Below are 64,556 nucleotides of genomic sequence, written 5' to 3'. Positions count from 1 at the left end.
TAAAGATCAGGTACTTAAGAAAAGTTGTGTGGTTCTATTTTAAGAGAGGTTGGTCTAGGGGGCGCCTGGGTGGCTCAGTGGGTTAAGCCGCTGCCTTCGGCTCAGGTCATGATCTCAGGTCCTGGGATCGAGTCCCGCATCGGGCTCTCTGCTTGGCAGGGAGCCTGCTTCCCTCTCTCTCTCTCTCTGCCTGCCTCTCTATCTACCTGTGATCTCTCTCTGTCAAATAAATAAATAAAATCTTTAAAAAAAAAAAAAAAAAGAGAGGTTGGTCTAGTTACAGGTTAGTCACTTGGATTCATGAGAACAATTTATGTCCGCGCTTTTGGATGATGAATTGGCACTACAAGTCCAGTTTATTTCTGATGAAAAAGAAATGAGCAGGTGATCGTGCTGCCTTTAATGAAGTTTGGAGTGATAGGTATGTCACATGACTATTTTTTGCTTACCTATTTTCATCACCTGTTAGTGGATGATGTTAATGATGACTTTAAAAAATGAATTCTGTGCTACTATTTTCAGAGGAATCGATAGGCAATTTCTTTTTTTGAGCTGCCTCTTTCAGTTGACATGAAAATAACAATGGTTCTTGTCGATGTCAATGTGTGACAGTGTGATTCATCTTGATGTGAAGGATACACATCCTTCACATGTGGGGGGTACCAGCAGAAGTTAAAGTCATGCTTCTAGACTCTCCTAGGAATGACATGTGTGTTGTAAGGTTTGAGTCAGGGGAGAGGTGACATGGGTGGGAATTTGGAGTGGTGACAGAGAGGAGCCATTTTGGCCCAATACCCTTTTTGAGGAGCTCAGCTTTCTAAATCTGTGCTTCTGGTATTTGAGTGTGTGTGTGTGTGTGTGTGTGTGTGTGTGTGTAGGGGGGTTGAGAGCTTATGACTTCCTAATGTGTTTCTACAAATGGTATTTGGGGTATAGTGAGCCTTTATGTTATAGAAGTTTAAGAGAAGAGAAGGAAGACTGAATGATCTTAAATAATGGATTTTGCCATTGAAAGAGCTGACACCATTCATTCTATAGCATATCAACTGAAGGGACCTCTAACAGGGACTGGTAAGCTGAATATAGACGATAATTCAGATGATATCAGGTACAATCAAGGGTATAATGTAATGCAACATGAAGACTCCAGGTTTGGTTTTGTTTTAAATATTATCCTGTAAGGGAGAAAATGTTCTTATTAAAAATCAGTGCTTTCCTAAAGATACAGACATAGTGAAAAGAAGGGCCATATGTACCCCAATATTCATAGCCCCAATGTCCACAATTGCCAAACTGTGGGAAGAGCCTAGATGCCCTTCAACAGATGAATGGATAAAGAAGATGTGGTCCATATATACAATGGAATATTACTCAGCCAACAGAAAGGCGAATACCCAACTTTTGCATCAACATGGTTTTGACTTGAGGAGATTATACTGAGTGAAATAAGTCAACAGAGAAAGTCAATTATCACATGGTTTCACTTACTTGTGGAGCATAAGGAATAACATGGAGGACATTAGGAGAAGGAAAGGAAAAGTGAATTGGGAGAAATCAGAGGAGGAGATGAACCATGAGAGACTGTGGACTCCTAGAAACACAAACTGAGGGTTTTAGAGGGGAGGGGGTTGGGGGGGTGGGTAAGGTTGGTGGTGAGTATTAAGGAGGGCACACATTGCATGGATCACTGGTTGTTATAGGCAAGCAATGAATCTTGGAACACTATATCAAAAACTAATGATGTGTGATGATTAACATAACACAATAAAAAAAGTAAAGATAAAAAATGTAATAATGACACAAAGTATAGGAATAACTTCATGCACAAAAAAAAAAAATCAGTTTTTATTTTAAGGTTCCTTCTAGACCTGAGTCTTTGCCCCAGAATGAGATAGAGAAGAAAAAGCATGAAAGCAAATCTTTAGGATCTTAAAATTTGAACTTTTTCTGCTTATGACTTCTCAAGAAAACAACTGGCACCACCTTTATTGTAAATTCCTGAAGGACCTGAAGTTTATTGCCCTTCAATCCAACTCTCTCTGGAACACAGGACCATAAACTCTCATAGCAGGAAAAAGGTATCACCCTGATGGCATAATTTTAATTCTTAACAAGCCCTTTGTTTCCATATAACCCATTGATTTGAAGGCGAGTCTCAGAGTAAACATGGAACATGCCTGGGAAAAAGCTCCTATTCCTATACACTTTTTCTGTCCTATCAGGATTTTTTTTATTATGTTCAATTAGCCAACATAGAGTTCATAAGTTTTTGATGTAGTGTTCAAGGATTCATTAACTGTGTATAACATCCAGTTCTCATCACCACAGGTGCCCTCCTTAATACCCATCACCTGGTTACCTTCTCCCCTCACACCCCTCCCCTCTGAAACCCTCAATTTGTTTCTTGGAGTCCATAGTCTCTCATGGTTTGTCTCCCTCTCTGATTTCTTCTCATTGTTTTCCCTCCATTCCCTATGGTCCTCCATGCCATTGCTTATGTTCCACATATGAGTGAAACCACATGATAATTGTCTTTCTCTGTTTGACTTAGCACAGTCCCCTCCAATTCCATCCATGTTGATGCAAATGGTGAGTATTCAGCATTTCTGATGGCTGAATAATTCCATTGTGTATATGGACCACATCTTTATCTATTCATCTGTTGAAGGACCTCTTTGGCTGTTGGGGGCATTGCTGGTATGAACATTGGGGGTACATGTGCCCTTGTTTTCACTGTCCTATTAGGATCTTTTCAGTGACTGTAGGCTTGCTACTTAAAAGTGAAGTGTGTAAATCTGGCGATTCACAGACCTGTACCCCTGGGGATAAAAATACATTATATGTTTATTAAAAAAAAAAAATTTGGAAGGGGAGGCGAACCATAAGAGACTATGGACTCTGAAAAACAACCTGAGGGTTTTGAAGGGTCAGGGGTGGGAGGTTGGGGGAACAGGTGGTGGGTAATGGGGAGGGCACGTTTTGCATGGAGCACTGGGTGTTGTGCAAAAAGAATGAATACTGTTACGCTGAAAGAATAAATAAAATGGAAAAAAAAAAGTGAATTAGAATTCTCTTCCAAGACTTGCCATGTTTGTGCTCCTCTCAGAAGGAATAGTGTCCTTTTTGAAAGAATTATCTTTCAAATCAGTTTTCCAAACTCTGTGACCCTTTCAATACCTTCTAGTGCTTGATTCTTTACCTGGGCACCATGAAATGATTTGGCAGTTTATGCTTCGATATGATTATGCTGCCTTCGAAGGAGAAGTGTTTTTAGAATGAGAGACAAAAGTCAATAAGGAGAGTATATCTCAGTCTGTAAGTCATTTCTAGAGTTTACTGGACCCCAAAGCCAGACCTTTAGCCTATTCCTAAAATTTCTGATTCTACCTGTTCTTATTAAAAATGGAAATTAATCAGCCGGTATTCTACATTCATTGTTAGCTCACCTGGAACTCAAGGTCTGCTTATTGTAATGCTTTGGCCTTCTCTTCAAAAACTAATCTTATACTTTGTATGTATATGTAGGAGTTCTTCTAAGTTCTTTTTTAGTGCTGTTTTTGACCAGAGGTGAATTCATTCTCTAAAAGGTGACATCTGTAGAGTTTGGCCCAACTTTTTTTTTTTTTTTAAGATTTTATTTATTTATTGGACAGACAGAGATCACAAAGTAGGCAGAGAGGCAGGCAGAGAGAGAAGAGGAAGCAGGTTCCCCACTGAGCAGAGAGCCTGATGCGGGGCGCAATCCCAGGATCCTGCGATCATGACCCGAGCCAAAGGCAGAGGCTTTAACCCACTGAGCCACCCAGGCACCCCTGGCCCAACTTTGTAAGTATGGCTCTTCCCTCAGTAGTACTGACTACTACTACGACTACTACTATGCCTACTACTACGCCTACTACTACGACTACTTCTTCGTCGTCATCATCATTGTCGTTTTCTTCTTCCTTTTAATTGTGTTATGTTAGTCACCATAAAATACGTCATTAGTTTTTTTGTTTGTTTGTTTGTTTTGCTTTTAAAGATTTTCATTCATCTACTTGACAGACAGAGATCACAAGTAGTCAGACAGGCAGGCAGAGAGAGAGAGGAAGGGAAGCAGGCTCCCTGCCGAGCAGAGAGCCCGATGCGGGGCTCGATCCCAGGACCCTGGGATCATGACCTGAGCCAAAGGCAGAGGCTTTAACTCACTGAGCCACCCAGGCGCCCCCATCATTAGTTTTTGGTGCAGTGTTCCAAGATTCACTGTTTGCGTATAACACCCAGTGCTCCTTGCAATACGTGCCTTCCTTAATACCCAGCACTAGGCTCCGCTATCCCCTCTACCCCCTTCCATATAAAATCCTCAGTTTGGGGGCACCTGGGTGGCTCAATGGGTTAAGCCTCTGCCTTCGGCTCAGGTCATGATCTCAGGGTCTTGGGATGGGGCCCCGCATCGGACTCTCTGCTCAGCAGGGAGCCTGCTTCCTCTTCTCTCTCTGCCTGTTTCTCTGCCTACTTGTGCTTGCTCTCTATCAAAAAAAAAAAAAAAAAAAAAAAAAATCCTCCGTTTGTTTCCTGGAGTCCACAGTCTCTCATGATTCGTCTTCCCTTCCAATTCCTCCCCACCCCTTCAGTTTTCCTTTCCTTCTCCTAATGTCCTCCATGTTATACCTTGTGTTCCACAAGTAAGTGAAACCATGTGATAATTGACTTTCTCTGCTTGACTTATTTCACTCAGCATAATCTCCAGTCCCATCCATGTTGATATAAAATTTGGGTATTCATCCTTTCTGTTGGCTGAGTAATATTCCATTGTATATATGGACCACATCTTTTTTATCCATTCATCTGTTGAAGGGCATCTCGGCTCTTTCCACAGTTTGGCTATTGTGGCCATTGCTTCTATGAATATTGGGGTACATATGGCCCTTACTTTCACTACATCTGTATCTTTGGGCAGTAATGCAATTACAGGGTTATAGGGTAGCTTTATTTTTAATTTTTTAGAAACATCCATAGTTTTCTAAAGTGGCTGCACTAACTTGCATTCCCACCAATAGTGTAAGAGGGTTCCCCTGTCTCCACATCCTCTCCGTTTGTTGTTTCTTGCCTTATTAATTTTTGCTATTTTGACTGGTATAAGGTGGTATCTCAATGTGGTTTTGATTTGAATCTCCCTGATGGCTAATGATGATGAACACTTTTTCATGTGTCTGAAAGCAATTTGTATGTCTTCATTGGAGAAGTGTCTATTCATGTCTTCTGACCATTTTTTGACATGATTGTTCTTTGGGTTTCGGGTTTGGGAAGTTCTTTATAGATCTTGGATGTCAGCCTTAGTAGCACTTACTAATGCTTCTAGTAGCTCATCCAATGCTTCTCTACAACATGCAGTTGTGTAGCCCACCTAATGCTGTCATTCATGGGCCCGAAAATGGAGCTGTGAGAATTGTGTGCCCTTCGCTTGTTTTTCCCATTTTCATGGTTCTTCATAAAGACAGGACTGTACTTTGAGAAGGATTTAAAAGAAGACATTTCATTACCTTAGTAAAATATGAAATCATGTCCTGTAGGGGGCCCCATCTTGAGTCCTTGCTTTCCAAGATTTTTTTTTAAGTAGGTGCCACACCCAGTGTGGAGCCCAACATGGGGCTTGAACCCAGGACCCTGAGATCAAGACCAGAGTCAAGATCAAGTCAGGTGCTTCACCTGCTGAGCCACTCAGGTGTCCCATCTTTCCTTTGTTTGCTATGGTAAGCTCACGTTTTGTTCTTATTCTACAAATCCAGCAAATGTGTTTCCTGAGCAAATCTGTCTTCAATTATACAGGAACTGGGAATGTTATTAATATTTACTGTAATGTGTTCTTATGTATGCTATATATTGCTTTAGGAATGGAATTTACCCCCACCTCCTAACAAAGTCAGCAGAGAACAAATAAACATGGACACAGTAAGTATAAATATAAATTTCTGTATGATTTATTGTTGTTCCTTGTACATAAGAAACAGTAATATACAACTTACACTGCTGTAGAATGTAAAATGGATAAAAATGTGTACAAAAAAAGCACATTCCTAGAAAAAGGTATTGGCAAATAGTCAAAACTGGGAGGCGGGGTAACAAGCGAAAAACAAATCAAAAACAAAACAAAACCCCAACAGTTCTTCAATTCAGTGTGCAAACGTTTTATAAAAATAGAAATACTAACTCTACAGGCAGTATTTCCTGATAAATTATTTAAATAGCATATCTACACAATCTGAGATCTATTCCAAGGGCAATGAGAAAATAATTTATAAAAATAAAGCAATGGTATATAAGATAGAAAAAAAACCCATAACTTTCAGAAAATGTATTTAACATTTCCATGCTATTTCCTTGTTGGGAATACTTTTCTGCAAAGAATTTTTATACTATGTACAACATTGACTTTTTTTTTTTTTAAAGGTACTACAGTAGCTTTAAGTTTGTAAGACACTTAAACTCTTTCTGCTTGATCCAAAAATTCTTTACTCAGTCACACAACAAATGAGGTAATATTTGTATAGAAGTTTCACCTTTGTTATTTTTTTTTCTCTTTTGGAAAAAAACGAAAAAGTGTAGATGCTTTTCTTCTCCCTGGAAATAGGCACAAGGGATGGGGTACAGACAGTTTGAAAGGCCTCCTGGCTTTCCTTTGAAATTTAAAGACACTAGCAAATGGACAACTAATTCCACTTGAAAAGACAAAAAAAAAAGATCCCAAATCATTCACTCTGAGCACAAAGTGAAGAGCCGCAGGCTCTGATGTTCCTTGTGCCGTTCTTGAGAGATTTGCTGATAAGTCTCCACTACCTGCTGTCAGACACTTTCCGTATGAAACCTAGATTCCAGGTAGAACAGAGTTAATAAATAATCTGTATTTACAATCTTACAGTCATGAAGACTCCTAACAAAGCTGATATGGATAGTCCTTACGCTTCTTCCTGTTCCATGTATAGTCTTTCAGACAGATCCTCCAGAGCAAGTAAAAAATAAATATTTTACATTGTAAAGTGTTTGTAAAAACAAAAACAAGAACCAAAAAACAACAAAAACTACAGTCTAAAAGAGTTGGAAAACTCCATGAGATTTAGGAAAAAGAAAGACAAGGAATGTTTTAGTTGATAATTTTGTGCCTTTCTAACCATAAAAATATGAGCACGGCTGCCCATCCCTTTGGAGGCAGCCTGGTGCTCACTGAGATGGTAGGTTTTCTGATTTTCCTGCTGCATCTGCACAAGCTACATGTGGAATAAAACCAACAATTTCATGGTAAGCAGGCAGGGGCAGCCGGCAGAGCCTTCCACCGGCTTAATTCTCACTCCCTATTGTGGTGACTATGGGTGAGAGGTGAGGGGTGGGGATCCCAGGGGCAGGAGGGAAGTCCAGAAGCCAGTCTTTGCCTCCCTTCCCTGCTTCTCCTAAGTGCCTGTGTACGTGGGTTAATCAGCTAACACTGGTCAGCATCATGAAATCCAGCAAGAGTCTTCCAATCCCCTGAAAATGACTTAGTACCGAACATGTAACAGCTCCTCCGTCTTGTCTTCATACAATCATCTCTTGGGGAATGTGCCCTCCCCTTAGGGCTTTGGCCCCTGATTCCCCTAGTTCCAAGAGAGTCTGTCAAACCTGATGGTTGGCCAATTCTAGTGAGTCCTCCCTCCTCTCACATGCCTAGAAGTGCTTTGGAGTCCACTGGTCCGAGCTGGCTTCCCGATAGTACTCTACTCTGACAGAAAATGAGGGGAGCAGACACCTGCCAGCTGAAGCATGTGGATGTGTTTGCTTTTTGAAAAGCAGGCCAATAAGTATTTATGTTCTTGGACGATTCTCTTCTCATTCAGAGGCTGCATGCTGAGTCTGATTCGGAAAATGGCATTTTCTCGAGGCAGGTCCCATATTCTAGGAGTCCACAATGATATGCAAGCAGAGAATAGGCAGGGAGGAGGGATCCTGGGGGTTTTCCTAAGCCCATGATTCCAGAAGGTGCAACACCAGCATTAGTTAGGATGAGTCTTTTGGTCAACAGTTTGATGATTAAGAATCTGTTAAGTAAACAAACAAATATGTAACCCAATTAATTCATGAAGGTACTAGCTTTGTCAGTTAATAAATTAGCCTTAGTAGAGCTCTACTTTTATAGTAACCAAAGCATAATTTAGGATTGGCTACAGTTAAGGCCTTGGTCTTATCATGGTCTTCCACAGCAAAGTATCAACAACTCTTCTCTAAAACCGTCTTCTAAAATGGGTGCTTCTGTAATTGGCACTCTTGATCTTAGTCTGAATTAACTGTGTCAGTTGCATCTCTAATGCAATGACATTATTATTATGATTAATGAATGAATTACGTTCACAGTAATGTTGCTCCTACCTCTGCATTCGTATTTCAGGTCAGAGAAGAACACCATTTCTTGAGAGAAGACAAACAACCCTAGCCTACCACCAGCATAGGTTTTGTCATAGATGGGTCCTGAGTCAGCCATGATTTTCTTCCCTTCATACATCACCACTCTGAAAGAAAAAGAAAAGGTCTTGTGTGACACTCCCACTTTTTGGTCTCCTCCTCCTTCCCCATCGGAGTGAGTGGGTGGAATATCGTCAGTGCCATCTTTACCTAATGAAACCCGTCTTGGGCCGGTGGCTGAGACGCCATCTGTAGGCAGTGAAGTCTTTCCAGCCTATGTGACGAGGGTCATGCCACAGAGTACGCACCTGAAGGAAAAGAAAAAGGTTGAAACACAGCTCCACCGAGATACAGATTTTGTTCTAGAAGAAGTATGTGAAAGGTACCAAGTGGACCTAAATTAGAGGGCTGCAATGTTGATCTTTCCAAGGCCTTTCATTTGATATGTGCCCTGGAATGTCTGTGTAAAGCAGAAAGAGAGGGAAAGTTTTGTTTGAAGAGGCTGAAAAGGTGTTTGGATTTGAAGACAACTCCTAGTTAGAGTGAGCTCCCTTCTCAGATGCTACTAGGTTTTTACAAAGCAGAACTGAATGCTGTAGTTGGTGGTGCTGGGAACTTGCTATCCAAGGACCCCCCCCACCCCCCTACATTGAGAGTGTTGGCCCAAGCACAGCATCCCGAGTGCTAGTCAAGCGCCCATCCACTCTCCCTTCTTCAGGGTCTTGTTCTTACCTGGCCCGGGGTGTTTCCCGTGTGCCACAGGGCGTTCCGCAGGTGCTCGCCCGGCCCGGTGGTAGAGTTCACAACTTTCACAGAAAGGCCTGAGTATCCCTGAGCCCTAGTGGGGTTGGTGTCCCAGTAGGACTGGGTGACTTGCTTCCACATCACGACATAAAAGCGACTGCTAGACTGATAGCCGAACACAAACCCAGCGTAGTCATCATCCCTTTCCGTGTTGATGAAGAAGGTGCCACTGAAGTCCACAGCATTAAACTCATCATAACCTAGGAAAAGGAGGCCAGACCCAGGTGAAAAGCTGCAGCCTTCAGAAGCTTCTCTTATATTCCCAGATATCCTCAGGGATTCATATAAGCACCAGGTTTTAGATTTGCTTCTTTCCCATGTGCATGCCAGCTCTTTGTATGGAGAACTCACTACTCACCTACAGCAAGTCCAGGATCACAGTTGACGGTCTGGACCAGTTCTTTACCCTGATGGCGTACAACCCAGTTCGGGTCATTCTGGGATGTCCCTTTGGGATCTAGAGGAATCATCTGGAATCGGCGGAAATCAGTCTCACTGATGTCAATGTTTTCAGGACAGATGTCATCGATGTCTGGCACATTGTCATGGTCAAAATCGTCTTTGCAGGCATCACCTCGACCATCACCTAAGGTCAAAAAAGCAAGAGTTCAGTGAAATTCTGAAATAGGACTAGTCTCAGAGATTCAGTATCTTGTCTAAGTTGGCATCTCATCTGTTCATCCTGTCAAACGCACTTAATTTTGCTTTTATAGTCTCAATCCTGAGAGCCATGGTGTTAGTCTCTTAAAAAGGGGCTCTGTTATCTCACCATCTGAATCCTTCTGGTCAGGATTGGGCACGAGTCTGCAGTTGTCCCTGTCATCAGGAATGCCATCATTGTCATCGTCATGGTCACAGGCATCTCCCTTGCCATCTTTGTCATGGTCAGCCTGGTTGGCATTGGGCACATAGGGACAGTTGTCCAGGTTGTTCTGGTGGCCATCTTCATCAATATCCTGATTGTTGTCACAGGTATCTCCAATGCGGTCTGAGTCAGAGTCGAGCTGAAAGAGACAGAAAGGAAAGGTAAGTTGAAGTGTTTGTCATTAACGTTAAAGAGCACTTAATGGAAGATTCTCCCATGTTTGATATGGCCAGTGGGTTTTCAGGTCTATAAGCTATTGCCAAAACAGAGTAGTAGTAAAATTTTCTTGATCCTTGGGGTGCCTGGGTGGCTTAGTGGGTTAGGCATCTGTTCATGATCTCTGGGTCCTGGGACTGAGCCCATGTTGGGCTCCAAACTCAGTGTGGAATCTATGTGGGATTCTTTCCCTTTATCTCTCCTTCTTCCTTCTACCCCTCTGCCACCTCACTCAAAATCGTAAAATCTTAAAAATTTTCTTGATCCTTGTTTTCATATAAATTTTAAGAGCTATTCAGAGTTTTTAAATATAAAGCTTTCTAAGTAAAATTACTAAGGTACCTCCTTTAATGGACCAAAACATGAAGATTTCAGTCTGTTAACTGCTTATTTCTCAACATTAGATGAAATTCTTTGGGTCATTTCTTTGGGTCACTCTTACTTTCCATTGAAGATTTCAATTATAAAATTGTTGACATGTCCACTTCTACTCTAGGTCATTAAATCATGGAAACAGGGCACTGTGTTTTGTGTGTACTGGGTAATGTACATGGTAGGGATCAAGACTTTTTATTTAAATTTCTTTTTTGTATTTGGTTTTATACATCTATAAAGATTATTTGTTGATTCAGGTAAAGACAAACTTCTAAGTTTCTTAGAAACTATATTAGTACTTTCATATTCTTCAGGATGTACAGGATACTAAGGGACACAGAGACTGGAATTTTTCTTGCAAGTAAGATTTCCATAATGCCTGAATGGTTATAAATATTACAATCTGAGGAACAAAAAATTCTTCCATGGAGATTAAATGATATTAAAGGAGTTTATGGTAAGACTTAAACTCAAAACAGAGGACCCTGGATGCCGTTTGCTCAGCTGCTTTCCAAATTTCTATAGCAAAGCATAAAAAACAAAACAAAACAAAACAAAACCGGCCTTGACTTACATTGCTAGAATATGACAGCCAGTTACACGTGAAAAGAAATACTTGCAGACGTGGAACCTGTTCTGGCTAAGGTCTACCTGTAGCACTCCCTCACACAGGTAGAGAATAATCTGTTTGCAATGCCAATTTAGAAGAATGACAAACAGGAATTTCTCTAGCTTCTGGAAGTGTTTTTTGCTTGAGGTTTTCTTACAGTCAGATTATATCATTATAGTGTTAGAAATGATTAATATAAGTAGAGTTACCAGATTTCTGCCTTTTATAATTTGTTAGACACGCAGAGTAGGTAAGGCCTGATAGAGGAGAGTGAAATTACCAGATGGTCACACTAAGGATCTACATGGTGCGGTCATGCAAATATGCCAGTTGGCTTTGAGACCTCTGAGAGCCACGGTCATGGAAAAGTTTGAACTCTTTAACTCTTTTAAGTAAGAGCCTAGCGAAAGCTATTCCAGTACTCTACTGGAAGGTCCCCATGGAGCCCACTTACCTGATCTGGATTGTGTTCCAGAGGGCAGTTGTCACACTGATCTCCGACCCCATCCATATCCGTGTCCCTCTGGTCCACGTTGTAGACATACTGGCAGTTGTCTCGTTCATTGAGGATACCTGCAGAGCACAGGGGACCAGTCAGGGCTGGAGTGTCCAGCCACAGGGGTTTTCAACCAACTGCACATCCAGAGCCAAGTTTGGAGAGAACTCAGGTGAGAGCTGAACGTGTTCCCCGCTGCCTACAGACCTGCTGCCATCAGGGAGTGCCTTACCATCCCCATCGATGTCTGCAGCGCAGGCGTCTCCCTCCCCGTTGTTGTCTGTGTCGGCCTGGTCTGGGTTGTGGTTGTAGGGGCAGTTGTCACAGCGGTCTCCCACGTCATCTCGGTCATAGTCATACTGGGCTGGGTTGTAATGGAATGGGCAGTTGTCCTGCAAAAGAATGGAGCATTTTATGACACTGTCCATGCAACAAGCCCAATCCCGCAGTGGTCTGTGTTACATCAAACTGCAACCGCGTGGGACAGCTTCTATTTACTCCTCCCTGAGGAGGTTAAAAGGCAGGTCCTGATGAATGAAAAATGGATCGCTGAGGGTTACAAGTCAGTAAGATATAAATATAAGGACACCACCCCGGTTCCCAGTACGCCAGATAGAAATCTTAATGCCATTTAGGTAAGAATGTGAAACAGATCTGAGCAACTGACTGTCTTTTATAGTCTCAGTCCAGAGAGCCATGGTCTTAGTATCTTTCTTGCTCAAACTGGAGGTGGGGCGGGGGGAAGGTGATAATGAAAAACCAAACCACTCATTTTAAATCTTCTCTTGGCAACATCTAGGTGTTCAGAGTGCTCCCGAGTGACTCTGCATGGGAGTCCCGGAGGCTGCTACTATGTGGAGAAGGGGGATGGAGGAGGCCAGGGCCACATCCTTACCCTGTCATCTGGGATTTTATCATTATCATCATCGTCATCACAGGCGTCACCGATTCCGTCCTTGTCATAGTCCTCCTGCCCGGAGTTGGGCAGGTTGGGGCAGTTGTCCTGGAAAGAGAGGACTCACATGAGGGCTTGGTCCGTGTGCCCTACGCTCAGCCTGAGCCCGGGGCAAGGCTCAGCCTTTCATCTAAGCATTTTCTTGGAGGATATGTCGTTTGTCTAAGTGCTCTGTGCTTAATTCATGCTGGGAGCACCAGCCCTGCCCTGCTGGTGTTTGGGAGTGTCGTGAACATTTTTCCGGAGAAAAGAATCCGCTCTGGACTGCACCAGCCAAAAGGGCTCACCCTCTTCATGTTCATGGCACCAGGGGATTTAATGTGAACACTTTATGCCATTCTGCCTTTGTGTGATTTCATCTTTCACTTTCACGTTCAAACTTTAAGCATTAAAGATTGTTCAGCCTCCTCCCTGGGGTCAGGGTGACATGCCTTCCTTTGTGAGCACGCGGGGAAGAGGGCGCTACCTTTTTGCAGTGGTAGGTGGCATTGGCCACGCACACCAGGTCCTCGTTGGGCCATCCGTCCAGGTCCGTGTCCTCCCCGCAGATGATGCCGTTGCCCGCGTAGCCGGGCTTGCACTCGCAGCGGTACATGGGGTCGCTGTAGTGGCCCAGGTAGCTGCACTTGGCGTTCTTGTTGCAGTCATGCGTCCCGTCCGTGCAGGGGTTGCGTGGCTTGCACACCTGTGGGCAGTGTCCCCAAGTGAATGCAGAGCCTTCGTGAGTCCCTGCGTCCCTCTGGTCTCCCCAGAGGTGGAGGCTCCATGAAGAGGAGGAGTGTGGGGTACCTCTGTCCCTCCTGCTGGCCCCCTCCCTGGAGATGTACATGCCCACTGGCTCACCACGGAGTCCAGAGCAGCATTTCCTATTGCAAGAGGCTGTTTTTCTCCTGCTGGGTTTTCAGTGGACTGTCCTGCCCCCAGGCTGTATGCTCAACCCTCTCCCAGTTCTTGGGGAAGGCTGTGAAAGGACAGCCTCCCTTTGCAGGCTCCTCCTGCCTGCCCACTCCAGTTGGGGAGTCCAGTCCCATCTACCTGTTTGTTGGCGGTGGCGTGCTCCACACCCCGGCCGAAGGGCTGCGGGCCTGTGAAGCGTGGTGGGCAGGGCAGGCAGTTGTAGCCAGGGTCCGTGTTCTCACACCGGTGCTCGCCGTTGTGGTGGAAGCAGGCGTCAGGCACTTCTTTGCACTGCGGGAGAAACAACAGTGTGCCTCCTGGGTCGGGAGCGCTGCCCTGGGAAGGGGCTGGGACAAGTTGAACCGCTACCCGGGGACCCAGTAACGCCACCAGCACGGTCCTTACCTCATCAACATCTTGGCACTGGACGCCATTTCCACCGTAGCCCGGGGGGCAGGCACCACATTTCCAGCTGCCATCAGGGTAACTCGTACACTTGACCCCAGCAAAGCAGGGATTGGACAGGCATCCGTCTGAGATCAGGGAGACAGGCCAGCAGTCAGTCTGAGCAGCTGTCATTGGCCCGCTCCTCACAAAATCAGAAGGGCATAAACATCATGGGGTATACGTAACCATTCACATGTTGAGATACTTGGAAATGTCTGATGGACAATACGGCCCGAACACTCAGGACCATTCAAAGCCAAACCACCCGCCAACCCAAATGCTGATCATGGATTTCAGTGAAACAACAAAGAAACCCAAACTCCCAAGGGTGCTCTCATCCTGGGCTGCATGACTCACCAATTGGACAGTCTTGCTTGTTGCAGATCTGCTTTTCCGTTGCATCCCCGACACAGTCCTTGCCTCCAAACTGGGGTGTGGGGCTGTTGCAGAGCCGGCTACGTTTCTGTACCCCTCCTCCACAGGTGACAGAACAGATGTCCCACAGCGACCAGGGACCCCACCCTCCATTGACTGCAAGGAAGGGAACCACAGGCCCAAGTTAAGGTCAATTTCCAAACACCTCACCTATCATTTGTACAAGTGAACTTCTGCTCCTCTGACACATGGACAGAATGTTCGGGAAGAGAGTTTGAAATGGTTTTCTGTTTCTTATTAAAAGAAGCTGCTGAGCATGCAGGACTTCGCTTCTACTTGTTCCCTAGGGAGTAACCTTTACCCCCCCACACTCTGTGACCCACAGAACTGGAGGCCACAGATGCCAGGCATCCCGCCGAGCCGAGCCGAGCCAGTGCTCATCCCTCAGCTGCATAGCACGCTCCCACTTACTGGGGCAGGCATCTTTCTTGCAGGCTTTGGTCTCCCGGGCTTCGCCTTCACATGGTTTCCCGTTCATCTGGGGGCTCGGAGAATTACAGAGTCGAATTCTTGTGATCACACCATCACCACAGGTCACAGAACAAGACGACCAGGGGGACCAGTGGCTCCAGCCACCATCCTGTTTAACTAAAGTACACAGCTGATGGTTATAGGGTGCCCGCCAGGTGTAAAGCTCCATGCTAACTGCTTTGAATTCATTCCCTAAATGAAATCCTCGCAATAACCCCACAATAACCCATCAAGAGCTATGACTCTCTCCAATTTGCATTTGGGGAAAGAGCCTCAGAGAGAGAAGTTGTGCTCAAGGGTACACAGGTGAGCAGAATTGGGGTTGGGGATGCAGACAGTTGAGGAACTGTACCCTTAACCTCTATGCTGTCTGGATCAGGACAAGGCCAAGCCTGTGCTCTTCATTGTTAAGTGGCCAAGATGCTCACATCTCTTATCGCACTCCTGAATGTGGCAGGTCCGCGTCTGGACGGAGGAACCCTCGCACCGATTGTTGAGACTGTCACAAGAGCGACCACGCTGCTGGATTCCATTGCCACAGGTCGCCGAGCAGGAGGTCCACTCAGACCACGGGGACCAGCCGTCATCCGCAGAGTCGCTGGCTGTGGAGGAAGCAGGGTCATTTGGTATGTGATCACCGAGGACATGCTAGTCTGTAGCTCACGCTCTTTGGGACCTTCTTCCTTTGCCAGAGGGCAAAAAGCCAGTATTTCTTAGGCCAGCAGCCAGAGGGTCTATCCCCTGTCATTACATGTACAGCACTGGGGTAAGGGAAGGGTCAGCACAGCCCCACTTTCTCCCAGCACATGTTAGTCTATCCAGGGGGCCTCCTTTCTCAGCATTCTTAAGTGCATTTCCCTTTCCTGATGTGGATATCTTGATTTGCATTTCCAAGAGTACTAGATGTGTAGGCTCACAGGAGTCAATTTGGACTGTCAGGGGAGCCACAGACCATGTGTTTGGCAGATGAACTTGAAGGCAGCTTTGCCGCTGTCAGCTCTGCCTGCAACTCAGTCATGAAGTTAAATCACTGTGCGGCTCCTCTTACCCAGCACGTGGGGCCTTCTCTGGACATATTTTCACCAGAGAATGGGCTTGTAGACCATCCGCCCAGGCCCCAGGATACAATCACATGTCGCTGTATCAGACACAAGGCAGAGAACTTGTTGCTGTTGCCAGCAGCTGGAAGTTTCCCTAGCAATCCCGGATTCCAGGTCAGGACTCCACTGCTCTCCAGCTATCTTTGCTCCCCCTGGCCTACACCTAAAGAGGATAGCTGAACAGAAGCAGCTGTGCCCGTGATCATCACAGCACCAGTCGCACGAACACGGCTGCTGGATGAGACTGCCTATTCTGAGCTGTGACCAGCTGTGGGCAGGGGTGGGGCTGTGTGGAGGTGTACGGGGTGTGCTATGTTCCTGCTTCATGTCTTGTCTTTATTGTGCTGAATCACTTTATGACTTGTCCGTACCACACTCAGTATTGTCTCAGCAGAATGATTAATTTACATTAGCCACACCAACCAGGGGATAGGGTGCCACGGAACAATCTAGGGCCTTATTTCTGCCAGCAGCTGGAAACTAAAACTGCTGTTATTCTTAGGCCTCCTACTCCAGCAGATAAAATGGATAAAACTTCAGGCCCAATTAAGTTCAGTGCTTGCACCACAGACCACCCGTTTATCTGGTGAGCACATTTTTCTTCACTCTAGGCCATAGCGTCAGATTCTAGAAGCAGTCTGTTTAGAGCTAGTGCCACTGCGCATTCGTCTCCCCTTTCCTCCACACATCAGGTCGAAATTAGTAAGCTGGGCCAAGATCATTACTGCCTAGAGAGCAGCCAGGCCACCAGTTAACCAGACGTGGCAGCAGGAAACAGGAGTTGAAACACAATGGAAATGGGGACGGGGCTCCAGGGCCCCGCGGGTAAGGAGAATAGACCTTGTCACTCAAGAACAGTTATGCGGTTTTACGGACTTACGCCAGCACCGTGGGCAGCATTCTCCATCAGGGACTGTGGCATTGGAGCAAGGCATGATGGGGCAGGACACTTTCTTGCAGATGGTAACGGAGTTCTGCAGGGCGAGAGGGAGACATGGGTTATGGGGCATATTGCAAGCACAAGTTTATAGACTGTAACATTACAATTATAAGATGAAACATGGTCAGGGCTGTAAATGCTCCAGTGGAAGGAGTTTAATAGATCTGTCTTATTTGCAGTCACTGTATTGTGGAGATAGTTTTAGTGCCTCAGAGAGTTCTTTCCTAATTACTACTGAGTGGGGGAAGTGACAGCATGTAGAACTTTCCCAAACGGAACCACCAAATAGCTTGACTCTAACCTTTTAATGGGTGTCTGACAGTGAACTCCAAGCCCAGCCAGGACTTTTAAACCTGAAAGTTTTCTCTTTATAGAGTCAATCAAGATCAGTGAGCATTTTCCCCCTTCATGTGTAGATCTGATTTTATATTATATTGTAGAAGAACGGAAATCAAGGGGGCTCCCAAATCTAGCAACCCAGGATTTTTTTTTTTTTTTTTTTTTTTTTTTTTAATTGAAGCAGACTTTGCTCAGCGCATCAGGCAAATTGTCCCACATTGCCCGGCACCAGTTTTGGGGAGAGCCACTGATATGCACACTGCCCACGGTGCCATTTGAGCTAAGTAGACAGTTACGCCCTCACAGTGTCGGGCTGAGTGATTTGAACAATCAGTCCTGCATGAAGGGAATCTCAGTGTCATTGCTGAATACAAAGTCAGGGTAGGGAAAATAAGAGGAATGTTCCGACTGGGTTTTATCTAGCGGACATTCAACACTTAGCCTTTGAACAAAAGCAGAGAAAATTACTCAAATGTCTTAGCAGGTTTGTTCTTTTAGATACTTAGCCTGGGGTATAAAGAAGACTTTGAAGCAGTTTCTGGGAGTTTCAAGATTTTATGGAGGTCACAACTGCATCTTGGGGGGGATAAAAACAAACCCACTTCGGACACTGGAGTGTAGAAAGAGCTTGTGTGGCCATCTGGGTATTTCCCTAGAGACTGGCTTCAAATGCCATCCCTTATTTCATCCTGGAATGATCCCTCACCTGACAGCGACATTCCGTACAGCTATCCACGGTCCATTCCTCGTTATTCCTGTACTGAACTCCGTTGTGGTAGCAGAGGGGAGGCCTCCTCAGCTCAATGGCCAACTCTTTGTTCTCTTCAGTCTAGAAGGGGGAAAAAGGTCATTAGTGTCATCTTCATTTTAAGCAGGGTGGGGGGTCATCCGTGCTACACCTTCAGGAGCCCGTGCTGAGGGGCTGAGAGCAGAGGCCACTGACCACTTTGCGGATGCTGTCCTGGAGCGTGGTGACGATGGTGCGCAGTCCCCTCAACTCCAGGACCATGCTGGACAGCTCATCACAGGAGATGCCGCAGATGGCTTGCAGATCCTTCGTCTTGTGGCCAATGTAATTAGTGCGGATGGCAGGGCTGGAGCCGTTGACCACGTTGTTGTCGAGGGTCAGAAGGACATTGGTGGCTGCCAAGAAAGAAAGGAATGCCATGAGAAAAGTAATGGAAGATCTTCACATAGCTGCTCTCACCGGCCAGCCACTGGAGTTCCTAGTTGGAAAGACATTAAATCTGGGGCAAAGGACACAGGGCGGGGGCCGGGGATCCACATATGTGGATCCCCCTTTGAAGTCACTTTTATACACCTCTTAACTAAGTTACCCGGGGCAATTTATGCACGACCACCGTTCCCTAAGTTTCTCAGCTTGTTTTGGGTGGAACCCACTGAATGTCCTCAAATGCCCCCCAGAATATAGAAGGGTACTCACAGCTGGAACAGCCTTTGTTCCTGAGGATGGCTTCCGGTGTGGTTCCGAAGACAAACCTCACGTTCTGCAGCACCCCCTGGGGGCAGAGGACACACATTACTTGTAGAGTGGTGGTGGTGGGGGGGGTGGGTGCTGGAGGGAAATGGGTGGGGGAGATGGTTTATGCCAGGAAAAGCACACAATAGAGGTTCTAGAAGTTTGAAAGAGCTCCCTTTAAAGATCACCATGTCAAAATAACACACCAATGTAAACTGCCAAACAACTTCACAATCTTAATTGGGTCTCCTGCCAAGTCTTCAGTACTTTACAAAGAAATCCGTTATCAGCCTACTTGGGTATACAGGAAATGGAATCGGATACTAAGAACAGAGGATATAATGACACTCTCCAGTGTCCAAGAGTTAGATGTGGGAGTTTCAAAGCCACAGTTGCAAAAACCTAGATGTTTAAGCAAGGAAGAGGCTGCAGCAGCAAACCCCCCCCACCCCGCCCCGCCATTTTCACTTACAGAGACCTGCTCCATCCCCAAGGGGAATCAGATAGCCAAATGGTATTTATTCTGCTCACAGGATCCATTTCAAGCTATATTACAATTGGTAGAACGCTTGGAAACGAGTTACTTTCTTAAGGAGAGTCTCTAAAGCATGAACAGGTGGTTATGGGAAAACCATTTCTTGTCTCCTTTATCGGTTTTCAAAGTTCCATCCCCAGAACACCAGCACCAGCAGGAGCTTAGCTGGAATTTGTTAGAAATGCAAATCATCAGGCCCCAACCCAGACACCCTGACTCTGAAACTCTGTGTGTTTTCTCAAGCCCTGCAGGGGAGTCTGATGCTCCCTGAAGTTGGAGAACCACTCCTTTAGGCCACAGGCAGGATCTCTTGTACCGGAAACCCTGCCTCTCCTGCTCTAGCCCTCCTGACGAGTCAGCTGCTACACAGCCGAGCCCATGGACCAGGAACTGGAGAAGAAGCCTCACCTGGAAGTTGTCATTGACCCCTCCTTTTGCAATGCGGAGTCTAGCCACGCTGGCCAGGTCCCTGGTGAAGACGCTCTGGATGGGGACATCTAGCTCCGCATTCTCCATCTTTTCACAGTCAATGTACAGCTGGGCCCTGTCCTCCTGCACAAACAGGGTGATGCTCTTCCACTGGCCGGTCGCCAGGAGCGCCTCCTCCACCGACACCACATGCTGCATGCCCTGCACGGTCAGGCTCAGGTCCAGGGTGCCCGCTTTGCCATTGGAGACCACACTGAAGACATGGCCGGAGCGATCTTTCCGTTCTATGGCCAGCAGTGTGCCTCGGGTCTTCTTCATCTGCCTCAGGGAGGCCAAGAGAAGGAAGCCTTTCTCTGCCCGCACGGCATCCACAAGGTCTTGGAACTTGTCATCGGGCACGGCGGGGATCAGATTGGCATCCTCGATGCGGAAAGCTGGGCTGGAAGGGTCGGGACCCTTCACCAGTCGGCGCCCAGAGCCCTTACGGGCAGCTCCGGTGAGTTCAAAGATGTCGAAGACGCTGTTGTCTCCCCCAGACTCTGTTCAACAGGAGCAGGACACACAGTCAGCTTTCTAGGCTGAGGCCAGGGATGGGGACTACAGGACAGGGTGAAAACTCTAAGCAACCCCGGAAAGAACTGAATAAACCCCAAGGTTAGAGGGAACCTGCCTGCTGATGTTCCACCAGGGCTCAGGGGAGACACAGCTGGCAGAGGAGAGCATGGGAGGGAGACACAGTAGGGGTAAGCGACTCCCCCTCATCTTCCCTCTGCTCTCAAAAGGTAGTACACAGACTCACCTGGAATGCGGCTGGAGCCACATAAATGCAACAGGAATAAGATGCTGAGTCCCCAGGCTAGCCCCATGGTGGAGCTGTTGGTGCCCAGCAGGGAGCCTGTAACAGGAAACACAGAGCCCAGGGTCAGAGGCAGCCAAGCAGGGAGGGTGGGCACAACGACCTGGGGCATCCCCCTCTGGCCCCACCTTTGCTGGACTGGAGGACGACAGTATTTACTTTGGACAGGGCATCAGGAAGAAAAAGAGCGGGGTTGGGGGTGGGGAGAGGAGACTGTGGTTTTAAAGTTGCAGGGGTGGCCTTGGGGCAAAGACCAACCACCAGGGACTTTTCCTTGGGAAGCTGAAGGTAAACAGCAGGAGATACAGTTTGGGGACGCAGGGAGGCACGGGGAAGTAGAGACTCTCCTCTAGACCCCCCGAGAGAAAGGTGTGGGGAGCCCTGGGAGAATAAAAAAATCTTGGGGCGTTCTGGCGAGTTGGCCTTGTGAACCCCAAGGCGGGAGAGAATAGCTCTGGAGCCCTTCGACGAGAGAGACAGCGGAGGAAAGCGAAGAGTAGGAGGTCCGAAGTCCCCGCGGGACTGAAGCCTCGGAGTTCAAGGGGGCTGACCAGGGCAGCACCGGTCCTCGGCGGCCGCCCGGAGAGCCCTTACCTGGGTGCAGCTGCCCGGAGAGGTGGCGAGGGCGCAGCGCCGGGCCCGAGTCCGGGAGAGGCGCGGGGCGGGCAAGGCGCCCGTGCAGGCGGCGGCCGGAGTCGGGGGCTGCGCTGGGAGGGCTCGCGTGAGCCGGGACTAGCCGGCCGGCTCGGAGGCAGTGGCTGGCAAGGCCGCGGCGCGGCGCGCTTTTAAAGGTACCCTCACATTCCTGGGGATTCCTCTGGCCAATGGGACGCGGCCTGGCCGGCGCCGGGGGGTGGTCTGGGTCCCTCTCTCCGCCCCCCGCTGCCTGGCGCATAACTTTCCGGCTAGAGAGCGGAGGGGTGGGGGTCGTGGCGAGGAGTGGGGGAATTCTCTGAGAAATAGGTGCCCGCCCACGCAGCCTTGGCGGGCTCGCGCTCCGCACCTTGGCTCCAGGAGTCCCGTGTGAGCAACCCTAGCGGCGACAGGGCTTTAGCCACCCTGTCCCCCCCCCACCCGCCCCTTGTTGGGGTGGGGTTTCAGGCAAACCCATCTCCTTGAATACCTGGGCGAGGGCCAACATTTGGGGACCGAGCCCGTTTGTAAAACCAAAGAAGCCCGACGGGGTAAATGGGGCCGAGGGAGAACCAATCGTTAAAGAATTTCCCGCTGGGGTGTTTGGGGACCTGCTTCCATCCATCCAGTGGGGTGTGGGACCACGCGCCCGCCCTCCGCCCGAGCCCTAAGGGAGCTGAATGCGGGGCAGCGTCGGCCATCCGGGCGGTGAACGGAGCCCCCGTTCCCGCTGCCCGTCGGGGCACACTGTCTGCAGCTGCCTGGCGCCCAAGTCCCCGCGAAAGTCGCTGTTGGGCCGGCTACCGCGGTTCCACGGCTGGCCGCTTGGGGGCGGTATGTGTATTGCGATGAAAGAGACACGCGAAGACCGCTTCTTCTTAGCCGGGAATGTTAAGGAAACGTACTCCCTATCTACTTCCCTTGAGACCAAACCGAACTGTGTCTTGAAAAACAGTTTTTTTTATGCCCACTCGTGCTTCTTAACGTGACTCCTGGTTGGAGGATTTGCGGAGCCATCTGGCTGTAGGGTCTTAAGCTATTTACAGAACAGACCCATAAAGTGATAAATTATCTTCCACCTATCATTTTATTTCCTTTTTTCCTCCCTCAACGTTCTTTTCACTTTTTAGCTCCTGAAACCGAGGTGTGGGTTACATGTCTGTGGGTGCACCAATTACCATGAGCGCGGGTGCTCAATGCTTCTGTCATTGGAAGTCTGATCTCCAAACCAGTGTCTCAAGCCAGCGTGACTCCAGCTGCCTGGAATTCCATTCATCTCTTAGGGCTGGATGTCAGCCCCCACACTTCCCCTGCTGTGGTCCTGCGCTATCAGGCTGGCCTTGAGACTCAGAAGGCTAGGTAGTAGCTTTACCAAATAAGGATCTCAGCCACAGGCTGGGGAAAGCCCTCTGGTTCACCTTCCTTCTTAGGACTCACACCTGGCAGGACTCCTAACCGCTGGAAACACTCACCAGTTTGCGTTCATCAAAGGGCAGTTTCACTTTTCCTGTGTGGGAGTGTTGTGTGACAAGGTGCACGTGTGTGTGGATTACAGCATGAATGTTTGCTAGTTACTCATTATACATCGAGTACTTCTGGAAGATGACAAGTATGTTTCTAAGACACATGTCCGTTTGTTGCTTAAGTAGTAACCTGACGGCCAGATAGGTTTCACATGTTGAGAGACAGAAATAAAAGTTTCTTTCGGTTGATTGGTCAAAGCAGATTCCTATTGTAGAAGTCCTTGGTAATGACTCATCCAAACAGATCTGAAGATTCCAGAGTCAGCAGCCATGCATGTCCCTCTCCTTCCTTTTTCCCTAGCACCCTGTGTGCTCCTTGAAAGGCAATTTTTTCTTTTCACTTGCTGTTAATTCTTCATCATATCAAATACTTAGGCACAGTGTTTGGAGCCTTGGCCAGCTGATGGCCCCCTGCTTACTCACCCACTTGCTAATTTTATACAGATCAGTGGGGGGGGGGCATAAGGGCCACAAGAGGCCCACAAAAAGGATACATCTTTCCTTTTGTAAAACGCTCATCTACCCTGGGGAGATAGGCAAGGATAGAAGCTCACTGGAATGTCCCTTCAGGCTAGCTGCTTCCGTGACTAAGGGACTGTGGGAATCCCTCTGGATTTTCTTGGAACTTGGCTTCTTTTAACAAAACAAGGAGAAGAACTTTATCCTTGGACATGCTCTACAGATGGGAAGGTGACCTGTCTGGTACCAGGGAAGAGCTCTCTTGTCAAAGAAAGCTGACAGAGATAAGGAGTTACTTAGCTCAAACACAAATACCCTTCTCCAAATCACAGCACTCTAGTTTTTCTGGTGGAAAGGACAGATCCCAGTGGAGGGGGTGTTTGGGCATGTTAGAAACTCACCCACGTTCCTGCTGGTCAGTGTGTGATGAAAATATTCCCCAGAAACCTAAATACCTCGGGGAAGCTTTGAGAGAAGCAGCAATGGAAAAGAAGGGGAAAGAAAACCTATACCTTTAATTGGAAGGATGTCGTCCCTCTTGGGTATGTATTTACAAATGCTGGGATTTCAGGCCAATAAACTGACATGGACCCAAGTGATGGGTCTTCCAGAAAAGGGTTCAGTTCTCTCTTTGCCAAGTTGCTACCCTTGAGGATTATGTATTTAAAATTAAATTGGAAGGCATATGGCATTTTTGCTGTAGGATTTCCTTTTTTCAAGTTCCCTTAATTGGACGTGGAATTGACCTAAAAACACTGCCAGCAAATAGGAGGAAAGGACTGTCAGTAACAGCTAGTTTAAAAATTACATGTGATTAAGGAGAGCAGGATAATTGAGAAAAAAATTTTGTTTATCTAGCAAAGAACAGCAAGGTGGGCTGTGTTTTTGTGTAGGGATTAAAAAAAAAACCCAACATATTGGAAATATTCCACAGTGAAAAATTTCTTCAAAGTGAGCAGCACCCAAAAATCATTGAATTCTAGAATAGACTGAAATCATAGCATCTCTACAGTGAAAACATCACAAAGTCATTCCCTCTGAATATTTTTCGGTAGCTCATAGCTCAGAGTTATTTCAGGTTAACTACCTGGATGAGCTAAGCCAGAGGGAAGTCCCTAGGCGATTTGTCTTATCCAAAATGGAACACCAATCTGCCTCCTTCATGGGATATTCTCCAATGGCTTTATGTTGCACTGTTTCTTCTTTCTGTGAAACTTTGAAACATGGCTGATCTCTGCCACATAACGCATCACCTTACATTCTTTATTATTTAGTTTTTCAAAGTAAATTTTATTTTCTTCTGTATAAGGACTATATTGTAAGGACCGAAAGGCTGGGTTTGGAAAGGGCTGTAATAGTTGAATTTCCAAGGCCCTTTGTGCCCAAGTGAATTTATGGTGCCAAGGGATTGGACTACTCACCATTTCCCCAACCAACTATATACCATTTCATGTTGCTATGCCTTAGCCCTTGGGCTGCGAGAGGTGCCTGACTCCCAGACATTGCACCCCTCCCCACAGGATTGAAGCAGTGCCCTCTGGGAACTGATTTCAGTAAGAAGGGGTAGAACGATTGGCTTCAGGGTAACTCCCTTCTCCACTACCATCGTCCCCTTCCCAGACAGTGATTGATTTGGGCATTGCCATGTGACCCAATTCTGGCCAATGAGAATTTTGCTGAAGGCTTCTGGGAAAAGATTTTTCTTACTTTAAGAAAAAGCCCAGTGAAATCAGGCTCTCTCTGGCTCCATTTGGACGTGAACAAGAATGTTGAGAAGAGCTGTTGGCCACTAGGGGAGCCAAACTTAGCAAGAGACCAACTTTGAGGAAGGAAAAGCAGAGATCTGGAGGGAACCCGAAAGTTAGACTACATTTTTGGAGTTGCTAAATCTACCCAACCTGAAGGCTGTCTTGCCTCCAGATTTCTCTGGATATGTGTTGATTTTTTAAGCCAATTTGTTGCTGTTTCCTATTATTCAGGGCCACAAACATCACAACTCCTACAGCTCTTTCTCATCTGCCCTGGATTGCCTTTTCAATAAGAGATTAGAGAAAGAAGATGAGGTCATAGGATAAAATATACTAAAGACTCTTCACATATATTATTCAAGCACTTTCTGGAGAAGTTGTGCCATTCTTTCTCTTCCTTTGCCTTTGTCAGCAGTAAACACTACCCACTGCTGAGATGTAGTCCAGGGCACTCACAAAGGAAAGGCTAGACAGGAATAGTGGACTGTGAGTGAAGGAGTTGGGAAATGGACCCACTCGGAAATTGAGGACATGGGGCAAGAAGAAGGAAAAAGGAGGTGATGAGATCTCAGCTTGGGTCCAGAGATGGAAGCAGAAAGATATAGCAAGAAGGGAAAGTGAGGGAATTCCTCTTACCAGAGATTAATGACAGACCCCTCCCCGCCATGCTGTCTTTGAGAAAAGACCAGCTGGTCTTCTGGATGGGGGTGCAGGACTCCTTGAATCGATGGTGAAAAGTTGGAGCAGCCTCTTCAACTTCACTTTCATGCTCTTCTCTATGACTTTTTTTTTCAGCTTTATTGAGGTAAATTGACAAAATGATCAGATACAGAAAATATATGTGCAATGTGCTGATTTGATATATACATCCATTGGGAAAGGGTTCCCTCCATCAAGTTAATCAACACATTCATCAGTTCACATAATTATTTTCTTGTGTATGTGAGAATTTTACATTCTACTCTCTTAAAAGATGCCTATTAGATAATGTGGTATTACCTTCTGTAGTCCCCATGTTATGCTGGATCCTCTGACTTATTCTCTATTCAACTTTTATGCTCTATCATCTCGGTGTCCTTCTGGAGCATTCATAGGTACGGCTGGTTTGGGTTTCAGTGTGTCATATTTTTCTTTTCTATGTTTGCCACCTCAGAAGAAGGGCACACATCTGAAGGCAGCCTTACGGATAGGGGAGGAAGCTGGGAGTCACTGACTGGTCTTAGTGTAATGGGTCCAAAGAACGCCTCCTGCCTTCCATTTTCTTCTTTCTCTCCCAGTGCTTGAAATTCCTCCAAAATTAAAATCCTGGAACTTTTTAAGCCAGAAATAACCATCTAGTCCAACCACTCAGTTAATAGATGAAGTTGGTTCAAGGAAGGGAAGTGACTTGAATGAGGTCCAAGAGCCTATAAGTGGTGGAAGTCTGGAAAACAGCCCAGGTGCCGTGACCTCTAGTTCAGTCTTTCCCTTGATGGCATTCTGCTGTTTGAGATTCATTGCATATGGTTGCAAAGATGTCTCAATATTAAAATCGGCAGAAGAACTTTCCAATTTATCTGTTAAGAACAAGGTATGAGGGGTGCCTGGGTGGCTCAGTCCATTGGCCATCTGCCTTCAGCTCAGGTCATGATCCTGGGGTCCTGGGATTAAGCCCTGTGTCCATCGGGCTCTCTGCTCAGTGGGGAGCCTGCTTCTCCCTTTCCCTTTGCCCCTCCACCAGCTTGTGTTCTCTCTCTTGGTCTCTCTTTAATAAATAAATAAATAAATAAAATCTTAAAAAAAAAAAACCCGAAAACAAAAACAAAACAACAAAGTGTGAGAGGTGGGAGACCCAGGAGGTGAAGGGAAGAGGGAGGAAGGGAAGACAGAGAAGACACTGAACACAGCTTGTTGACCAAACCTGTTTCTTTTCTTTCTTTTTTTTTTTTTTACCAAACCTGTTTCTATTTTTCTCTCTGCTCCTCTCAGAGTCCTGATTCTGGTGGTTTCCTGACTCTCTTTTCTGTAATACTTTGCTGCTCCTGGGAGACGTGCTACATCTTGGGTTGAGGTTGGGATTGCCAAGTGCTTTAGAAATGCACCATTACTTCAGATTTTCCCAGCCAAGTATGTGATGGAGAATCCCTTTGATTCTTGAGCAGGGTATGGAACTAGAGGAAATCTGACCTCAGGCTTTCGGGAAGTATGAAAGAATCCTTCAGCCCACCACTAACCAAATCTTTTGTAGAGTAAGATGTTTAGCTGTTCTGCCTACAACTGAAGGGCTCAGGGAGCACCTGGGTAGGGTATGCGAGCCTCACATGTGGCTCAAGGGCTGGAAAAAGTACAGACAAGTTAGCTTGCAAAGGAATGGAATGTGCTTTAATTCTGTACCTTGCTTTTTTTATTGAGATTGTAAAGGTGTCGATCTATTTATTTTCACAAAGTATGTGGAGTAATGCCGCGATTTTTGGGAATAATGATTTCCTCAAAGTGGAGATTGTGATACATTGGAATGTTACAGAGATGGGTTGAGAAATGTCTCCTGGATGTCTTCACCAATGGCATGGATGGTAGTACATCTGGAATTTAGTGACCTTCAGGGGTCCCTGTCACAAAGGAAGTCTATGACACTGCAAAGCTATGAAACAATGGAGTTTCCAGGATTTCTTTGAGGGACTTTGTCTCTAATGTTGATTAAACACATTCCTCCTACAGAATTTAACTTTTCTGAGGTTCAACATGCTACTTCAAGCCACCCGTTTATAAATAATAATTTTTCAAATTTTCTCAACAGTCTTCACATGTGCAGTCCAGATTAAGTGATCTTTCCAAGTCTTCTGTTGTTACCCTTTTTTTCCCCCCTGGAAGAAAATTACAGGAGTCAGTTAAAAGAGTAAGGCAAGCAAACATAAAGAAAACGCCAACTATTGCGTGAAGAATTTTGAAGATTGACGATGACATGGAAATTAGCATCCAATTTAGGTCTGGATGAAAATCTCACATGCCATTGGGGAACATGGACAGTGACCAAATGGCCCGGCCACTGGGCATTTGTTTTCAGTGATATTAATCTCTTGGGAGGTGGTTTTTCCCCTCCCTTTTCCCTTTTGTAATAGTGAGATCACGACAACTGGCATTTTGCAGAACGGAGCCAAGAGAACTGTCACTCTTTCTAATTTAAGAGGATGAGTGTATAGTCTGAAGAAAGCTTGTAAATGTTATTACGATACAAAGATAAACAAGACTGCTTCCCAGGGAAGAGGTGTACACAGAGGAAACTTCTTGTTTTTCTCTTCTCTTCCTCCTGTACTTCATTTCCTTCCCGTTCCTCTCTCCTCTCTCATTTTCTTTCCCCATCCTCTTCCCTCTCCCTTCTCTTCTTTATGAGCCAAAAATGACCTCGAGTCCACTTGTTTGAGTTTGAAGTCCTGACTTTCATCAGAATTCTAATCCCTGCCCTCATCACACTTTCTCCCAAGACTTGAAGTCAGAGGGCATCTGTATGGCTTCTCCTTCCTGTTTTCCTGGTCGGTGTGTCCATCCTTCCCTAAGGCACAGTGCTTGGCACCTTGAGCCTCATGGGTCTTCTTGAATCTGGTAGGTGGGGACTGGACTCCTTGGGAGGAGTGAGAGGAGGGTAGAGGGCGATTTACCAACAAGCTGGGGGAACTTCAGTTTCGTGGGCTCCTCTGTGCTGGGCTCCTTCCAAGGCCCTAGAGAGGCACTAGCGAGGTGGTCACATGATCAAATGTTCGGTAACATGTACAAAAGTAAGATATTTTAACCACAACTCCACGGATTTTTTCATTATAACTTGCGTCTGTCACACTTCTCATGTTGGAGAGTTAAAGTCACCACAGGCAATTTTTGGCTAAAGGGACACAGTAGAAAGACACATATGTTTGCAGTCACTTGTACCTGTTGTGAAGTAATTGCTAGCCATCATAGCATGGGAATGGCTTCCATTAGTACTCCTGTCACCTGCTGGTGTCCTAACAGGAAAGTGTAGGGCTAGAGGCAGCATTGTCGTACGTGTCCTACCGTGTCTGACCCTGCACACGTGTGTAGTGGAGCAGAAACAGTTTTTTTTTTTAAGATTTTATTTATTTATTTGACAGACAGAGATTACAAGTAGGCAGAGAGGCAGGCAGAGAGAGGGGGGAAGCAGGGTCCCCGCTGAGCAGAGAGCCTGACATGGGGCTTGATCCCAGGACCCTGAGATCATGACCTGAGCCGAAGGCAGAGGCTTAATCCACTGAGCCACCCAGGCGCCCCAGAAACAGAGTTTTTCTTTAGTATATGTGCTGCTGAAGCAAGCACCAGAAACAGAGTCTTATATGTGTGGAGCCAGAAGGGAATCTGTGGAAAAATGTTACAGAAGTGTTATGATGCAAATAGTTTGTTAATTTTTCTGGATTTTTTTGATGTCCCTGGTGTTTGTTACTTGAAGTAGTTTTTAGTTTGCTGTGACAGCTCTCATTTCTAATAAACATCCATTTTTACCTCATTTTGAACTCATAATTTTGTAATTTTTCTTAAACAAGACTCATTAAACTACATAATTTTAGGCCTGCCTAACTTGACTCTTCCATCTCCTGGAGGAGATGCTTAGGAGGGAGACTGAAGAGGGAGAGAGCGTGGGGAGCACCCCCCAGGATGACCACAGAGTGACCACGTGAAAGACCACCAGAGCAAGGGGCATATGGTTTTTGTCTTGTGGTACCTGGGCTTACATAAGTTTACATAAGCCCAGGTGTGGTAGGCATTGTTAAGGGCATGGATTCAGGAACACAATAGACATGGACACATCTACAGATGTTGGAGAAGAAAAAATGAAGCCAGAAGGGAGAATGGAAAGTGAGACTTAGCTGTGCTAATTATTATAATAATCTACACGAATTGCTTACCATGGATACCTCATTACAGCGTAGCAGAGCAAGAGCTATGTATACCAAGTCATGTCCCAGATAAACTAGCCTACATTTTGATTATAGTCTCACATATTTTTCCTTTCATGAAGATAGAGACATTTTATGTTTGCTTATTTATTTATTTAAATTCAATTAGCCAACATTTGGTGCATTATTAATTTCAGATGTAGAGTTCTAGAATTCAAAAGTTGTGTATAACACCCAGTGCTCTCCATGTGACAGTGTTGCAAAGTTTGAAGGGTGAGCTCCAACAATTAAAGCTTTAATTGATCCAAGATTTCAGTATCTCAAATCATGGTGCCTTCAGTATTCATGTGGGCATGTGTGTCAACATCTTGTTCCAAAATGTTTCCCACCAGTGGAACGCCTGGATGGCTCAGTCGGCTAAGTGTCTGCCTTCAGCCAAGGTTGTGATCCCGGGTCCTGGGCTCAAGTCCTGCATCAGGCTCCCTGCTCAGTGGGATTCTGCTTCTCCCCCTCTCTGCCTGGTGCTCCCCCTGCTTGTGCTCTCTCATGCGCTGACAAATAAATCTTAAAAAAATAAAATGCTCCCCACTATTAAAAATAAGCAGACTCCACTTTTAGTGGTTAGAGCTGAGAGTTAAGCTGTGGTGGGTTCCACGTACCCTGTGAGACAGGTCATTGTTTTTTGTTTGCCAGATTTTTTGTTTATAGATGTAAACCACCTTTAATGTAGTATTTATTACTTAAATGAGCATGAGTATTTTTTAATGTTTTCCTCAGACACATGCTCTGAAAATTTCATAACCTATGTATTATAATACATCTTTTGAGTGCCTAGTACATGCTAAAAACCCATCATATATCTACCAGACCTGTGAGGGAGAGGGACCCAGAAACAATGCTGATGGTGAGGGACGAGCTGTGAACACAAGAAGGGTGTGTGGGAGTGCTGAGTAGGGGCCTAGGCCAGCTTGGTTTTGTGTGGGGGCTTGAGGGTGGATATTAGCTGAGTCTTGAAGGAGTCTTCAGAAAGTCTTGGAACTTTCCATACAGAAGAAAGACTGATTAATGTGTTAACACTCACAGCTAACATTATTGCTTTGGCTAAGTCATTTTAGGGCCTGGGTAGGAGAATCTGATCAGTCACAAGGGTCCCAGAGAGCAACATCTGTGTTTTTGATTCTCCCCAGTGTATTGTAGAAGGATTGTTCTTTCAACTCCTTCTTGCCTTCTCTTGCCTTCTGTGTTAAGGTAATACCACAGAGCCAGGGGAACAATTAACCAAAGCCATAATTAACTTTCTCCTTGGATGGGTATAAAGAATTGAAGTTTCTTGGCTGATGAAATTTGCTGCGGATTGTTCTGTCTGATAACTCCTTTGCTGGCACTTTTGCCAACACCACAGTTACCACTTTTCCTGAGCTTTAATTAGTCAAAAATCTAAGAAGCTCAAATCATAGAACCTTCCACTTGTATGTCTATCAATATCCTACTCTTAAATGTTCCAGGCTTCTTCCTGTACATTTCTCTCAGCACAGTGTCTTGAACTTGATAGGTACACAGTCAACTTTTGTGAATAAAAGAGTGAACGAATGAATGAATATCCAATATAAGCTTTACTATCAATAAAAGCAAGTCTCTAAGTATGGGTGGTATGGGAAATAGTTAAATTATTTTCTTTCTTTTCTTGATTTGCTTAATTATGCTACTCCCTCTGCACCCTCCCAAAGGAAAACCAATACCCACTCACAAAAACACTTTACATTCCAAAGAGAGGGGAAATAGTTGGTTCTTGGTCTATTTTTAAGCTCACAGGGATTTAAAGACTAATTCTCTGTGAAAATGCATCTAATTCAGAAAACATGCTACATAGAGGTCCAGGAACAACACATATTTTCTTTGAACAGTTTAGGTTTAAAACACACAAAACTCAAAGAAAAAAAAAATCCTCCAACCACAGTTATGGCTAAATGGCAAAGACAGAGGAATGAATTACCCCAGATGACATTCGTAAAAAAACAACAGCAATCCTCCCAGCTAGCCCAGCCTGGTGGGAGAAGACACGTGGGCCAGGTTCAGGCATGACGATCTTGCTCCCCTCCTGGACCCCCAACCAGGGAAGTTTCCACCGTCACCTGTTAGGACACTGATCTAAAGACTAGCTGAGTTATTGTCTGAAACCGAGATGGACATGGTAAGACATGTCCAGATGACCCTGTAATGAATCACCGCTCAGGCTGGGGGATCCCTGCCAAAGTGGAAGGTTGCACAGGTACACCTGGCTCTGGTGGGTCTCTAGTAAAGAACTAGCTGTGTTTTCTTCTCTTTCTTTCTTTCTCTTATTTTTTATTATTTTTTATTATTTTTAAAGATTTTGTTTATTTGAGAGAGAGATTGCATGTCTGAGAGAGTGAGTGGGGGGATTGGCAGAGGAGGAGGGAGAGAATCTCAAGCAGACTCCATGCCGAGGACAGAGCCTGATGCAGGGCTCGATCTCACAACCCTGAGATCATGACCTGAGCTGAAACAAGAGTTGGATGCTTAACTGAGGGAGCCACCCAGGTGCCCACCAGCTGTGTTTTCTTGATACCACTCTCTGCCACCTTGGATTATGAGTCTAGAGTGAAGTAGAAAATTGTTCTCTTTTCAGTTACAGCCCCAACATCTAGGAACACATATTGTATTCATCTTCCAGGCTGACACAGATGGGCCTGGAAATCAAAATAGAGTAAATCTAAATAACAATAATTCTTAGACTGAAAATTATGGAATGAATTCAGGAGTTACCTTAAAACATCTTGTTGGTGGTAAGGATGAAAACGGGTATGATTTTGAGCAATCTTTTCTGTCTAGAATGCTGTGTCTTCATCCAGATTATGATATTATTTTTAAAGATTTTATTTATTTGACACAAAGAGACACAGCAAGAGAGGGAACACAAGCAGAGGGAATGGAAGAGGGAGAAGCAGGCTTCCCACTGAGCAGGGAGCCCGATGCAGGGCTCGATCCCAGGACCCTGCGATCATGACTTGAGCCGAAGGCGGACGCTTAACGACTGAGTCATCCAGGTGCTCCCTTCATCCATATTAAATGACTGCTACAGTAAATTCCAGTTTTCATATAGCATGATTCTCTAGTTCCCTTCCTCCTTGCTTCAGGGCTAAGGTGGCTAAATGTAGGCTGGCCAGCTGGTCAACCTGTGATTTATTGTTGTGTGAGAGAGGCGAGAACCATGTTATATATACTTTCTGGAAATCCAAGGATTGGTAAATAACTTGACTGCAAAGAAACTAATTCTGGCTACTTTAAGCCGAAAAGGGACTTATTACAAGAATTACTTGTGAGGTAATGCACAGAATCTCTGGGAGGGGGAGAATGACTCAACATAAAAAGATACAGCCAAGTCCCACTCAAGGTTGCTCCGGTCAGGACATTCCTCAGTTTACGAATAACTGGAGCATTTGTTGTTGCCTCCTGAATGTTGCTGTATAACCAGTCCTCGAGCATGGATTCTCTCCTGAGGTAACTGGCTGCCCCTAGAGTTGAAGCTGGCATACCTGTAGTGTCATACTGTGTATGCCGAAATATGGAAAGGACTACAGATATGGCAGAAGGGAGACCAGGTATCTGAGTCCCCACCTCCCAATGTAAAAGCCAGAAACTTACTTTATCAGCCTCCCTTGCTACTAGCTTCTGTCCGATGGTGCCCTTTTTCCTGATTGTGAAGCCAGTGATACAAAGGAGCAGTGAAACTCTTGTTTGGCATAGTAAAAATCAGAAATGGGGTTTCCTTGTGAAAATTAGTCACTTATGAATTAACAAGATGAACATTAGAGATGAAGCACCATTTGGATGAAATCAATACTTAGGATATCATTATGGACTGAACTATGTTTCCTCCAAATTTATAGGTTGAATCTCTAACCTTTAGTATCTTGGAATGCAGCTGTGTTTAGAGATAGGACACTTCAAGAAATGATTAAGTTAAACTGAGGCCATTAGAGTGGGTCTTCATCCAATATGACTGGTGTCCTCCTAAGAAGAAGAAATTTGGATACACCGTGGGATGCTAGGGATGTTCATGGACAGAGGGTAGATCGTGTGAGGACACAACAAGCAGACGACTATTTACATGCTAAGGAGAAAGGCCTCAGGAGAAACCAAACCTGCAGACACCTTGATTTGGGACTCCTAGCCTCTAGAACTGGGAGAAAATATATTTCTCCTAATTAACTGCCAGTCTATTTTTTCTTTTATCACAGTCCTAGAAAACTATTATAATTATATAGATTAGCTAAAATATTAGAGCCATTCCATGACCTTCAATAAAGACAATGTAAGAATCCCACAAAGCCTGTCACCTGTCCCTTAGGGATAGTGCCTGAGACTCAATTCCTAAATTGTCCTATATCGAGCCACTTAGTTAAAGGATTTCTAGTTGTCTGATATGGACTCTGAGGCTTCTAGAATCCTTCCTCTGGAATGTTGTCAGGTCAAGGTGATAGTGAAAGCATTTATAAAGACAGAGGAGGTGCCCGGGTGGCTCAGTTGGTTGAATCTCCGATTCTTGATTTTTGCTCAAGGTCGTGAAATTGAACCCTGAGTCTGGCTCTGTGCTTAGTGGGGAGTCTGCTGGAGGTTCTCTTCTTCTTCTGCTCCTCCCCAACCCCACTCACTCCCTGCAAATAAATAAATCTTAAAAAAAAATAAAAAGACAGAAAACTGGGACTTCTCTGGGATTAGCAAACATGATGTAAGAGCTATTAATAAGGGCCTGTGTGTGAAATAGAATTTGGTCTAAGACTTGGTTTCGTTGGTGGTAAGACAATGTATAAGAATCAATTTACTACAGGTGTTTACAGGTGCTGGGAATCCCTTACAAGGACAAATCTTTATATTAGTGATCAAATAGGGAAATGGGCTCCATATCAGGTATGAGGTGGCCTTCCTTTCATCTGGTAATTTTATTTATTTTTTAAGATTTTATTTATTTATTTGACAGAGAGAGATCACAAGCAGGCAGAGAGGCAGGCAGAGAGAGAGGAGGAAGCAGAGAGCCCCATGGACCCTGAGATCATGACCTGAGCCAAAGGCAGAGGCTTAACCCACTGAGCCACCCAGGTGCCCTTATTTATTTTATTTTTATGTTTTAAAGGTTTTATTTATTTGACAGAGAGAGAGAGAACAAGTACAAACAAGGGGAGCAGCAGAGGAAGAGGGAGAAGTAGGCTCCCCACTGAGCAACGAGTCTGATGTGGGGCTCGATCCCAGGACTCTGGGATCATGACCTGAGCTGAAGGCAGCTTCGTAACCAACTGAGCCACCCAGGCGCCCCATCATCTGCTAATTTCAAATGAGGTTGTCTTTTCAACTAAACACTTATTTACGTTTTTCTTTCTTTTAGAGTAGGGATTCCTAAAATATGTGCCACCAAGCATTTCTCAACAGTTGGTTTCTGTAATTAAATAAATTCAGGAAACAGCTAAATGCATATTTAAGACTGCATTGGAGATTCAGAATGCCCATTAACATCATGTTAAAGATACAGAGACGTCTACATGAAGAACATTGTTTAAATTTATTTAATCCCACTGGACCACATATCTTTTTTCCCTTCTGCAACGCTTGTTAATATCCCAAGGATCTGCTGTCCCAGGGAACCCACTATATTAAGTGCGGTTCTAGAAAGGTATTTATGCCTGTGATTAGATTTGCTCCTTTTTTTTTTCACACAACAGAAAGAGTTCTGTCTTTTGCTATTCACACACACAGGCACATTAAGGAAGGATACTGTTTTACATCTAAGGTGAGACAAATAATTACATATAATTCTATATTATTTAATTATATATCCTCAGATTGAGTGGTTTATTTTGAGGAACCAAGAACTTGCTTGGGAGTAGCAAAATGTTTGATGTATTGGAACCCAGGCAAACATCCCTGCAGAGCACAGTGGAAAGGCTTTTCTGGGCCCTTTGGTCATGACTCTCAAATGGTCATCCCATGCTCTGTTCATTTCCACCCTTTCCTTGTTTGACTTTAAATGCTTATTCTTTTAAATACCCATTATTTCCTAAAATTTAAATGAAATGAAACAAAAGGTGTAAAATTAAATGGTATCAACCAGACCATTTCTGGACCCAGGTCAAAAACATCAATGAAGGAACACAATGAAGGGGGAAAAAAAACAATAAAAGACACGTTATGACATTAGGAGCATACACTCAGAATTGTCATCCAAAATGGGCCACTTGAATCGCTTCTCGGCCTTTTGGCTAAGATCAAGTGCAAAATGGGCCACTTGTTCAGGATTAGTCAAATTCTGGGCTGGGGCCGGGGGGTAGGGTTGCGAGTGAGAAATGTGCTCCAAGGGAGACCAGGCAAAGAATAGCCATATTTAAACAATACTAACTTACCTAATTGCTAAGGCTAATATAAACCAGAGGAGGGGGCAGGGCCATTTGAGGGTGGTTTGGTGCTAGATTTTCCCTCAGCAGTGTGTGACTTACTTTAACGGAGCAGAACATTAACCACACCCCAAACAAACCAACTTCAAAATCCTGACTGAGGGTCTCCTGTAATAGGACAATAGGAAGAAGAGCAAGTGAAAGAACATGGTCTTCCAGGGTCATGTTTAAAAAATGTATATATGCATATGTGACTGTACTATATGTGTTATTATATATATCAGGTATACATATGTGAATGTACTATATGTTATTATATATATCATGATTACAAAGCTCTTTGGGGGGGATGGGGGAACACATATTTCTGTCCCAACCTTCCTCTTGTAAGTAAATGCATTATCGTAGCACTCCAGCCAGAATCCTAACAGCCCATACCAGCGAGAACTCCCATTGGGGATTTTAATGTCAATAGACTAATCTCTTAAGGAGTGCATGCTATAAAAACACCCAGTTTTTCTGTGTCACTAATCAATGATTTAATACCATAATTGTATATTTTCAGGCTCTTGGTTCACTGACATGTTTGGGGGATTCAGAATAGAATTTCTATGTAATTTCATGTCTTAGGCAAGCCAGCCACATGGGTGTGATGGAGGCCATGGAAATGGAAGACCCGTTTGGTTTGCGATGGTGAGGTTTGAATGACTGACTGTACTTTCTTCATGGCAACCAGTTGTATAAAGAATGCAATTAACCTCAGATGAGGAAAGATTTGATGATACCTTTGACTTTAGACACAACTAGGAATGATTTACCAGGCCAAATTATTTAGTAATTGCTTGACATTTATGAATATGTGGCCATCACTTTATTGATCAGTGTTATAATTTAAGGACTTTCTTAGTGTATGAAATCAGTAAGATTTGAAAGTAAACTGTGGCCTCTTAGGGATTACTTGCATTTATAATTAAATTACTAGCTATGCTGTATATGATTATGAACCTAAATCTGGAAATCAGCCCCCAGCAAATCATAGTAAACATTAATTAATTTAGACTAAAAGGAAGGGAAGAAGTAAGTCAAACCCCTAACAATTCATAAGTTTAAAAAATTCATTTGGAATTGGAAGGTTAGCATTATTGGATTAGAGAGTCTATTAAAAATCATCTAGTTAGGGGAGCACCTGGGTGGCTCAGTTGGTTGAGTGTCTGACTCTTGATTTCAACTCAGGTCATGATCTTGGGGTTGTGAAACTGAGCCCCATGTTGGGTTCTGTATTGAACGTGGAGCCTGCTTAAAATTCTTTCTTCTTCTCCCCCTGCCCCTTTAATTTATGCTCTCTTAAAAAAAATAATCTCATTAGTTAGTACAATTAACATGGATCACTTCTGTCACTGCCAAAACCCCAAGATACCTTAAAAATTATCATCAATGTTGAAGAATCCATTCATACATTTGTGGATGTGTATATAGATGTGTGTGTTTAGACTGACAATGTAGTCTGATAGTGCTGTATACTCATACTTCCAAGTAGTTTTCTTTTGGGCAAATAGTAGGACAGAATTTCTAGGTTCTTTTAAAGGCAGCCATGGTCATATGACTTAATTTGGCTGATAAAATGTGATTGGAAATGACGTGTGTCCCAGACAGAAGGCTGTGGGAATGACCGCATAATTTTCCACCTTTCCTTCCCCCAGCCTGAGCATCAATAGCTGACAATGTTTGATTGTGTAACCTCCAACAGAATGGGTCCTGGAGTCTGGCTAGCATCAAACTGAGCTTCCCATGATCCATGGTGATGAATTCCCTAAGTGAGAAAAAACCCTCATGGTTCTAAGCTTTTAAGATGTCATGGTTGTTCACTAACACGAAAATGCAATGTAATGTTGCTCATCCTAACTAAAAGAAATGATAACAGCAACTCTAGAGGTGGTAATGGCCATTCTTTTTGAGAGCTGGAAAAGATTCTTATGATTACAAACCATAGGCAGTATTATAAGTTATCACTATAAATTTGTTACAAAGAAAAATGGTGATTTATTTTGATGTAACAAAATAAGAACTAGAATAAGAATATACTATTTGGAAGTAGAGGATGACATCATCAGTATAAATAAAAAAGGTTACAATGATCATCTATCTAAAAACCCAAGATGACAAACTGAAAAATTATTAAAAATTAACAAGATAAATGTATTCAAAATAAATGTTCAGAAATCAACATTTTGCTCTTAGTCATAACCAATTAGAAACTTCAGTAGGAAAGATCCCAATCCTTTTCAATACGCAATATCCTGTATTAGTTCCAGAAGGATCAAATAGATAACTTTTTTAAAAGTTGGCACAAAGAAGTACTGAAACTGTGAACAGGACACTAATAAAAATGAATGCCTACAGGTAAAGGGGTTGTTTGGGTGAGGGAGGGAGGGGTAGAGGCAAGAACACTATGTATATACATAAATCTACAAATTTTGCCCTGTAATCATGTAAATGCATTATTTTTTTCAAAATGCAGAAACTGAATCATACTAACATGAAAAAAATCAACCTTGATGTTGGATCCTGTGGGGAAATAGTTTCTACACTTGAAAACAGGGAGAAACTGAAAAGGAAAATATGGATAGATTTGATGACACACAACTTAAAGATGCTGAGTGTGAAATGACACCATGAACCAAGGCAAGATTAAATGACAGTGAAAATATTTGTAACATATATATGACCAAGGAGATATTCATGTATCTTCATAATCTTTTCAGCTCCAAGAAAACTGAATACTCCAGCAGAAAAGTAAGCAGGGGCACCTGGGTGGCTCAGTCTGTTAAGCATTTGACTCTTGATTTTGGCTCAGGTTATAGTCTCAAGGTCATGGGATCAAACCCTGCATCAGGCTCTGTGCTCAGTGGGGAGTTTGCTTGACCTTCTCTCCCTCTCTCTTTGCCTCTTCCCCAGCTCTCATGCATGCTCTCTTTCTCAAATAAATAAATAAATCTTAAAAAAAAATAAAAACTAGGCAGAAGACACAAAAGATAATTTATATATGAAAAAATACAAGTGTTCAATAAAGGAAACCAAAGGCCAATCTCAACAGGGATCAGATAAATAAATATTTAGATGAGACAATTTTGGGTTTATCAATTTGTCAAGGATTAAGAAGAAAGCTAATAAATATAGTGCTGATAACACTGCAATAAAATGGACAGCTTTATAGTAAAAAATAAAAAAGCAGATGATAAAAATTCTTGTATCTTCCAATTAAAATAATGCATGCATATATGTTTAGAATAAAAAACCTGGACAAAAATACAGTGGAATGTTTACAGCAGTTACATCCTGTTGGCTGTGCATAATCTATATTTTTTACTTTTGATTTTTAATGTGTTTTTCAAAATTTTTACAATGTGCACTATTTTAATCAAGAGTGAGTGCCATTTTTTTTAAGGAACGCGAGCTAAGAATCTAAGTCCAGGTTTCCTCCTACTTGATCATAAAAATCTCCTCTTTTTTTATCAAATTCTATTGAAATAGTATTTCCCGGGTCTGTCATCATGAAAGAGAAACTTTAAATATTTTTAACAATTATTTTAAAAAGTTATAATAAATTTCTAATTATAAAGTTAATTATAATCAGAAATATAGCAGAAATGTCTTGCCTGTTTTCTTTGCACATGCGTAATTTTACCTGCACTTTGAATCCATTAGGTGTGGACTGCATATCTGACAAGAATTGCTAACTTTGGACAAATGTGTTGGACCTCTAAACAAATAATTCAAAAAAATACAAAAAACCTTGGGATGCAATTCCTTTGTCAGTAGCTAGTGCTTTCAGATCTCATTATTTGAACTTCTGATCATTTACTGCTCCTTAAAAATCCCACAGGGGACTCTAAGTGTGTCTTTTTATCTCAGGTAGGACGCTGGCCACCGCTCAGGTATACAGAGGCTGGGCTGAAGGGATCGGTTCCCTGCCCTTCCCAGAGTATCCATTAGGCTCTCAACAAATGCGAGCAGAATGGAATAGAAAAGAGTCTTGGTCTGTAAGAAGGTAGGGAGGGCATCAGGTTGCTGCAGAGGGGAGAGCCCTGTGCAGACAGACTGCATTCCAGCAGTTTCAAGGTGAGGGCTGCACATTGTCTTTCTGGTCCCCTCGCCTGGATCAGTGAGCAGATTGCATTTCACTTCAGCGGATTAAGGCTGGGAGTTTAGCTCACCAGTTCCTCCTCCGTCCTGTTTGGTTCCTCTCCCTCACACACACCTGGGGAGACACTGACCTCCTGGTCCCCTGAGGGAGGGGCTGTTTCTTGAGCTCTGAGTTTGGCGTGTCTGAGACTTGAGCTGGCAGGGACACACCCTCCCAAGACCAGCTGGCTCTCCAGTGGGACATCCGTCAGCCCTAAAATCCCATTCTCTCTGTTGGAGGACTCATAGGAATGCTCCTTATAATTCTGTTCCTCTTAAAAAGTCTGCCATTAAGAATTAAGCCAGTAACAACATAAAATTAAACTTCTCTGGTGTTCGGCAGGAGACCGAGCTCTCAATTCAGCCATATTTTGTAAGAATGGAGGGACTGCCCCTGTCGTCTTTCTAAAACGAAGCAATAAAAACCTCTATGTTTTCCAGGAATTTTTCTCTCCCAGGGACGCCTGTGTTTAGGCAGGAGGCTCTTACTTCCTGTAACAGGAATGTCCGTGGGGCAGGGGCTATGATTCAGATACTGTCACTCTCCTTCTCTCATGGCTCATCCCTCCCAGAAGCTCCTCTTCTGGTCGACCTGGGACTTGTTCGCTGATGAGCGGGTTTACCTGTCATCCTGTCCCAAAGATTTCTATCTGCATTCTATCTCCCAGGTCTGGGAGACTATGGCGTCCGTTCATTTCTGAGAAGCCAAGGAGTTCTCCAGGGGGAACCGGTGGCCACCGCTCTGATCATCTTAGAAACTAGAGGGAAGGCTACCAGTAAAATGGGAATTAAGAGCAGTTGTTCCTTCCATGGTGAACCACAGACCACCTGGATTGACATCACCTGTGGAGCTTGTTAAAAAAGAAAATTCCTGCCCCTCCCCCACCCTGAATCTCCATTCCTGGGAAGTGGAATTCTGGGATTTGCATTTTTAACCAGAGCCTTGGGGGACATCCTTTCACACACTCGTCTAGGGGCTGGGAGCCAAGTCTGCTTCTCTCCCTCCCAGGCTGGGATGACTTTTATCACTGCGGGATAGGTTTACCAAAATGCTTTTTCCCCCTATCTCCTCTGGGAGTAAGCTACAGGGACCCGGTCACCCTTGCATGCATTCTTTGAGTTTTCTTCATTCTGCAGATAAGTTTTGAGAACCTATGTTCTAGATACTGGAAAATCTCAAGAAATTCAAAGATGGCGTCCAAAGTTGCCTTTGGGGCCAGCAGCTGCAGCAGAACGGTGCATAGTATCATTTCCCGGTTCCCTGCCTTTTCTATTGCTCCTTTTGGAGGCTGTGGGCCAGGAAACCCTTTCAGAAAGTGGGGCCCTCGTCCAGTCCTCTCTCCTTGGTGGCAGAAACAGCAACAGCTGTCACAGCAGAGGGTTTTCAAGGATGGTGAGATGCACTAAGAAGAGGGACCGGCAGGAGGGTCAGGCTTGTTCATCTGCTTTTTTTTTTTTTTTTTTTTTTTAAATGGTTGGGGTCATAAGCTCTTTTTTTTTTTAAGATTTTTATTTTTTATTTATTTGACAGAGAGAGATCACAAGTAGATAGAGAGGCAGGCAGAGAGAGAGAGAGAGGGAAGCAGGCTCCCTGCTGAGCAGAGAGCCCGATGTGGGACTCGATCCCAGGACCCGGAGATCATGACCTGAGCCGAAGGCAGCAGCTTAACCCACTGAGCCACCCAGGCGCCCCTCATCTGCTTTTTTTGGCTTGGGTTCGGCACCCTGTGTTCAGATGGAAATTTTCAATATCTCAACCACTTCTCAATTTGCCCAGGTGGTCCAAAATAGAAAAGACTTACCTACGTCAGGAAGAAGCATCTGTCAGGGCTGGATATGTTGACTGGACTTTTGGGGATCCAGCTTCATGATAATTTCTCCTTCATCCCCAGCCACAACTCCTTCCTTCTCTCTGCCCAAGGAGGCCTGTTGCTGACAGCCACCCAGCTTCAGCGCACACTTTGTTATTTCGCATTTCACTTGGTATAAACAGTTGCAAGAACAACTTGAGAAGTGTATTGCTCTGCACAAAAGAGGAGGAACACGGAGTAGTCCCTGGAGAGAGAAACGAGGGCAGTAAGTCTATGAACAGTCTTCATCTAGGGATGTTGAGAATGTATTTTGAGACTTCTGGAATCTTCTCCTCCGCTCCACTTTTGTTTTCTAGCATCTATGGAGCATTTCTAAGGCTTCCCTTGGAATGCTCCCTACAACCCATTTTACTAATGAGGGAACTGAGGCAGAGAGTTACTCAAACTCACATAGAAATGCCAGAGCCAGGATTCATTCCCAGACCCTCTAGCTTCAATGTCTGCCCTCTTAAATGCCTTGCCTTCTGCCCACCTCAGGGGATCCTACATTTCCCTTTATGTCCTTTTAATTGCCTGACTGCCATATCGCTCCTTTTCATTTCCTTCTGCCTGATTCTTGACCCACTGGGCCACAAGCCCAGGCCCTAGAAGTCAGAAACCACTGAATTCTGCATAAAACATTTCCAAGGAGTAAAGGGACTCCCACAAGAACAGGATCTTTGCCCTCCTTGGCTTGGTAAGGAGCAAGAGGGGCCACAAGATTGGCAGGAGCCACCAATAGGACAATAGGAGAGGCTTGCTCATTGACTGAACATCAGGGAAAGGGTTGACCTGCTAGCCCTGCCCACCCATGCTCTGTAGGCTCTAGAAGCACAGGCAGACAGGTGGAAGTGAGGCCAGGAATAAAATGGGGGAGGAGCCCTCTTAAAGACAACAGCGGGTGACTGGGCAGCAGAGGGAAAGAGCAGAGACCTGCAGCTCTCAGGACAAATTCAAACACAGCTGATTGCCCTTGCCCTACCTGTATTCGCACAGGTGCTTAAGCTCTCCCTCTCCTCCGCGTGACACCCGCCTCCTAGCAATGGGAATCACGTGTCTAATAAAAGGGCTTCACCCACAGCAGGCTTTCAGCACCTGCTGGCTCTTGAGATCTCTTTCTCCCCTCCACCGGCCAACTCAGTCTCCCTTTTTTCTTTCTTAGATCAAACTGCTGTAGAGGAATGAAAACTTCCTAGAATGTGCCCTTGGCACATGCTGTTTAAAGTATGGCAATGGCCAGAAAAAAGATCTTGACCTGGATTGGATTGATCCTGGTGACTGGATATTTATTGTGACTTTTTATTTTTCTAGAAAGAAGCCATGTATGGCTGGTAATCAATAGAGTTAGCATGCTTTGCCTTTGTCCATGCTGTGGGTGGCTGAGGCTCATCTGAAGAATGGGTCAGTAGGGGTGGGGCTGGCTTGCGGGTTTCTCTGCAGTCCGACCCTCCCTCACCTGGGTCCTGGTGACTCTTAACCTCTGCTGCTTTGGACACTTTTGTGCCCTGGGTACTTTTGTTTCGGCAGTATAAGGGGTTCTGATTAATGCCCCCCCCCACAATGAGTGACTTTGCCTTTTTATAAATAATCTCAGCTTTCTGCTATTTTGTCCATAGGTTAAACCTGTGAGCCCATCTCAATTTGCTCTTCTCCTAGGGGTTTGCCAACATCTTCATTTATAAGTCTTCTTTAGATTGCTTTCAGGGGTCTTTTTTTCCTCTTTTCTACATTGCTGACTAAGATACAGAATTAAACCTAAAGTGAGCAATCATGGATCCCAGGATACACCACGACCCCCCCTCTTCTTTCTGGAGACTTGCCAGAATGTCTCACCTTTCCTTCATGATCTTTTTTTTTTTTTAAGATTTTATTTATTTATTTGACAGAGATCACAAGTAGGGAGAGAGGCAGGCAGAGAGAGAGAGGAGGAAGCAGGCTCCCTGCCAAGCAGAGAGCCCAATGCGGGGCTCGATCCCAGGACCCTGGGATCATGACCTGAGTGAAAGGCAGAGGCTTTAACCCACTGAGCCACCCAGGCGCCCCTCCTTCATGATCTTTTTGTTAGTATTCAACCCACATGACTTGCTCCCTCTGCGCATTTGAACCATTTCGGCAATTAAAATTTCATGAGTTGCTGTACAAAATGCTGCAACTCAAGTCCAGGAAGGCAAATTCTGCTATGTTTCTTTCTCCCATCATATGGTTACCCTTTCCAAAACAAAAAAATAGCCTGTCATGTTGTTGAATTGTTTGTCCTTAAGCAAATGTTTTTGCTTATTGCCTGAGATTTTTACCATCCTAGACAAAGTTACAAATTATATTTTTACTTCTGACTGTTTTTGCTTTGCTAATTACAGACCTACAGGTGCTGGCTAATTTCAGGATCCATGTCCAGACACAGTTTCTACTCCATCCCACCCCTCTGCTAGCCAATAAATCCTGAGAAATAATGAAACCTTTGCCTGATTTCTTACTCAAGTCTTTGAACATCCCAAACTTTTTATTACCTGGCCCGTTTGATTTGTAAAGGGTCTGGTTGTCCAACACCTGCTTTTTTGGGTTATTTTCCATCAGCTCGACTTGTAGAGTCTTTGAAGTGATACCATGGCATCCAATTTCTTTTATATAGAAAAGTCCTCATCTGGGAGCAGTGGTTTTTAGCCACAGCTGCAAAGGTGGAACCTTTTAAAAATACAGATGCCCAGGCAGCCCCTCCCCACAAAGTACTGTGATTTAGTAGGCTTTGGTGGGCTCTGGCTGTCTCTATATTTTTTTTAAAACTCCCAAATTGGTTCTAAGGGCACCCTGGTTGAGAACCACATTCCAAAAGAAGTCCCAGGTCTGTACCAGCCTGATCAGCTCATGCAGACCCCTGGGCCGGGGTCCACAGACACCCTGGGCTCTGGCTTCTATTAACTTGCCCTGCCTGGAGCAAGGTCCATCTGAGCTGGAGTGTATGCATGGGGAGGGAGAGGGGCAAACAGGAAAGGAGGGCTTTCTAGGTGGAGAGAAGAGCAGGATGAAGGGCACACAGGGAAGAAACAAAAGCTGGGCTCTGCTAGGGGAAAGAGCCGGATGATGGGGCTGAGCACAGGCAGCCTGATGGAGAGTACTGTGTAGTTTTGGGGGGGAGGCCAGCCCTGAGGTCTTGCCAGGTAACAGGCAGCGAATCCCAGTGACCTCACCTCTGTAAATAAAGCCAAGTCCTATCTTTCTTTTCTTCATTATGTCCAGTACAAACTCTTTAGAACCTAAAACTTTTTAGAGCAACCAAGAGTACACATTCTTTTCATGCTTTCTCAGGGGGATTATAATACTGATAGCTTCTTCCACACATTTTGCCCAGAGGCCTGGATCCAGCTAAGGTGATCTCCTGGATCTTGGCACCAGGGCTCTGGCCCTTTCCAACCAAGGTAACCAACAACAGCAAACCACAGGTGGGACTCCCTATTCAGGATGGGGTTTCTGTCAATGCCTATTTTATTTGTTTATTTATTAATTTTAATTTTTAAAAATTTATTTAGTTGAGAGAGAGAAACAGCTAGAGGGGAACACAAGCAGAGGGAGTGGGAGAGGGAGAAGCAAACTCCCTGCAGGGAGCCCGAGGCGGGGCTCGATCCCAGGACCCTGGGATTATGACCTGAACCAAAGGCAAATGCTTAATGGATGGTGCACTAGGTGCCCCTATCTTAAATATTTCATTTTATTTTATTTTGTGTTTGGTGAGATCTGTAGATTAACCTTAAAAGATGAGGAAGGACAGGATAAGGAACAAAGAGCACATTTATGTTTTAATCTTTCCCCGAATGTACTTGGACGGGCATTATTATCTACACTTTATGTAGATAATACATTGGGACTTGAAAGAGGCTAAGTAACTTGCCCACAGCCACCAGATAGTAAGTGGTGGAACTGGGGTGGAAAACCGGGTCCCTCTGGCCAGGAACCCGGCTTTTTCCATTACACCGCTTCTGCCTGGCTAGGTGGAGGACTGGCCAGGGGCTACAGAGACATCCCTGGTGAGGTTAAGCCTCATTTGCCTTCTTAATCAGACACCCGTCTTATGGCATGTCTGGGCTTTTTGGAAGATTGGGGGCATATTTAAGGCAGCTGACAGTGGAGGTAGTGTCTGGGAGATCGATAATGAGGTGAAGTTGGGACGGTTACAAACTTCACCTCTTGTGCGGTTTTGCCCAGGGCTGCCCCAGCACCCAGGGCTGACGCTCCCACTGAGGCTTCAGCACTCCTCTGGGGTTTGGGCATCTCTCTCTCCAGTTTGGTCTTGTCTTCCTGCTTGGCAGCAGTGGAGGAGAGGGAAACAGGTGCCGCTCTGAAGATTTCCTTGAGTTGTTCCAGGTAATCCTTTTCTCGGGATGGTTCTGGCTGGTGTTTCCCTTTGTCAGCACTCCTGGGAGCCTCCAAGGGATGGAGGAGCCCGCAGCACGGGTGTGTCTCACAGTGGGGTGCAGTCGGCTGGGTTTGGAGGACAATCTAATAAATCTCTGAGCTGCTACAATATAATTTCCATGAGGGCAGAGTCTAGGTCTGCATTTCTTTAGCACCTAACAGAGTGCCTGACATAGAACAAGAGCTTTCAAAATAGTTGTTCAATAAACACAAGAGTTCTGGTTCTACAGGGACTTTTCTTCAAATGGTCCTACAGCAAGATTTCTCCTGATCTGCAGAGTGGAAAGGGATTAAAACCTCTGTACCACTCTTAGTGATTACTGTTAGTTTCCTTGTATCACCATACAGTCTCTTTAAGATCCCTTTGTCCCTTTTAGTTCTCCAACCCATTCCCCTTGGTGAAAAAAATATATATATATATATATTTATATATATATATAAAGATTTTATTTATTTGAAACAGAGAGCACAAGTAGGCAGAGCTATAGGCAGAGGGAGAGGGAGAAGTAGGCTCTGGGCTGAGCAGAGACCATGATGTAGGCCATCTGGATGTCTCCTGGATTTTGATGCTTGTTCCCTTTGCCTTATTAGGGAAATTCTCTATTATAATTTGCTCCAATATACCTTCTGCTCCTCTCTTTCTTCTTCTTCTGGGATCCCAATTATTTTAATATTGTTTTGTCTTATGGTATCACTTATCTCTAGAATTCTTCCCTCGTGGTCCAGTAGTTGTTTTTCTCTCTTTTGCTCAGCTTCTTTATTATCCATCATTTGGTCTTCTATATCACTAATTCTCTCTTCTGCCTCATTTATCCTAGCAGTAAGAGCCTCCATTTTTGATTGCACTTTATTAAGAGCTTTTTTGATTTCAACTTGGTTAGATTTTAGTTCTTTTATTTTCCAGAAAGGGATTTTATTTCTCCAGAAAGGGATTCTCTAGTATCTTCCATGCCTTTTTTGAACCCAGCTAGCACCTTGAGAATTGTCATTCTGAACTCCAGATCTGACATATTACCAATGTCCATATTGATTAGGTCCCTAGCAGTTGGTACTGCCTCTTGTTCCTGTTTTTGTGGTGAGTTTTTCTGTCTTGTCATTTTATCCAGATAAGAATATATGAATGAGAGAGTAAAATACTAAAAGAGTGGCAAAGACTCCAGAAAAATATATGCTAACCAAATCAGAAGGGACCCTAAACGGGGGGAGAAAAAAGGAGGGAAAATAAAATAAAATAAAATAGATAAAAAATTTATATATTAGACTGGTGATTAGAACAGTGCCACCGACTTGACTTCGGGTGTATTCTGGTCTCTTAGAAGAAACTACCTCCCAAAATTTTAAAGAAAGAAAAACATATATAAACAAAAATAAGGATAAATGTGAGGAAGGGATAGAACATGATTGTAAAGGTGAAAACTTAAAAAAAATTCTAAAAAAGGAATTGATAAAATAAGTTGGTTGGAAAAAGAAAAAGAAAGTGTAGAGAATTTGCTCAGGCTGGAGACTAGAGCAAAGCCCTGTGCTAGATTTAGGGTATATTTGGATCTATTAGAAGAAATTGTATCTCAAAATCTTTCAGAAAAAAGCCCTATATGTATACAAAAAATAAAGTTAGATACAATGAAGGATAAAATATGATTATAATAATGAAGGTTTAAAAAGATTTTTTTAAAGGAAGGTATTGTTAAGATAAACTAGTTAAAAACGTTAAAAGAGGAAAGAATAAAAGTTAAAAAATTAGAATAGGAAAAAAATAAAATTAAAAAAATTTAATTAACTTTGCAAGGCTAAAGAATCATGGGGAGAAAGCCATGAATTCCATGCTTTGCTTTCCCCTCCTCTGGAATTCCGCTGTTCTCCTTGATCAGTGAGCTTGGTCTTGGCTGGATTTCTTGCTGATCTTCTGGGGGAGGGGCCTGTTGTAGTGATTCTCAAGTGTCTTTGCCCAAAGTGGAATTGCACTGCCCTTGCCAGGGGCCTGGCTAAGTCATCTGTTTGGGTTCGCTTGAGAGCTTTTGTTCCCTGAACGCTTTCCGTAGAGCTCTGGAGGATGGGAATGAAAATGACGGCCTCCCAATCTCCAGCCCAGAGGAGCTGAGAGCTTGGGGCTCCACTCCTCAGTGCACTCTCAGAGAAAAGTGCTCAATCACTTCAGTCTCCCTGGTCTCTGGCTGCTCTCTGAGCTCACCGGCCTGTGACTGAGCATTTCTGTCTATGATGCACGGCCCCGTTTGGAGTCTCCAAACCCAGCAGATTCCTGCCTTCAGAGAAGGAAGGTGAGTATCCCCAGATCTGCCACTTGCGGGGTCCCTGCTTAAGGAGCAGTGGCCTGGCCATGGATCACGGTTTAAGGTAACCCTGAGATGAGAGCTCACTCCTTGGCTCTGTCTTTGCAGCCGGCTTCCCTGCTCTGATACCTGTGAGCTCTGCTACACTCAGACACCCCTGGTCTTTCTGTGATCCCGCAGGTCCTGAGACCATATTGTCCCTGTGAGGACTCCATCCCCGCTTAGCCTCTGGAGCAATGTCCTCAGTGGAGCAGACTTCTAAAAGTTCTGATTTTGTGCTCCGTTGCTACACCGCTTGCTGGGAGCCGGCCCCTCCCCCTGTGGTCTATCTTCCCGTCAATTCGGATTCACTTCCCTGCAGGTCCTACCTTTCAGAAAGTGGTCGATTTTCTGTTTCTAGAATTGCTGCTCTTCTTCTCTTTGATCTCCTGTTGGGTTTGTAGGTGTTCAGAATGGTTTAATAACTAGCTAGCGGAACTCCTGCTATCCGATGTCATCTCAGCCTCTACTCCTCCGCCATCTTGCTTCCTTGGTGTTTGAACTATCTTGAGGGTGGGGGGAAGGACCTGGGAAAATGAGAATGCTTGATTTTTATTCCAACCTAGAAAACATCCTTGGCAGGGAAATGGGGTCAGATTCTTTGAACGGCTTTGGTGTGGTTGGGCTCTGCTGAGAGTGAGAGCATATGCACAGGGGATGGTTTGAATATGAAGCATAACTTTGCATCACCATTAGTTTATCCAGATATAAAACCTTACTTTTAAAAAGCATTCCCTCCCCCCTTATTATTAGAGCTGGGTTACTCCTTACTATTACCTCAAAATTCTTGGTGGTGTCATCTGAACGAGTTTCTTCTATTTGAATTCTTTTCCTCTAAAGCTTGTGATGAAGGCCTGAGGATTTTAGGATTTTTGAGGTGGGAATGATCAAGCAAATTCCTTTTCCTTGAATTGTCAAAGTAAGCCAAAGAAATGAGACATCTTCAAGAGTGAGGTTGTTAACTAAGGAAAACCAACTAAAGCAATGCAAAAGAAGAGAAAGCAAAGGAAAGCAGACTAAAATCACACATCTCCTAGACACTTAGCCACTGTAGTGTGGAATTCCAGACAGCCAAAAGGTACCTTACAATTGTAAATTAATACTGAATTCCACTCTAGATCAAGTTTGCCAAGAGGTCATTTATGCCATCCTTGAAATACCTCATGCTGGAGATCTCACTGTATTTTATTTTATCTAAAAATCACACTGGCTGTGAGAGAGAATTTTTACTCAAATGAAATGTGACTGTTTTCTTGGATTTTCCTCATACATTCACCTCTGGGTCATTGAATTTCTCTTATACTTTATAGTTTCAAGTGACATGTTTGTGGACCATTTATAGTTTTATAGTTCTGTATCCTGCTGTTTTCACTTGCTATATTGTGAATACTTTCCCACATCACTACATATGTTTCAAAAATATGAACTGTCATGGCTGTGAAGAATTCTAGGTCATTATTTTAGTTATCCCCTCTTTTGGAACATTTAGATGCTCCATAGGTTTTTAAATTATATTGCCACACGAGCCAACTCAAAACTCTGATTTCAACTCTCATTATTTCCTTGGACTGTCTTGGATGTGAGATCTTGGGGTCAATGTGTGTGAATGTTTTTTAGGATTTTTTTCTTCTGTTGTGTTTCTGATCATGATCCAAGGAAATAGACTCTGAGCTAGAGATTTGTGGTAGGAAATTTACTAGGGAGTGCCCTCAACATCTGTGAGAGAGTGAGGGGAAGGGCTGGGAAGAGGAAGAAGTTGAGCTCTGATGTATTACAACAATGACCTCAGTTGATCTTGGAGAGATCTGGAGTTTGGAGATCCCTTTACAGTTATCCCAAAATGAGGCACAGGGGCTGAGCTTTTGGACCTTGGCCACTCCCTGGCTTCAGGTGCCTCCTGAAGGGAGGGGACAGACATGACCTTAGGTGAGGCGTCTCCCTCGAGCCAAGGGCAATTCTTGGAGAAGGACTCTACTGCTAGCTTCCAGCAGCTAATGATCCTGGCAACTGGGGGATTGAATCCTCAGAACTGAAGTAGGGAATCAGGTAACATATCACAGCATCCACTGAAATCACTCCTTGCATCTCTTGGATCGATATGTACCTTTTAAAAAATAATCCTATCTGGGAACAGAGCCTCTAGAATACTGGTCAACCTTGTTTCCTAGAGAAATGTACAAAAGGAAGTTTAATGGGAGAAATTATAGTATTCATCAATGCACCTGCTCTCAGGAACACCTGACACTCCAACCCACTGTAGATTCACCTCTCCCTTGGCTAAGAGTTCTGATGGTCCAGGGGGATACCTGGTGGGTGACCCAGATCTTTAACCTTGAAGGAGATGAGCTCCTGGTTATCATGCTTTTCTCAAGCCATGACTCCTGCTCTTATCCATTTACCAGTATAAATGGTTAGGGGCTTAACATGAGATGACCCAGAGCTCCTTCTCTTTGCCAAACATAGTCTTCTTTCCTCATTGTTTAACAGCATAGTCTCCTCATTGTTTAACAACAGCCCAACCTTCTTCTGATGATCATAGTCAGTTGTCCCTGCAAGGATGATATCTTTCCTTGTCTGTTGATCTCTCAGCACAAGAAGTCCAGTGTCTGGGTAGCAGCCTTAGCTTAAAGTTTAGGGGGATTCCTGCAATGCCCCTGGTGGAAGTATTTATGTTCTTGGGGCCAGAATTTCTATATCCTCAGAGCCAGGAATTTATGGACGACCTATATTCCCTGGATAGATCATTGGGTGGAGTGGTAAGTGGAACTACCATACTCTTGTCCTGCCTGAGCCATGTGCTCTATATAGAGAGAACTCTGTACCATATACTACCCATTGATTAAGGGGGTTCACTGCATCCTGAAGGATGATATTCCATCCTTAAGCATAAACAGTAATGTGCTTCAGGAACACCCCAAAGGCGGTTTCTTCACCCTGTAAAATCAAAAGCTTCTGGGTGGTACAGTATGTGACAAGACCAGCAGATCCCATGATCATGTGCTCATTACTGTTCCTCCTCTGTTTTAAGTGAGCGCCTTGGTATGATGGGATAGTGTGAGGACTCCATTGTTAGTGAGCTAAACATGAGGCAAGCCCTCAGCTAGTGATGCTGAATGAGGGTCTATGGGCCGGAAAGGCAAATTCACACCCTCAGTATGTGCTGCTTTCATTCAAGATAGATTGCGCACCCTGATGTAGAAAACACTTCAGTGTAATTAGTCTCTTTGAAAGATGGTTCTTTATACTGGGATGTGGCAATGACCTCTGTTCCTATAGCTGGACGTTCAGCAGCAACAGTAGATAGGTCAGCTTTTATTGCAAGTTGGTCTTACGTGTAAACTCCATCCTTGCCACCAAGACTACTCTGTTGATATGCCTGTTGTACCAGCACTGGGGTGGCTAATGAGAGAGGCTGCCTGACATCAACCGGCCAAGTCATTCTGTCTACTTGACTGTAAAGTGCCTCATCCCTGGTGAGTGATTTTTGGTGGGATTAACAAGGGTTACAAAAATATTTGCACTTTGTGGCTGGTTCCATATTCTTTTTCCCCAGACTGCCTTGTCCCTTATCTTTTAATCTTTCTTTGTTCAGGTCACCAACAAACCAGCCAGGTTATTGAGCACTGCTTTAAGTCTGTATGTATTTCACAAAGTGAGGGCCAGGTACATCTTCCAAAGTCCATTGGGAGGATGTCCTCTCACTAGTTTCAGGGTCTCTCAGGGTCAATCTTGAGTGGGACTGAGAACCTTAGAGTCCATTTCTGGCTTGCACTCATCATCAAGCTGACCTATCTGTGAACAAAGTTTGGCTTCTTTTTTCCTCCTCCATCAGCTGGACACCAGAGCCCCCACCCTGCCCCACAGCCATAGGAACCACTGTTGAATGACGATATATCCATCCATCTTCAAAGGGCTGGAGTAAATGGCCATAACACCCTTTAGAGAAGACAAAGGTAACTGGCACCTCATACACTGACTGTGGCATTGCAGGAGACTTCTGCTTGGGTACCTGGCCTTTCCAGCAGTCAAAAGGTAGAAGATCTGAAAACTGGTTTAGCTCTGGAAACTGGGCAAGAGATCACAGCTTTTTATTAGGTGGATGCCTTTAGCTTCCTGATCATCCAGTCCTGGTTTCTTTCAATAATACAGATTGAGAAATGTTTGCATCTACAGCCCATATTTCTTGCCCTTAGGGATTCCATGTTGTATTAATCATTCCATAGCTCCTTCTGTGTCTGGCATCCCGGCTACCCCACCAATTTAGCTGCTGAAGACAATTACCATACTCTTCTCATTTCTGGTTCATTAAGTGCTACTCTTTGGCTCTATGATGTCTATTATTTCTTGTCATCTCCATTGCTTTCAGGAGGCCCAGTTCTGTAGCCGCACCTGCTCTGGTCAGCTCAGCTGACAGAGGACAGTCACTGCTACGCTTCTCATTGTTGCTCCCCCTGGTACATTTCTCAACACTCTGGCGAATGCAGTGTCCTCCTGGCCACCTGCACAACATAGTATGCTCCTAGGTATTCCAGCTTCATTGTTGGCTCTGCCTCATGCCTGCCACTTTAAACCTTAGATCTCTTCTTCCATAACATATCATGAATAGTCTGGCTTTTCTGTTGTAGTTATTGTGAACCATTGTTTTTACCTAGTTTCCAAGAGCTGTTCCAGGAGAATGTTAACCCCATCAACTTGGGCGCTCACCAAGATTGATAAACCCTGTGTCAAAGACAGTGTTTTCATAGAAATGATCTCTCCCTTATGTTCATGTTCTACTCTCCTTGATGCTGCTGTCTCAGGATGCAGTGCTAGTTAGAGCTGACCTACTCCTGCAGCCCCTTTGGGGTAGGGTCTCTTTCCTCCCACTGTAGATTTAGCTTTTTCCTGGTCAGGTTAGGTTGCCACTTGACTCTCTGGTGACCAGGAGGAGAGATGGGCTAAACCCTGACAGAGACCATGTTATCTTGCCAGGCAAAGACTCCTGCGCTGTCTTCAAGTAAGGGAGGAACATTAGCTATAGTAGGAATGAGGCTCATGTCAGTTGTGTTTCTCTAAGAAAGAATTTCACTTCTATGCCAGTTTCTTTCATTCATCTTCGTCCTGTCTCTGATTTTGATCCCCCCGCCCCCCGCCTTTTCAAAAGTTTGACTTCTCATTTTCCTGATGCATTATAGTGACTCTTCCTCCTCAGCCCTTTAATGTCTCCTCCAATAGAATAGCCTACTTCCATTTCTCTCTCTCTCTCTCACTCATTCTCTCTCTCTCTCTCTCTCTCACACACACACACACACAAACATACAAAGAATCCTGGTGAAAACAAACAACATATAACTTGGCAAGCTGCTGGAGCAGTTTCTCAGTACCAACAGCCTTTGCCTAGAGTTGGCTTCTTGAGTGAAATGGCCATCCTTCGCAGCTCTCATTGGCACCCCTCGGCTCATTTCCCTAGTGCAGTAGCAAGATACATTTTAGCTGTGCTGTCCACTCTGATCTTAAATTGCAACAAGGGAACCATTAAATCTTTTTTTTTTCACTTTTGTCTCCTTTCTTGCTCTATCCCTGCTACCCTCCTTCCCTTAGGCCATGCATAGTTCTTTCGAAATTCTCGGAAAATAGCTGCCAGCAGTCTAGCTCCTCCAAAGTTATTGGTTTGTTGTCTATCCAGTAAATAGAAAACTTGGAAACATTTTAGAGAATTTCTCACCTTTCCTACCTTCCAGTCTCTGTAGAAAGGCCAAACTGGGATTCCACTCCAGAATATGAACACAGGAAATAATTTTAAGGAACCACCTAGGCCTGTTGGTTCCTGGGCATTCTTGGGATTGGAGAATGTTTCTGTCTGGCCAAAAATACTTAGCTGGCTGCCGGCCTTGGAGGGCAAGGCAAGGACAGCTCTAAAGGCAGAAGCAAAACTGTACCCTGTGTTCTGAGTCTGCCATTAAAACAAAACAGGAAAAGACACACATCTTTCAGGTCCTGGGTTAATTCTGTATAAAGATGAAATGCTGTAAAAGGTTACACAGTCATGAAGGAACTTTCTCCATGAGCTGCCAAACTTCTTGTGGTTGTCTTTCCATTGAGAAAGTTAAAAGTTCATGCTTTGGGATTTTTGGGTGGCCATTCAGCTCAACAACGCAGAAGCTTTGTTTCATTTATGTTTGGCCTTGTGGCCTTTAACCCAAGACGAGGCAACTTTCTGCTCTCTCTGAGATCATATCACACCTGACTTGCCAGAATGGCAAACACTTTTCTCCCTGGGACAATGTGATATTTGGTTTCCTCAAATTGTTTATGGGACACAAAAAATTAGGAAAACAGAAGATATGGCTTTACTCTACAACTCCCCCCCCCCAACACACTTTGAATAAATGTATCAGTGTTTTTCTGGGAGAAGTAACCTATTTCTCTATTCACAAAAAGTAAGCTATCAGAGAATAATTTACCAGAAAAGACAATAACACTTTAGGGTGAGGATGTTGGTTCTCTCTCACTCAGAAGGCTTTTTATTCCCATGAGGTTTTTAGCTAAGCCTTAGGAATCTGGAATGCAGTGGGATTGGCCCACATCATGGGCAAGCCCTAGTGAAAAATGTCTCCAGGGACCGCTCATCCTTACATAAAGGAGGCAGAGTCATAGACCTATGAGTCTTCTCTCAATGACTGCTGATATCCAATGAGGGGGGAACCTGCTATGGTTGACTCCTGAAAAGGGAAGAAAACAGCAGGGACTCCAAACCAGTACTCTTGGCAAATCTTTACCAACAGGGGTTCTTGGTGAAACAAGGAATGGTTTTTCTGCATTTTGACAGAATGAGTAAAATGGCTAATTCTTGCCTATTCTTACTTGCCTAATTACCACCATGCTCTCCGATCAAGCTACAGGTGTAGGCTACAAATCTCCAAGGGTTAGACTATGACCAATGACTGCTGATCGGCCATAGATGGTCACTACCATGTAAACTTAGAAAAAGTATGACTAATGAGATACTAGGCTTGAAAATCTCTTTTGGTTCCTTTGCTTGATTAATTTGAACCTGTGAGGGCAGACGGACATTCTCATGAGAGGGACCGTGGAGATATTTATACTTTGCATCTTTCGTGGATTCTACCATAGGTCAGATTATCAATATTACTTCTTTTTTTTTAAGATTTTTATTTATTTATTTGACAGACAGAGATCACAAGTAGATAGAGAGGCAGGCAGAGAGAGAGGAGGAAGCAGGCTCCCCGCTGAGCAGAGAGCCTGATGCGGGACTCGATCCCAGGACCCTGAGATCATGACCCGAGCCGAAGGCAGCGGCTTAACCCACTGAGCCACCCAGGCGCCCATCAATATTACTTCTTATTAGTATAGTGAATCCTGCTCATTAGCACACTTTTGGAAGGCTTACTGTGTGCAAAGTATTTTCTAGGCATTGTGGAACATACAGTGTATTAAGGAATACTTCTTGCTCTTAGGCAGTTTAAAGTGTGTGTGTGTGTGTGTGTGTGTGTGTGTGTGTGTGAGAGAGAGAGAGAGAGAGAGACTGATTGATTGAGAATGAAAAAAAATAAATTGCATAATTCTCTAGAGCACCATATTTGTTTTCTATCAGTGATACTGCAGTCTAGTGTTTAGTAGATGGGTTTTTGCATGGGACCTGATTTGTTCTTTGATCACAAAGCCAGATGGGGATCATGTGGAGTCTAGTGGAGATTAGACTTCAGAGTTCCTACTGGTTCTAAATTCCAAAGGTTTTGGAGCTATAGGTGAAGCTCAGCAAGAGTAAGACTCCCACAGCCCGTCTCTGGTCCAGTCCAGGGAAATGAAGCTCTTCCACTAATGTCAACTTGTCAGACTTTCTTTTGTATTTCAGTTGTGCTGTGGATTCTGCCTTCCCATGTGGTTCCATCAAGATGAAGAAGGCTATGGCTTTGTTTGACTCCAGGAACAGTCAGTCTCTCCCTTCCCAACAGAGTAGGAAATAGTCTGACTGAAAGGGAGGATGTTATCACTGACCTTAAAATGTGGACCCTTTTTTCTGGCCACTACTCCTTATCTGCTAGCTCTCCTTTCTCCTCCTGTACACACCCCATTTCCTTCATGAGTACGTGAATTCTCCCCTGGGGCTGGAAAAATCCCACAGAGCTCGTGGGCATGGAGCCTATGCAAAGGTCCAAGAATGCAAGGGTCTGGAGCTGACCTGGACCAGGGACCATGTTCACCTATCCAGGATGGCAAAAGGCGGGGTGGCTGGAGGGCATCTGCAGATCATCCCTGTATTGAGACTGGGGAGAGAGGGCAGCAAAAGTCAACACTGTAGTGGTATCTAATGTCAGATTTGAGAGCACGGCAAGCCTTTAACAGGGAGGATGGACTGTTAGCCAGAATGGGGCAAGATGCCAAATGTGGGTCCCAAAAGGAGCAAGTATGTGAGCACTGATGTGATGATGAGACCAAGCAGGGCACCGAGGTCTATTTTCATACAGGGTCAGGCCTGCCAGAAGTAGGAGCCCAACAGGAAAGATAATGAGGATCTTAAATCACTCAGTCCGGAAGCTCTTCCTGCTCTATGAGCTTCTTCTTGGCTTCAGATCCTTTTGTACTCTAGACTGTGGTCAGCTACTAATTCCCTTCTCCAGGCAGGCAGTATAGGTGTTGAGCCCAGGGATCTGCCTTTTAATAAGCATCCAGGTGGGTTTATACATGCTAAAGGTTTGAATAACCACCTGCTCAGCCCTGCCATTTGGTATCACTCCAAGTCTTTGCCCCTTTGGCTTATATTGTTCTTCAGCCACTGAGGACCCGGTGTTAGAATGCCCTCATCATGGTGTATTAGACACCGCTGAACCCCACCTGGAAAGAGGGATCCTAACCCTGTGTGTGCCTGTTTTGTTTGCTTCCTTGTCTCTGGTCCCACACTCTATCCTCAGTCACCCTGTGGGGGGACCCACCCTATCCTGGAATGTATGTCAGCTGCTTTCAGAGGGATCAAGAGCCACCCTAGAATTGGAAAGCATTACTTATTGTTTCCTTCCATGCAGAAAGGGAGGTAACCATGCGACATTCAGCAGGATAATTGAAAACAGGTTGCTACAGCTTTGGTCACAAGTGGGAAAAATGTCTAGTGTCCACTTCCAAATAGGAGTGGGGGGTAACTGGGAAGAGAGCAGCCCAGTCATTAAAGAGAGCAGATAAACAAACAAAAAAAAAAAGTCTTGACTTTTTCCTGCTCAGTTTCAGATTTTAAAAGGGCAATAAAATATAGGGATTATTAAAAAAAAAAAAAAGCCGGCTTTAGCCGTACCATTCTGAAAGGGCCATTACAATCTTTTGTTCTGATGGGATCTTTGCACAGGGAGCAGGAGGCGAGGAAGATCTTGCTTTGCCACAGGTCAGAGGTGGGGATCTGAGCTGCCTGCCTGGAGAAGGGGGAGCAGACCCCTCTGTGAGTTTCTGCTGACAATAAGGTGTTCTGGGTGGGTGGACACTGCTCATGTACTGACCAGAGGGAACACATGTCTCACCACCCAAGGTGTACTTCACCTTCATGTCTGATGTGGCTTGACAGGCAAGAGGACATTGGGAGGCCCATTGACTGAAACCCTGGTAGAATTCCCACCCAAAGGGGATTGCTTTATTTTATTTTTATTGGAGTGTCATCAAATCTAAGGTTGACCTTGCTGAGAATATGGCCCCTCTGTCATGTCTTGTTGCCTATCTCTCTCCAGTCTTGTGAAAGCAGGGAAGAATTAGAAATCTTCTCTCAAAGAGGCCTTCCAATAAAGAGTCCCCAGACTCTTTGCTCTGGGCTCACTTGTGTCCTCGTTTTTCAAAGGCTGCAAATGAAAAATTAAAAAAAAATCATATACAGTCAGACAAGTAGGGACAAAGAGGCTTGTGAGGTTGGAGGGCCACTGCTGGGGAAGGACCTCCAAGAATGGCAAGGCAGCGCAGAATGAAGACTGGCTCTGTCTTCTCAGGGTGTGATAGCCTGGCCCATTGTTCCTAGAAACTTAGGCTCCCACGAGAGGATTTTAGGACCTCTGTGACACAGCCTAGTGAAGGATGTGACCTTAGCTTTACATCTCATGCAAATCTACCATGATTCTTACATTTGGTTGGTGCTCAAAGTACAATTGTTGAATATCTGCCCTTTAATGGGCTTTTTGGTTCATTTGCCAGCATGGGACTATGCCCTCTTTGTTTCATTCATTCATGTATTTGGCAAACATGAAATAATGGTTGGTAGGCATCCTACTCTTTCTTCCTTGTAATACTGAGTCAGAGGTACCCCAAGGACAAGGTCTCCTGGCCTCTACCCAAAAGGATGGTTCCCTTAGGTTCATGGGCATGTTTTTCCTATGCACCAAATGAATGAATGAATGAATGTGCCAGAGACAAAACTGGCTCTCTCTCTCTTTTTTAAAGATTTTATTTATTCATTTGAGAGAGAGAGAAAGAGAGAGAGCGAGCACAAGCAGGGAAGAGAAGGAGAAGCAGGCTCCCCACTGAGCAGGGAGCCAGACATGGGACCCCATCCCAGGACCCTGGAATCAATACCTGAGCCAAAGGCAGAGGCTCAACCGACTGAGCCACCCAGGTGTCCCCAGATCAGCTTTCTCTAGAGCATTGTTTTGTTCTTCATAAGTTTCTAGGGCTTTTGAAAAACATGTTGCCTATTTAATGAGCAGCACATATCCACCTTTCTCTGAAAAGAAAGCCTTAAAAAAAAAAAGCCTCAAATGGCTTCTACCCCCATTATACTAGGAAAACAAATCCCTTCTTCTAGAGCATTTCTGGCTATTCAGGCTTACTTGGCATTCATATCAGGGAGAGGTCAGGGCTGAAGATGTAATGTTGGGAATCATTAGTAGTATTCAAGTCACAAGACTAGTGAGATCACTAGGGGAGTGGATATAGAGAGAAAAGAGAAGAGATCAGCCGGGGAACTGTAGCATCAAGTGGTTGGGGAGACAGGGAGAAACCGGTGAGGGAGACCAATTAGGAGCAGCCAAAGGGGCAGGAGAAAAACTAGGCATGAGTGTTGTGGGTTGTCCTGGAAGCCAGAAGAATAGAATTCAAGGATGAGGGAATGGTCAACTTCAAGGAATACCACTGAAAGTTGTCGACAGAAGAGAAGCTGTGTCCATCATTCCACATGGGAAGTTATTGGTGACCTTTGAAAGGGCATTTTTGGTGGAGACATAGAGGTGACAACCAGATTGGAGTGGGCTCAAAGAGTTCACTCATCCTCATCCTTGCTGCGTAATAAAATGGAGTAAATCAAGAACTTCGAAAGCCTCTGGTCAGGGCAGATGGTAACTCACCCTGCACACATTACCTCCTCTTATATCCTACCTGGAATTTTCTATGCATTCCTAGTTGATGGGGAATATGCACCAAGCTCCAACCCTCAGGAGCCATGTCATCAAAATTTGAGATTATAGCAGTTATGGCAAGGCTTTGGAATGAAGGCTTCAGCCTTTAGGAGGACATAAAATGTTTACATAGGAAGTTAGAAATCATCCAGATTGAGTCCTTCTGTTTTACATATGGGGAAATTGAGGCCCAAATCCTCAAGGTGACTTATCTAAGGTTACACAGCTGCTCTGAGGCATTGCCTCTCTTCTTCCACCCAAGTGTACATGGCAGATGAGTGTCTCTACTTTAAAAAAATATATATTGATTTATATATTTGAGAGCAAATGAGAGGGAGAGAGAGTGAGCAGGAAGGGATAGATGGAGGCAATCTTCAGACTCCTGAGTGCAGAGCCTGACCACTCGGGATCTGAGAGCCTGAGATCATGACCTGAGCTGAAACCAAGAGTTGGGTGTGCAATCAATTGAGCCACCTAGGCATCCCTGAGTGTCCCCCAGATTACTGGGAACAGAGCTCTTATTTCTACCATTTCCTCTGGATACCCAGTTTGGGGCCATCAAATTCTCTTTATAAATAAACTACCCAGATTGCAATGTAAGCCAGTTTTCCATAAAAAGGATTAAACCTACTAAGGTCTAAAAATATTGGGAAGGCCCTAGTCAGGCAGCCCATTCCTTTGAAAAGTGGAAGAATCCTCTGGTCCAGTAACGGACTCGGATTCAGAAAACCCTGAGCTGCGTCTCACTGTCCTCCTCCTTGCACTTTCCTGTGATGTAAGCAGAGTCTGTTTGGCCGGCTTCCCCAGGCTTATTCCTTCATCAGTGGTGGCTGGCTATCTCTGCCTCCTGCCAGTTGGTGTTGTCATTCCTGGAGGGGGCCCAGGTTGGACTCTGCTCATGTGATTAGAGTTTGCTGGTGGTGAGGGTGTTCACCTACTGGGCCTAGATCCAAAGGGAGGGTGAGAGCTCAGATACTCCTTCAAGGAGTTACAGATTCTTAATCAGGAGCAACAATGAGCCCTTTAGGCTAGTCATCTGCCTGATTTGTCCCTGGATTCTCCTTCCATCCAATATGAAAGGACATGTCCTCACTCTGCCTTCTGAAAGGATTCCAGGTTGTGGTTGAAAAGCTGTCAATTCCGGGGCTAAGCCTGTGTCTGAGCCCTCTTCCCTAACCCTCCGTGGCCATGGAAGATGTAAGATATAAACTTGGGGCTCCTTAGAATTAGGAGCACTGAACATTAATTTAAAAATCAGTTTCTAGGGATGCCTGGGTGGCTCAGTTGGTTTATCCACTGCCTTCGGCTCAGGTCATGATCCCAGAGTCCTGGGATCGAGTCCTACATGGGGCTCCTTGCGCAGCCGGGAGCCTATTTCTCCCTCTGCCTGCTCTGCCTGCCTCTCCCATTTCGTGTGCTCACTCTCTCTCTCTTTCTGTCTCTCTGACAAACAAATAAATAAAATCTTAAAAAAAATAAATAAAACCAGTTTCTATATTAATCACAAGGAGGAATTACTCTTTCGTTCAATAGCTGGATATTGAATGAAGGAATTAGGGAGACGCTAAAGCAGTGGTTCTCAAGCTGGCTTCCCATCAGAGTCATCTGGGGGAGCTTTTGAGACCCTCAGTGCCCACCTCACACCCCTACCATTTAAAACAAAAATTTGAGAAGTGGGACCTGGGGGGTCTTTTTTTTTTTTTTTTTTGGTTAAGACTCTCCAGGTGATTCCATTTACACCCACTTTGACCATCAGTCTGATACATCAGTTCTTCTCAAACTTTCTTGTACAGAACAATCACCTGGGGGTCCTATTGAATGCCAGCTTCTGAGTCAGTGGTTCTGAGGTACAGCCTGGATTTCTCTTCTGACCAACTCCCCAGTTTTACTGAGACTGCTGGTCTACACCTTGAGTAGCAAGTTGCTGAAGGGTCATTAGTTGATAAGTTGAGGTGTTTGCTGCTGAATGACAGAGGAGAAGCAGAAGTGGAAAGAGCTGTGAGAGCTTCTGGAAGGACTCAGTCCCTCTTCTGGACCCTGAAGGAAAGGCAGACCCCAAGGAGATGGGGGGAGAGGGAGAGATAGAGAGAGGAAGCTCCTTCTGCTGCTGCTCAGGTCCTGGTGTTTGAGGCCCTGGAACATAAAACACGTTGGCTTACTCAATAGAAATACTGAAGAAAGCTGATTGAGGATGAAAAATCTCTTTCTGCAGCATTACAGTCTTAGGACTTCAGTGTTGGAAGGCCCTGGAATGATGATCTGGTTCGATGCCATCTTTTTGTTGCAGATGAGAACACTGGGGTCCCTCAGCCTGTGTGGCCTCAGTCGCTGAGCCCGCTAATCACGGGGAAGTGTAAGATGGGTGGGGAGGGGAGGGAAGGTGGGAAGGATTCACATAGCCGCAGAGGCATCTGAGCTGGCTGGTTGGTCCCCAGAGTGCATTTATCATGTAGAAATCTATGTGACACACCAACTGCCTAGGCCAGTGAGCAACCCCATTCACCACATGATGCCAAACCTCCAAGATCCAGAGATGAACGAGCCCCCTCTCCACCTTTGAGTTGCTCCTCGGGGCTGGAGAGAAGATGGATAAATATCATAGCATCCACACTGAGATCCAACACTGGAGGCTGGGCTGTCTGTGGGCCCAAGATGGAAGGCTACAAACTATCTCTGGGCCCCTTCTTGGTTTCCTCTTCTCTAGTCCTCTGGCCCTCTGCTTCTCTTATTACCCCCACTCTTTTCTTTCCCCAAGTTCCGGCCTAGTGGAGGTGGTGGACGTTAGAGCTTTCTATTGAGAGCCAGATGTATGCTGACTCCACAGAAGCAAACCCCCGCCCCTCAGGTTCTGGCATAGTTGACCAGAGAGACCAGTGGGCTTTGACAGGGAACGAAGACTCCACAGCTTCAGACTCTCACAGTCATTGCCCCAAGGAGCCCAGCAGCAGGACCCTGTTTGAGGGGAGAAGGGTTGTGTGCTCTGGAGGTGGCAGGAGTGACAGGCAGAGGTTGTACAGCACCGCCCATTCATGGGAGGCGAGGGGGGAAGGCCCACACATGCAAGCTCTAAGTAGCACCATAGACACAGAACTAGTTAAGGGTTGTTTTAAGCTCTCATTTAGGATGGGAGGGAACAATATCAGGTGTGAACGAGGTAGAGAGTTGGTTCTTTTTTGTGTTCTGTTGCCTTGGAGGTGAGAGCCCACGGAGGTGAGTGCTCATGGGTGATGTCTTCAGAGCTAAGCACAGATACCCGTAGCTGCCTTCTTGTTCTTTTGGCTCACTTTCCCACTGGCTTCCATTTGCTTTTCCATAAATGGTGCTTTATGGCTTTGGGACCCCAGTGTCTGGGGTTCTCTGCTGAAATTTGGCCTGAGCTCCATCATCAGATCCCAATATTACCATTTCCCCAAAAGCTATGTCCTGCTTAGCTCTTGTGCTAAAAGATAACTCCCTTCCAGAGCAATGGACTGGTCCAAAGAAATCATTTGGAGAATGCTTTTAATATGTGGATATTAATGCGTGAAATATATGTTAATATGTGAAACGGGATTGTATTCTTCAAAGAGTGAATGCAGGTGAATGGGGGAATGATGAAAGTCCAGAGGAAGGTTGAGGGTTGGGAGAAGAGGTTCAGGAGGAAAACCACAGTGGACTTGGGATGTCACAGGAGAGCTGGGGGGGGGATGGGCTGATATTGTCACAGATATGGAGTTGGGACAGTAGGTAGGGTAGGTTTTGTCGTAGAGAAGGTGCAGTCTCACATGCACCGAAACGATGTCTAACATCTGCACAGATGTCCCAGGCCCTAAACACTCAGCCACCTGTCATGATGCTCTTCTCATTCTTGATTTCATCCTCATTTCTGCCCTGGCCCTAGATTTTCAACCGCTCCTCAAAAGCTTCCTCACTTAGTCTGTAACTGTTTTCCCCTCTGTAGGAAGAATGGGAGTTGGCAATTTTATATTATTAACAGGATGTGCAAAGAAAATGTAGCTTGTAATTTTTTGGGGTAATGGATCTAATCTTGCTCTAGCATCTTCACCTGGCTGGAGAGAAGAGAAAGACTTTCTTAGTATTTCAACTTGCTAATTGGAGCATCCAAGACTCTTCTGACTTAAAAG

At 44.7% G+C, this 64,556-nt stretch overlaps 1 protein-coding gene across 1 annotated transcript; it reads right to left on the bottom strand.

Moving 5' to 3' along the window:
- Positions 1-5,936: 5,936 nt before the first annotated feature.
- THBS1 (thrombospondin 1) lies at positions 5,937-21,424 on the bottom strand. The gene is made up of 22 exons (XM_046009020.1): positions 21,254-21,424; positions 20,603-20,698; positions 19,783-20,342; positions 18,804-18,879; positions 18,303-18,502; positions 18,066-18,188; positions 16,961-17,054; positions 15,409-15,582; positions 14,921-15,097; positions 14,432-14,605; positions 14,033-14,160; positions 13,766-13,918; positions 13,197-13,415; positions 12,671-12,778; positions 12,008-12,167; positions 11,734-11,852; positions 9,983-10,217; positions 9,572-9,799; positions 9,142-9,413; positions 8,620-8,717; positions 8,377-8,516; positions 5,937-8,048 (listed from the first exon to the last, which is right to left on the bottom strand). Exons 2-22 carry the CDS (start codon positions 20,667-20,669, stop codon positions 8,041-8,043), a joined length of 3,513 nt encoding a protein of 1,170 aa, XP_045864976.1. The 5' UTR covers positions 20,670-20,698; positions 21,254-21,424; the 3' UTR covers positions 5,937-8,040.
- Between the last annotated feature and the right edge of the window lie 43,132 nt (positions 21,425-64,556).

This window comes from Meles meles, chromosome 6 (genome assembly GCF_922984935.1).
Source record: "Meles meles chromosome 6, mMelMel3.1 paternal haplotype, whole genome shotgun sequence".
In the NCBI taxonomy this organism is placed as follows: Eukaryota; Metazoa; Chordata; class Mammalia; order Carnivora; family Mustelidae; genus Meles; species Meles meles.
The sequence above is the reverse complement of the archived record's forward strand: the minus strand, read 5'-3'. Positions and strand labels throughout refer to the sequence as shown.

Excerpts from the sequence above, each read along its gene's own strand:
- THBS1 (XM_046009020.1), bottom strand. The coding sequence starts at position 20,669 with ATGGGGCTAGCCTGGGGACTCAGCATCTTATTCCTGTTGCATTTATGT. Across the intron at positions 18,189-18,302 it reads AGGACAGCATCCGCAAAGTG|ACTGAAGAGAACAAAGAGTT; the intron begins GTCAGTGGCCTC and ends TCCCCCTTCTAG. Across the intron at positions 13,416-13,765 it reads ACGCCACCGCCAACAAACAG|GTGTGCAAGCCACGCAACCC; the intron begins GTAGATGGGACT and ends CACTGCCCACAG.